The sequence below is a fragment of the Vicia villosa genome, linkage group LG6 (genome assembly GCF_029867415.1).
Source record: "Vicia villosa cultivar HV-30 ecotype Madison, WI linkage group LG6, Vvil1.0, whole genome shotgun sequence".
NCBI classification, from domain to species: domain Eukaryota; kingdom Viridiplantae; phylum Streptophyta; class Magnoliopsida; order Fabales; family Fabaceae; genus Vicia; species Vicia villosa.
In genome coordinates, this window is record NC_081185.1 from 32098315 (window position 1) to 32170403 (window position 72089).

The 72089-nt window shown below is 38.0% G+C and overlaps 1 protein-coding gene across 1 annotated transcript; it reads left to right on the forward strand.

The window, feature by feature from the left end:
- Positions 1-10199: 10199 nt before the first annotated feature.
- Positions 10200-10703, forward strand: LOC131613488 (secreted RxLR effector protein 161-like). Its single transcript, XM_058885154.1, has one exon. It carries the CDS (start codon positions 10200-10202, stop codon positions 10701-10703), a length of 504 nt encoding a protein of 167 aa, XP_058741137.1.
- The last annotated feature ends 61386 nt before the right edge of the window (positions 10704-72089 follow it).

Below are 72089 nucleotides of genomic sequence, written 5' to 3' on the forward strand. Positions count from 1 at the left end.
CATTGCATTTCTAACATCGAAGTCCTACAAAAAGAACATGATCTAAAATAGATAGAATTGCTTAAAGATTTTGAGTACTTGGGATGGTGGACGAGGTAGAACCATCATACCTGGGGCATATTTGCTTGATTTGTTTTGCAGGAAGCTCCGATCATTCAGCACAGTCAGATGCCAGTACCTACGCTTCAAGAACCCAAAGGTCTCCTTTCCTTCAAAAACCAGAGTTTATTTCTCTGAAGAGCTCTCATCCAAGGTTCAAATGCTCCGCAGTGTTGATTAGATTCCCTTATTCTTCGACAAATATGTGGAAGTTCAAAAAGGGGAGGTGCAATCTTCAAAGTTTCCAAACATGATTACGATAATGTCTCTCAAAAGTGTCATCGTGTCTCCTTCCCCACAAGTCTTCTGGTGCAAGTCATTCCTCTGCAGAAGTTACATATTGGGATTGGTCAAGAAACCATCTGGTGTGGCCTCGCAAAGTCAGGGCACCAAGAAGAAGTCCCCACAGTGCTTAGGACGGAAGGCTCTCTCCGATGTTCATCCGTCATATAGTAATCATTGCATTCACATTGCATCTACAAAAATGCGTAGCATTTCCATATGGAGCATTACGCTATGAAAAAAATCAAGCATGCATCAATGCATAAACCAAGTTGGTATGTGCTCCAAAGGCACAAGGTAATATATCCCCAGAAGAAGTCTCACTTCCTCGCTCCAAGGTGGAGTGGATACAAAGTTAGTCTCCATCAAGGTCAATGTTCCTTTGGTTATTTCCCACTTGCCGAGTTCAATAAAGTCCAATAAGTATTGGCATACCTTTTCAAATCCAGAGTCACGCTACGGTTGTGTCTTCTCTTTCAAAGTCTAACTAAGGTTAGCAATTTGGTAGAGTCGTCTACGGATGGTTTCTTCCTTGTGGAGTCACGCTACGGTTGTGTCTTCATTTTTTAAAGTCTAACTAAGGTTAGCAATTTGGTAGAGTCGTCTACGGATGGTTTCTTCCTCGTGGAGTCACGCTACAGTTGTGTCTTCTTTTTCAAAGTCTAACTAAGGTTAGCGATTTGGTAGAGTCGTCTAAGGATGGCTCTTCCTTGTGGAGTCACGCTACGGTTGTGTCTTCATTTTTTAAAGTCTAACTAAGGTTAGCAATTTGGTAGAGTCGTCTACGGATGGTTTCTTCCTCGTGGAGTCACGCTACGGTTGTGTCTTCTTTTTCAAAGTCTAACTAAGGTTAGCGATTTGGTAGAGTCGTCTAAGGATGGCTCTTCCTTGTGGAGTCACGCTACGGTTGTGTCTTCTCTTTTTCAAAGTCTAACTAAGGTTAGCGATTTGGTAGAGTCGTCTAAGGATGGTTCTTCCTTGTGGAGTCACGCTACGGTTGTGTCTTCTCTTTCAAAGTCTAACTAAGGTTAGCAATTTGGTAGAGTCGTCTACGGATGGTTTCTTCCTTGTGGAGTCACGCTACGGTTGTGTCTTCATTTTTTAAAGTCTAACTAAGGTTAGCAATTTGGTAGAGTCGTCTACGGATGGTTTCTTCCTCGTGGAGTCACGCTACGGTTGTGTCTTCTTTTTCAAAGTCTAACTAAGGTTAGCAATTCGGTAGATTCATCTACGGATGGTTTCTTCCTTGTCGAGCCACGCTACGGTTGTGTCTCTTTTTCAAGTCTAACTAAGGTTAGCAATTTGTATGGTCCACCTTCGGCTGGTATCCTTTGATAACACTCAATACTCTTTGTTGTACCATATAATGCAAATTTTGATGGTACTTTTGGGTATTCAATCCACTCGCACCTCAAATGTCCGAAACCCAAGATGTTTGTACATTCAGGTCTAAGAAGATTGAATAGGGGCAGCTGTTGCACCCCAAAATTTGCCCACTTATTTATTCCCCATTTGGCCTTCACATTACATTCATATGCATACCTCATATAGGCCATTCATCCATTACATCCATCCATATCATGGTTACTATCCAGAATTGATAAGAAAAGAGCTACGGCCGAAGAAATTCCTGATAAAAAAAATAAGGGAAAACTTGAAGTCTGATCGCATGGCATTATTCCCCTTGAAGTCCTCCTGAAATAAGGGTTTCATCCTCGCCAATTCAAAGCTTGATTAAAAGATACAATCCTCAGATTCATTAGGGCTTTCAGATTAGGGTTTTGACCAAAGTCAACCCTGTTGACTTTCTGGTCAAAATTTAATCTGAAGATGATTTTAAAATGTGAAATGTGGTTGTCCTGTTCATTGGAGCTTCTTTGGTCGAAAACTGATTGAGAGATTGAATCAGAAACGGATTAATTGGGAAATCCACATGGAATCAGAAAAATCAGGAAAAGCTGACTTTTTGGTCAAAGTCAAAGTCAACTATCAAATATTGACTTATGGTAGAAAATTGGTCAGAGAAAATCGAAGAAATAATTAAAAATCAAAGTTTGTCAAAGGCTACTATTTTTGGGAGTTGGTTGGTTTGAGAATTACCAAAGGAAGAAAGTTTTATACTTAGGAAATTTTTGAATAAATTGAAGATTGGTTGGCTAGCTCACTTCAGGTCAATTTTGCACGTATTTCAAGGCTTCATCTCAAAAAAGTCACAACATCAAAAATGTTCCAGTCATGGCATACAATAACTTTGTAGTTGGGTGTTTTTTCAATTGAAACTTGGTTTAGAAGATACAAAGGTTTGAAAGTGAGAGATTCCATGTCATTCAAGTCATGTTGCTGGGCAAATTGCTAGGCATGACGCAAGCATTTTGTCAAACAGTCGGTGTGCAAACTTTGAAGCTGACCACAGAGGGGCAAAAAGACCCATCAGATGCAACCTTAGTATTTGTCTCTTATACTCCATGTCCTCTATACATTGCATCAAGAATTGTATCATTTGGATGAATATTGCATCACTTACGAAGCTCCAAAGTCACCTCTTCGCAGAGTCAAAATTGCATCCGGCCAGGACAAGAATCTGAGTCACGCGTGGGCATTTTGTCAAACATGTGGCGTGCCAAATCTAAAGCAAATTTTAGAGAATCGTGGGGATCCTTTTGGGCTACTTCTAGTGTGAGCATGTTATAGCCTATGTCCTCCACCCAACAAGACAAAAATCATGGAAATTGGGTTTGGGATGATTCAGTTTCAGGTCATCAAAGTCACGCCCTGGGAAATGTACATTTAAGGAAACATTAGGCTAGCAGGGACCAAGTCACGCAAGCAAGAAAGGTTGAGTGTAACTACATATGTTTGTGGTCGCTTCTCTCACTCTTACAAACATATCTCTTAACGAACATAACATATAGATTACTCTCCTCATTTCCCTCTTTCTATAGATCACATGGGTGACATGATAGATAATCCATATGGGGAGTTATATGTGTACAATGTCAAGGCCTTGGGTTAGAATTATTACATAGTGATGTGGCTAGAAGAGTGAAACACGGTGCGTGGACGATTGCAGCTTGCGCAAGATGGCTGTATGTCAGTATTTTCACCCAAAATAACCATGCAAATTCTGAACATCACAGCATGCATCAAGCAATATCCCATGACATGCATAAATTCAAAAAGAGAACTTACCATAACCAGCCATGCATAGTCTTGAATACAAAAAAGGCTCATTAAGAGACTTACCACAAGGTCCAAAAAAGGTTCATTACGTATGTTCAAATTATCCACCACATGATACCTCACTATAACCTCCCATACACCACCATGATATAAAACTAAAAATCACCTCACATGAGGGGGGACTCACTTTTCTTCTTTCGGTTTCATACACACTTCACTTTTTCAGATTTTTCCTCTCACTCTCATTTTCTCTCTCGTGCTCCCTTTCCATAACAACAACAACTTCGCTTTCTCTTTCTCTCTCCACCGTAACAACCTTCAACCACCACCATCTACATCTCATCACCACCACAACCTTCAATCACCACCATTGTCAACCATCACAAACTCATAACTACTGCACTAATCATCATCATCTCCTTCAAAGAACAAAGAAGTTGCACTAATCATCATCATCATCTTCAAAGAACAAAGGAAATAACCGGATTCTTCTACAAATCTTGATTAAGACTTTTCCAAGTAAGATTCTTTTTTCCCTTGCATTAGGAGCATGTATAGGCCTGGAACCCGTCATCAGGGATTGGGTTAGGACCATTAGACCGCCATATTTTCGTCGTATGTGTTGCATATTGTGTATGGATTTGTTTTCATCGAACATGAATTCGGTTTGCGTGATATAGTTCTCGTATGAATGTATGAGTTGCGTATTTGAGTTCCTTGTAGCATGAGAAGCATTTTGGTACCACTTTTGTGTGCATTAGTGGAACTTGTGAATGTTAGGGCTCACTTGATGCCTTCGGTTTACATGATAGAGAGCGAATTAGGAAAATCTAACACCGGATCTGTGATCTACGCGAGAAAATGAGTGGAAAGGTGTCTCCTTTATAAATTTCTGGGCGTTTTTCTTGACCTCCGCCGTGGGAGCTGCCGGAGAAGACGATCGGAGGTCTCTCCGGCGCCGGCACCTGTTTGTTAGCATGTTCTCTTCCTGACTCTTGCGTGGCACGCTGGGATTGGGTGAACCTTCCCACTTTCTTGCTATTTCGTCTTTTTCCATATGATTGAAGAGGTGTGCTGTTCGTTTGTGATTGGTTGCAAGAGTTTTTGTCTCTTTCTCACTTAAATGAGAGTTGACCCATTGATACATGTTCACATGAATTTCCATGTCACATTTTTGCATGATAAAACCATAGTCTAAATTATACTCACATGCTGACTCTAATTGAAATGAAAGTGAATTGATAAGTGATAAATGATAATAGTGCTTTGGGCTATGAAACGTGGCAACAGCGTGGGCCTTTTGTTTTTCTTATTCCCACCCTCAGTTTCTGGCCCACGTTGCTAATGACAAGAGAATCAGTTCAACTGAAAACTACTTCTGCACCCCCCTGTGTTGATAGATTTATTTCTTTTTTCAATTTGTTTCTCTCCTAATTTCTGTTTAGTAAATCGTTTTTAGCTCAAATAAAAAATGTGAAAAAATACATTTTAGATAGATATATGTGTGCAGATATTGTTAGTATTTTTTGTTGATTTTTAGAAATTATTTTACTATTTTTTATAAATCATTTCATCACATGTGTTCATTTTGCTTTTATGTTTAGTACGTTTTACAAACTAATTTTGTTAGGGGCTTTAGGAGTCGAATATAATTGCCAATTTTTGTGTAGTTTCAGTAGACTAATCCATGATATTGTGTGTAAAAAATGAATTCCTAATTCTTTGTTTTGATTGGTATTTGGTTAGTTTCGTTTAACTCGATTAACATGCGTTTCTAATAGATAATTGTGACGTTTGTGCCCTCAAATTGAAATGCATTCATGCAATAATGTTGGTTCCTTTTTTTACATATAATTAGGGATGTTTAGAGGTCCTAGGACCTGGAGTTGAATTTTTTAAGTCATGTTTTCTTATTTTACTTGATTTTTCTTTCTCACATGTAAATAACTTGCTTTTGGCTAACGATTGTATTGTAACTTGTACAAATGACCTATAATTTTGTATGAAACTCCTTGGCATGATTTTGTGATTGTTTAGACACATATTAGAGGCTATTTTCTACTGACTTCCATCATTTGATTGCATTTTTCTAACTTCGTTCACAATTTGAAATCGTTTAGTTAGTATTGACCTAGTTTTGCCTAGTTTTTGTTAGCACTTTGTGTTGCTTCAAGCTAATTGACTAACATAGATTGGCATAATGCCTTAGACCTATAAATACCATAACATGCTACTGACCTCAAGCTTAGCTCATGTTTTCATTCGCTTTTTGTTTTGACTAATTGATACACGTTTGCTAATTGTTAAGTAACAATTCATGCGATACTTTGGTAACTTCTTGTGAATATTTTCGTATGATGCCATGACGCTTTTGTGTTTGATTTAGGACACTAATTTCCTTGGTTTGCTACTGCCCTAGGGCTTTCTTCCCTCTTTCTCATGCTTTGCCTCTTCTTATACACTTTGATTGTTGTTAGTTTAAGAGGCGACGATTGTTTGTTCTTCCTCCACCTTTTGTGGATTGTTTTCTCTTGGGATTCATTGTGTGTAGTCTCTCTTAGGAGTAGACTTGGTTAGGGACTTCATTAAGTCACCTACCTTGCTTGTTGCTTTTTCTTATCTCTTACTATATGCTTACCATGTTCCCTTAGGGCGGTGACTTCAATCTTCATTAAGATTAGTCACATAGAACAACTTAGGTTGTAATCTATGCATGATAACATAGGTAGAGATCCCTTATCCTTGACCTTAGGGCCACTTGTAGAATATAATAACTTAGATTAGAAGATAGGTTAGTTCCCCTTTGTTCATTCTTTTTCTTTTTCAACATTAAAACACTAATAAATAAAGAGGCGAATCACATTAAGAAAGTGATAGAGAAATGAGTGGGATTCATTCCCTAATCTGTTTCTCAATCACTTAGTGGCATAGAAATGAGTGGGATTCATTCCCTAATCTGTTTCTTAGTCACTACTTAATGGGAGAGAAATGAGTGGAATTCATTCCCTAATCTGTTTCTCAAACATTAATTAATGGGATAGAAATGAGTGGGATTCATTCCCTAATCTGTTTCTTGAACATTATATAATGGGATAGAAGTGAGTGGGATTCATTCCCTAATCTGCTTCTCGATCATTATACATTTTATGTGATTCTAATCGCAAATAAATTCCCCTTAAAAAACACTCAACCAAAAACATTTAAAACACTTAATAAAGGCTCGAATTAAAACAAAGTGACGAAGTGGTGCGAAACCTTGTATTGGGTTTTGTTCATCATGTAGTTACATAAAAAACACAAACCAAAGTTCATTCTGCTTAAGAACAAGTTAAGTCCTTTCCAAAAATAGGCGTATAAGTCTCCAAAGGTCGAGCATCGTGGATTGTGACTTTAACCTCTGTTCAACTAAAAAACACAAAACAAATGGAAACTATGGAGCCGAACTACGGTCGTTCTGATTCCTGAAAAGGATACGTAGGCATTGGGTCGTGGGGCCTAAGCGAACACACTTGTAAATAATTCCTTCTTTTCCCCGTATTTCTTTTGCATGCATTCGCATTTAGGTTTTAGACATTAGACACCCTTTAGATAGAAACAAACATAGGTGGATACCATCGAGTACGATGGGCGTGAGGGGTGCTAGCACCTTCCCCTCGCGTAACCGACTCCCGTGCCCTGTTCTCTGGTCGAAAGACCGTGTTCTTGTTTCGAGTTAGGTTCCTGATATTCCTTTCCCTTATGGGATAAATATATTAGTGGCGACTCTGATTCCATTTTTCGCGGTAGCGACAGCAGTAACTCCAATGGTTATGGTGATTAAGGCAACACAAGAGACGGAAAATCGAGGGATAAAAGTAAAGTGCAGTGATGGAAATGTAAGAAATTTGGACATTTTGCGAAAAAATGTGGTGCAAAATAGTGGGATTCCCAAGGGGATGAAGCTAAGGTTGCTATGAAAGAGGTAGATAATGAAGATATGCTCTTAGTGATGATTATCGAGGAGTTTGATGGCAGCTCATAGGTGCCGGACAGCAATTGTAAGTCGTGGGACAGCAACTGCAGTAGTTTAGAAAATAAGGCAGATTTGTGCTCGGAACAAAATATGATGACCTTGGTACGAGATGGAGTTCAAGGCAGCGATTAATGGTACTTGGACTCCGGATTTTCAATGCATATGACGAGAGAAAGGATTGGTTTGTGCAAATCAATCAAGTCGCAAAAAGTAGAGTAAAATTCATGGATGATTCCACTCTTGCGGCCGAAGGTGTCGGTGATGTTTTGATCAAGAAGAAGAATGATGGACATTCTATAATCAAAGATGTGTTGTATATTCCAGGTATGAAGTGAAACCTTTTTAGTATTGGCCAATTTCTTGGGAAGGGTTACAATATACGCTTGGAAGACAAGATTTTGCGTGTTGTTGATGCTAGTGGAGTGTTGATCCTTAAGGCTCCTATGGCTTCCAATAGGACTTTCAAAGTAGAATTGAAAGTGTTGGAGCATAGGTGCTTAGCTAAAGCTGCAAGTCGAGAATAGTGGTTATGGAACTACCGTCTTGGGCATTTGAATTTCCGTGATCTCAAGGGGTTGCAACAAAATGGTATGGTTACCAGGCTGCCACACATTAACATTCCAACTGAGTTATGTGAGGAATGTGTGAAGAGAAAGCAACACAAGAGGAGTTTTAGCAAGAATGTGGGTCATAGGACCAAAACTCACCTTGAGGTGGTGTATTCTGATGTTTGTGGGCCGATGCAAGTTGACACATTTGGTGACAATAGGTATTTTGTCACGTTTATCGACAAATTCAGTAGAAGGCTATTGACTTACCTTATCAAGAGAAATGATGAGTTGTTTGATGTGTTCAAGAAGTTTAAGTCCATGGTGGAGAGGTAGTGCGGTCACAAGTTAAAGATTCTCAAAACGGATGGTGGAGGTTAATATACCTCGAATTTATTTGAGAAGTATTATGATGATGAGGGTACAGTGCATGAAATTGTGCCACCCTATACGCCACAACAAAATGGTGTTGCCAAGAGGAAAAATCGCTCGATTATGAACATGGTCTGAAGCATGTTAAGTGGTAAAAATTTACCGAAGGAACTATGGGGAGAAGCAGTCTCTACAGTCACCTACTCGTTGAATAGATGCCTTACAAAGAAGCTTGAGAAGCTTACACCGAAAGAGGTATGGTCCGGATTCAAACCGAATCTAAGCCATTTGAGAGTTATCGGTTCGGTGGCATATCGACACTTGTCGGGTCAACTTAGAAAGAAGTTGGATGACATGGGAGAGGAGATGATTTTTTTTATATCATTCCATAGGTGGTTACAAGCTGTTTGATGCGAGAAATTGAAGGATTGCGATAAGCTAGGATGTGATTTTTGAAGAAAATGGCACTGTCAGTTCTAGTGTAACCGATTACGGCCAGCCAATGCAATATGGCGTAACCGGTTACGAGCAGCAAAAACGGACTCCCAGGCCTCCAGAATAGGGTGTAATCAATTACGAAAGGTCAGTGCAATCTGGCGTAACCGGTTACATGCATAACAGAGCTCCAACAGCACTGTCTTTTGATGATCCTGTAAGTTCCAAAGCCATCGTGCAGCCCCCCCAAATAAGGTTCAAAACGAGGAAAATCATAGAAGATCAACAAGGAAAAGGGTGTTGAATTTGAGACTCCAAGAATACGAGAGATTCCAAGATAATGAAGTCAATAATGAAGGTGATTTCGTTCATTTTGCGCTTATGGCCGAATTCGAACCGGTGAACACGGAGGAGGCTTTAAGCAATTTCAAAGTGGATATGTGCAATGAAAGAGGATATGAAATCTATTGAAAAGAATGATACTTGGGAGTTAGTTGATATACCACTTGGGAAGAAGCCAATTAGTGTGTGTTAAGTCTATAAAGTGAAGGCAAATCCTAAAGGCGGGGTAATCAAGTATAAGGCTCAATTGGTAGCGAACGGATTTTAGCAACGTGAAGGTATAGAATTTGAGGAAGTGTTTACACATGTGGCTAGGTTTGAGACCATCCGATTATTTGTTGGTATTGCTAACAACAATGATTGGGGCATTTATCAAATGGACGTCAAATCTCCATTTTTGTACGGTCCGCTCGATGAAGAGGTTTATGTACAGCAGCCCCCATGATTTGTAGTGAAGAATCAAGAGAAGAGATACTACAAGTTGCATAAAGCATTGCATGGTTCGAACAAACTCCAAGAGCTTGAAAAAAATACATTGATGGCTTTCTTATTGATAATGATTTCTAGCGGTGTGTGTCCGAACATGGTGTTTATGTGAGATCAGATATGAATGATGGTGTGATCATTCTTTGCCTATATGTGGATGATATTTTAATTATCGACAGTTGTGAGAAGAGTATCTCAAGGTTCAAGAGTGAACTCATGAATGAGTTCGAGATGATGGACCTTGGAATCATGGCATATTTTCTTGGCATATAGTTCAAGCGGTCAAAAACAGGACTGCTCGTGCATCAAAGGAGGTATGCACTTGAGATATTGAAGAGGTTTGAAATGGAGAATTGTAATGCGGCAATTATACCATGTGAAGCAAGGCTACAACTGTCCAAGAGTGAAGATGAGAAAGATGTGAGTCCAACTCAATATCAGAGATGATTGGATTATTGCGGTATTTGTGCAATACGCGACCGGACTTGACATTTAGTGTTGGTATTGCTAGTAGAGTCATGGAGAGACCGAATGTGTCTCATTTGGAGGCGGTCAAGAGGATCCTTAGATATGTTAAAGGAACTCTTGGTTGTGGAATTCTTTTTCCGGCATCGGATACGGGCCAAAAATGTGATTTACTTGGTTTCACCGATTCCAATTGGTGTGGTGATAGGGTTGATAGAAAGTCAATGGATGGATGCATCTTTATGTTTGGTAGGACACCAATCTCTTGGTGTTCAAAAAAGGAACCGGTGGTAGCACTCTCGTCTTGTGAGGCCGAGTATATTGCGGCATCGTTGTGTGCTTTCCAATCCATGTGGCTTATGAATCTATTGAAGGGGTTGGATATCAATGAGGGTGAGGCTACTACACTTCTTGTTGATAATTTTTTTGGGATTAATCTTGCAAAGAATCCAATTGCACACGGAAGAAGCAAGCATATATAGATGCGGTTTCATTATTTGAGGGAGCTAGTGAGTGAAGAAAAGTTACGATTGGGATGTTGTCGAAGAGAGGACCAAGTGGCGGATTTGTTGACCAAGGGAGTAATAAATGAGGTTTTCAAGAGGTTGAAGATGAGCTTGAGCATGCTGGACTTGGACCAACTGAAATGAAGTGGTGTATTGAAAATGTTGTTTTCCTGCATTTCAGTTGGCGTAACCAGTTACGCTATTTTCCGTAACCGGTTACGAGCCAGTAAAAATAGAAATAGAGGTGTTGCGTTTGTGGCGTAACCGGTTACGAGCCCGTAAAAACAGAAACAGAGGCACTGCGATTGTGGCGTAACCGATTACGCTATTTGCCGTAACCGTTTACACTGTAACTTACTAGTTTTATTTTCTGTTTTAATTGCTTTTGGGATCCCAATCATTGTTGTAACTTGTTGTATATAAGGGACTCACTACACCCTATTGTTATTAATGTCAATTTTAATTCTCACCCTCAATTACTCTCTCTTATTTTCTCTCAATTCTCTAATCAACATCTTTTCTAATTGAACTGAGACAAATTCTCCATTGATTCACCTAATTTGTTTCTCCATTGATTCACATAATTGATTTTGTATGTTGTATCATTAATCGTGTAATTCAAATATCTTTCAACTATTACTTGATTAGTACTTTAGTAAACAAACTAACACTATACTATATTTGGCGAAACATAATATAGTGGGATAGTGGTGTCACTTTTAAGATGCTCATAATAAGTCCCAATAAGAATAGCATGATGATTGGGAAGGATATAAGATTCCCTTACCACCTACACACACTAGGAGGTAATCAAATTCTACTTGATATGTAAAACTCCCCAAATATTAAGTAGCAAAGTTGAAGATGATGCTAATTGGTGTGCCATTTTAACATGTTATGGAACTATTGTGATTTAATGCTTCTTTTGAGGCATGTGAAATGGAGGTGCGTAACTGCTTAACAGGGAAGAAAGCATTGCTATATTTGGGCCCTTAGTTGCTGTTCAATAAGGCTGTTGTTGCGATACAACCAAGGGAAGCAAACATGATCAAAAACATCTGCAAGTGTGAAGACTGGACCAGTACTGCACTATTAAAGCACACTCCACAACTAGTATGACAAGAATTTCAAATTCTTTGAACACAGATTTCATTTTAAAATCAATAAATTTAACTTAGAGAAAATGTTTGAATTTTTTTTTAATAACTAACTTTTAAAAAAAAATACAAAACAAACTAACATTTCAAATAAATTACACTACTAATCATATTTGTGTTTTTTTTTTCACGTAAGCGCCATCCCACATGGCGCCTCCTATTTTTTTTTTAAATTTTTTCAGTTACCTGTGGATTTACCTACGGATTTGGTGTTACCTGTGGATTTACTTGCAAAAATATTTAATGTTTGGTCTGCAGGAAAATCCGTAAATAACACCAAATCCGCAGGTAACACGAGAATTTAAAAAAAAAAAAAAAAAAAGGCGTCATGTAGGATGGCGCCTACATGGACAAAAAAACCCAAACATAATTAGTTGGATAATATTTTTGAAATGTTAATTTGTTTGGTTTTTTTTTTAAAGTTGGTTATTATAAAAAAAATCATCAAAATATTTTATAAATTTTTTTTATTTTAGTAATTTTTCATATTTTTATCCAAACAATAAATTTTATCCAAATTTTTTTAAATTTTCTCAAAATATTACATTCTCTTGTTAAAATGTCAAAATAATAGATTTGCTTGAATACTTGATTTAAATGTTCAAACACATTTTAATAAAACTTAAATATGTTTGGATGTTATTAAAAATTTACAATTAAATCATAAATTACAAATAATTCACACTTTATAGGTTCAAACAAACTTTAGGTGTAATTTTAGTGGGTATAGATTTTATTTGAATTTTCATTCATAAAATATAACAAAAGTTATATCAATATGTCTAAAAGAACAAAACATGTGTTAATATAAATACATAACATGTGGGAAAATTAAATAAAATCATAGTTGCCTAAATGGTTTAGATATTTGTCTCATAACCAAAGGTCCTATGTTCAAAAGTCTATTATTATTTTTTTTTAATAATTGTATAAATTTAAAATAATTCAAAATAAATAATAAAATGTGTAATACCACACCAACTTAGCTTCCATTAAAAAGACTCAATCAATATGCCACTTATGTGATTTTGCTTAGTCAAATTCTCATATAGTTTAAAAGGGCAGAATTTTTAAAAAAAATTTTTTGAATATCCATATTTTTAAAAAAAATTTCAAAAATAATAAGTTTTTCAAAAAAAATTACCAAAATGTCTTTTTTTTTTTTAAAATACCACGTTGTCGCCAGGGGGTGGCGACAACACTAAACCCAATACGTCGTCGTCAATGGGCCTGGCGCCTTCATTAAAAAAACAGGTGTTGTCGCCACCCCCCTGGCGACAACACCCCCCCTTATTTTTTTTTTCAATTTTTTTATATTATTTTTTTACCTGTTTTTTTTTATATTTTTTTTAGTTTGGAAAAATAGTATCAATAAAATAAAAATTACCAAATACATTAGCCATTAATCATAATTAAAAAGTACATTAAAATTAAAAACAACACAAAATACATTAACGATAATAATAAAATTCCTATTGAGCGCCACGTGGACCATGGTACGATCCGCAATCAGGTTGTCTAATAAGTCGTGTAGAAGGGTCACGAGTTGGTAGTGCTCCCCTATTCCTGCGACGCCCCCCTCTATTTGGTTCATCTTGTGTTTGAGTCGACGTCCCCTCAATGCATTCCGGGTCTACAAAATCTGTGAGCCGTCCTTGACCTCTAGAATTCCCGCTATAGGAAAGGCGGGTGCCCGCGGCGCCGTCAAAGCTTTGTCAAGGTGGGTTGAAATTTCTCCTAGTGGGTGCGGCCTCGAAGTTTGGTCTTTGGAAGTTGGTGGTGGATTCGGTTTGGTTAAAACAGATTGGTTGTGGTGGTGTATTGAAGTTCAATGGTTGGTTGGGGTATTGTGATGTTGGTTGGTCGAATGTGTTGTATGGCAGGTATTCTTCTTGTATGCCTATGTCTGGAGTTAGTGGTGGTGATCTGGAAGAGCTTCCCACATGGAGTTCTTGGAAGTGTGATCTGGAAGAGCTCCCCACATGGAGTTCTTGGAAGTGTAGGTGGTGGGATTGAGTTTGTGGTTGAGTTTGGAATGGTTGTTGGTGGTGGTATTGTTGGGATTGTTGTTGTTGTTTTTGGTAAATAGGTGTTTGTTGGTTTATTGGTTGTTGGTGGTAATTTTGTTGTTGTTGTTGTTGTGGTGGGTAATTTTGTTGTTGGTAATTTGGTGGTGGTTGATGATGTTGGAAATATGGTGGTGGTTGTTCTTGCTGAAAATTTTGTTGTTGTTGTTGTTGTTGTTGGAAAATATGTGGTTGTTGTTGTTGTCCTCCAAAATATGGTTGTTGTGCTCGCGGGTCAGCCAAATAGAAAGGGGCAGACACAATCATTTTGGGATTTGTGACCGATCTGTACCAGTTGACATATTCAGCCGTTCGTTTCATTTCTTCCGGCGCCACAGGAAATTGTAGAACAGTGGTGGAACGACGAGCCCATATTTTACGCTGCTCTTTAGCAAACGTCTTCCAATTTTCTATGTACCACTGTTCGCTAACCTTCGCCAGATGCTAACGTCCCAAAGAGTCAGGCTCAGGGGGGTCAGGGATACCTTGATGCATGCCGAATTGGAGCTTCACACGGTCACTTTGGTGCATCTCCACAGTGGTGAACCGTATGATGGGTGATTTTGCCGTCCAAACAGCCGCCTCTTTAGGGTCGGGTACGTGGTCCAAACCCAAGTAAGGTCTCCAAATAAACTGCAACGAAAAAATATTAATTTCAAATTATAGAAGATAGTTAATTTTACAAATATATTTAGAAGATGGAAATTTTTAGTGGTATTACATCTTGGGGTCTTAATTGAAGCAAGTCGCCACCCCCATTGGCGACTACTCTTAAAAATCAATGTTGTCGCCACTCCCATTGGCGACAACTCTTAAAAATCAATGTTGTCGCCACCCCCATTGGCGACTGCCATAAATGCATAGGTGTGTAAGAGATTCCCTAGCCTGCATGCATGCTTGTGTAAGAGGTGGGGACGAGATTCCATTGTGGCATGCATTAGTCTTATCATGTTTGATTCTTGCATGTATTATTGCATGTATTCTTGCATGCATGCTTGTGTAAGAGGTGGGGACGAGATTCCATTGTGGCATGCATTAGTCTTATCATGATTGATTCTTGCATGTATTATTGCATGTATTCTTGCATGCATTCTTGTGTAAGAGGTGGGGACGAGATTCCATTGTGGCATGCATTAGTCTTGTCATGTTTGATTCTTGCATGCATGCTTGTGTAAGAGGTGGGGACGAGATTCCATTGAGCCATAGTCTTGTCATGTTTGATTCTTGCATTATTGCATGTATTCTTGCATGTATTATACGAACCACTTCACAAATTTTTTACAATACATTTCTCCCAAACATTTCTTCGTTCACACATAAACTTCACAAACATTTCTGCCAGATATTTCTCACAAATACCTATCAAAATTATGGCATCCACCTCGCAATACAAAGTTCGTGTTCATATGACCGGTGAGACTTACCACTGCGACACAAACGGTTTTCTATTTAGAAACACTAACTCAACACGTTTTGCTCTAAATAGAAAAGCGGATTTCTCTTATCTAAAAAGGAAAATCGAATCCAAAATTAGAGAACCAGTCTCTCAAATATTTTACCAACAACCCTTAGTTGAACCTAACAACTCGGTCAAGTTTTATCAATCACAGATAACAACTGACATAGAGGTTCAAAACATGTTCCTTACCCATGAGTATTTTGGTTATGATTATCTGGAACTGTACATAGTGGTTGAACAAATTGTTCCTTCGCAAAATATCCAGTCACAGGTTATTGATCCTGTTGTTGATGACGAACAACAGCCCGAAGATGTCATTGATGAAGAAACTGAAATAGAAGATGTCGTTGATGAGTTGGTGAACCGTGATTCCGAAGATGACGAACAAGTTCCAGTACCGGATACACATGCATATTCACCTCCAGCACATTTCACAACACTTAATTTGGGAGAGGACGAGCCATCTTCTGATATGTTCTACAATCCATATATGAGGTCAGACGAGGAGTTAAAAGAGGGTGACACGTTTCGTTCGAAGGATGATTGTATGTTAGCTATAAAAAACTGGCACTTAGCAAATTGTGTTGATTTTAAAGCTGATCGCTCAAATTCAGAGAGAGTCACTATTTTGTGCAGAAACCCGGAGTGTGGATACATGCTGAAGGCATCATTCAGAAAGAAATTTAATGCGTGGGTGATACGTTCGATTTCTCAAGGCCACACTTGCGTCAACACAATTATGGCGCAGGATCATCGGAAACTAAGTCATGACATGATATGTCATACCATCATTCCTCTCGTCGAAATTGACCCATCACTGAAGGTGAAGACGATTATTTCCCATTGCGTTTCTGTGTTCAAGTACAGACCTTCATACAGAAAGGCTTGGTTAGCGAAGCAGAAAGCAATTGAAAAAGTCTACGACAACTGGGAGGAATCATACCAACAACTTCCTCGCTACCTGGCTGCACTGCAATTGTATTCACCTGGGACTGTTACTATATTGGAGACACTGCCGGCACAATCCCAAGACGGAACCCCTCTCGATGGTAATGGAATCTTCCATAGACTGTTCTGGGCGTTTCGACCATGCATCATCGGTTTTGGTTTTTGCAAGCCGATTATTCAAATTAATGGAACCTGGTTGTATGGGAAATACAAGGGAACATTGCTGATGGCGGTCGCGCAGGATGGAAACAACAACATTTTTCCAATAGCCTTTTCTTTGGTAGAAGGAGAAACAGCTGCTGCTTGGAGTTTCTTTCTAAAGAATCTCCGAGCTAGAGTTGCTCCACAATCTAATCTTTGTTTGATTTCGGACAGGCATGCTTCTATTGACAGCGCATACAACAATCCGGGAAATGGTTGGCACAATCCCCCGTCTAAGCATCTTTACTGTATTAGGCATATAGCACAAAATTTTATGTGAGAGATCAAAGATAAATTTTTGAAGAACCACTTGGTGAACGCGGGGTATGCCTTAAACTAACCTGGATTTTAATACTACCGCCGAGAAATAGCGTTGACAAATCCAGATGCAGGGAGGTGGATTGACAGCATTGACAGAGCGAGATGGACTAGGTCATACGACGATGGGGCTAGGTGGGGCCACATGACTACAAATCTTGTGGAATCAATGAACGGGGTTTTCAAAGGCATACGAAACCTACCTGTAACTGCTTTGGTTAGTGCTACGTATTTTCGGATGGCAACTTTGTTCGCCACAAGAGGTAAGTGGTGGAATTCAGTGTTACAAACACAACAGGTATACATCGATGTTTGCATGAAATATATACAACAAGAATCTGCCAAGGGTAACACTCATCGAGTGATCGAGTTCGAGCGTCATGGCCACACCTTTAGTGTAAAAGAAACAATTGACCACAACCAGGGGCTTCCACGACAAGAGTATCGCGTCTCAATCCCAGGTCGTTGGTGCGATTGTGGCCAATTTCAAGCATATCGCATGCCTTGCTCCCATGTCATTGCAGCATGTTCACATACTCACTTTGATGCATTATCGTTGGTATCAGAAATTTACAAGGTATCAACGTTGTTCAACGTATATGACAATTACTTTCCTGTGGTAGCAATGGAGGCATATTGGTCTGTGTACGAGGGGGAAACAGTTTGGCATAACGATTTAATGCGTCGGAATAAAAGCGGTCGACCAAACAGCAGGCGTATTAGAACCGAGATGGATGCCACGGAAAAAATGCAAAGGAAGTGTAGTATATGTCGTGAGTGTCATACCCCAAAATTTTCCTTCCATATTCGAATCAGAATGATTCAAAGTTCAAGAGATTCATCCAGCCATTCTCCTGAGCAAGAGTCTCCTAAAGCTAGGGTTTGGTAATCTCCTGAGGGAATTAACAAGACAAGATCCCTAATCAAGTTCTTCAGGGCCCATGATGATCTAAGATAACTCTATGACAAAAGTCAAAACCCAACTCCAAAGGTTACTTGTTCAAACAGCTCAAAAGATTCACAGTCAACTGGTTTGACCTAAAAGTCAACCATAATCAAAGCACAGTCAAAACCTCTCAATTTTGGTCAACATCAAGTGTGTGAGAATATATCCATCATTTGATCAAAGGTTGATCATGATCCATCAATAGAAACTCAGAAATGAACAAATGCAAAAAGGTTCAAATTAGGGTTTCTTTAGGAGAAAGTCAACTCAACTTTGACTGGCCATAACTTTCACATGGAACATCAGAAATTTCTCACTCAAAGCCTATTTGGAAGGAAATTGGATTCTCTACAACTTTGTATCTCACAAGCCAAGGCCAGAAATGCTTCATTTGGGAGATATGATACAAAAGATTACAGGTCCTTCTCAAACATCAATCAAAAAGCAGTTTTTTCTCAAAGGGTATATGATCAAGATAAAATCTCCAAATGGAAAATATGTTCCAAAGTGGTTTATAGAGGACATCTTGAGGTTTCCAAAAAGTCCTAGAACTCATTCATAGCTTAAAAATTGAGTGAGATATGCCTTGTCAAAGTTGGGTAATTTTGGAGGCAAAATATGAAATAAAGGAGGTCCAAATTAGATTTCTTGCAAATGGGCCTATGCTTTTATGACTTAGACTTGGTCCACAAGTTATCCAAGCCATATGCCACGAATTATATCATTTTATTTGTTTTATACAATTTTATTTCATTTAAAAATAATTTAAAGTGATATAATTTAAGGGGAAAATCAAATATTGTGTTAAAATCTTCACATGGGCCAATTCCAATCACATTTATGACCAAGAGGCAATATAATTTCGTGACATATGGATTGGAAGAGATTAGTACAAGATTTGGACAAAATTAGAAAGTTGCAAATCAAGAATAAAATCAAATTTCTCAAACTTGGCAAGATTGGATTCAAGGGAGTTTTCGGCTATTCTTTAAACCTAATTCACTCCCTATAAGTAGAGGACATTGTGCACACGAATAAGGGTTGGAGTTTCTGGGCAGAGAGAGATATTCAAGAACTTGAAAAGTCACTCAAAAATCCAATTCGGTTGGGGAGAATTAGAGCTTCTCAAGAGGATCTAAAGATTGCAAAAGGTTCCTCAGGACATTCTGAACATGTTTGGATCCCTACGCTTCATCAACACCCCCTGAACATTTTCCAATTAGCCAAGGTAGGTTGTTCTGAACTTTCGATCGATTAGCATGATTGTTGCATTTATATGTTGAATTGTTTGTGTGTTATACTTTGTGTGGTTGTTGTGATCGTTTCTGGATCGATTAATTGAAGTTTGCATAGTTATTACGTGATCGGCCATTGGAGGCCGAGTTGAGCTTTTAGGGTTTGAATTGGGGCTTTCTGGTAGAGACAAAATTAGGTTAAATTAGGGGCATAGTCTGGTTCGCGTGGTTAAGACGAAGGGTTTGGATAGGTCGCGCCATATTTATGTGCTTGTATGCCTTATTCGTTATTTTTCAGGTTTGTTGGCTACGAAGAAAACCAGTAGCTAAATCGTAGCTAATTGTCCAGAATTTTACAGGTTCTTTGGGGAAGATGATTGCGTGGCATCACGCCACTGGTTGATTTGAATTTCGCGCACGCGTTTATTAGGTTCTATCTTTTTTATATGTATTTTTATGAAAGTGTTTGGTTAACACATGGAAAGCGCAGCCCAGTTGGTTGGCGCATGTATTGACCTAGGGGGCATGGGTTCGATACCTAGCTCCCACATATATATTTTTTCTGATTTTCTAAACATGATTCAGTGCACCCCAGGCCTTAGTCCTCACCATGTACCTTCCAGATCTAACCATCCAATCACCACTTAGCCAGATCCAATGCCCAGAATTGGTCCCTATACCACGCACCATACAAACTGCCACATTGAGTTAAAACCCTAATAAACTAAATAATTTTAATTAATTTATATGTTTTTATTTAAATTCTTTTTAAATATTTATTTATACAATAATAAATTATTTTTGTAAATAAATTAATATATGTTATAAATATTAAAATTTCAATTTATTGTTCATTCCGATTAAATCAATTAATCGCGATGGGCAATAATCGATTTTATTTTAAAATACTTATTTAATTAAGATAAATAGCTCTATTTGGCTAAAAGGTTTCAACCATCTTTATTGGTTGTGATGATTAGTCTATTTCCCTTATTCTAATTCATTATCATTTTTAATCGAATCAATCGATTATGAGGGATACTGATACAAAGTAAATTACTAAAACTCCTAAAAAATACTTTTATTCGTTATCAGTGATAATTGAACCTATCAATTAAAATTGGTAATGATACAACTACTAATCTTTTAACTATGGTGATCAAATCTATTGATCATTGCGGTTAATAGTACATACTAAAATCAGGGTTGTACGCCCAAATCTAAAACATTTAAAACACTTCCAATTAAACTAAGGATTTTCATCCATATTCAAAACTACGATAGGCCATTCAAAAAGCCTTCAAACCGTATCAAATCAAATTCTAATCCTAAAGGGCGTACAACCTTTCCCCAAACTACGTTGACTCTGATTCTCCATAAGGAGATACGTAGGCACCTGGCAACAAGGCGAGTCTCCTCCCCCATAAATCTCATTTTGTCCCGATTATGTTCCTTAATCATAAGCCTTTAACTTTGATAATTTTTTCCATTTACCCTATTAACTTTCTGTCACCTTTCTTTATATTAACCCTATAATGCAAACCATAGGAAAGGGTTGAGGGTGCCTAACACCTTCCGTCGACCTGAATATAGTATCTCTTAACTGCGCGAGGTTTCCTAATCGCCTTGGTAGAATAGGTGGCGACTCAAACCTTTAATTTTTAGGGCAGGTTGCTACAGCGAGGTAGGACATAATAGCTCCATAACATAGTTTTTAGTTGCAATGATATTTGTGATTTACTTTTTCAATGAAATGGACTTTTTTTAATTAATTAGATGGACTACAATAACACAACAAACAACACAACAAACAACAAACATTAGGCCTAGATATAAATTTTTACCTAATAACACAACAACACAAAAACAACACAACAAACAATTAAAATCTATGAAATTATAGCGGTTAAAACAATGTCGTCTGTTCCGTCCATTATTTGTTCAGTATCATGGTCGGTTTTCACATCAACCCACCAACAGATCGTCTCTCCGGTCCTAAGCGACACCCTTGTTCTAAGCCTCTGAATCCTTTTTATTTCTTCCCCGGGTATTTTTAAAAAAATGACATTTTGGTAATTTTTTTTGAAAAACTTGTTATTTTTGAAATTTTTTTAAAAAATATGGATATTCAAAAAAAAAATTCGAATTTTTAAATGATAATATTGAAATATGAATTTCTTTCGGGATAAAGTAGAAGTTATTTATATAGGAGAGAAAAAAGTGTTAATAATCCCAAAATTAAAATTGAATTCTCCTTTAAAATGTGAAAATTATATCAATTTTTTTTATAGAAAAAGTAATAGAAAGAAGGAGCGAGAGAATAAGGTACAAATAAAAAGTGTCGAAATGAATGAATTTAATATTTATTAATTGATAGAATACTTATGCCTTAATTACAATTTTGTCGACTTTATTTTAGTTGATATAGTAAAATAGTCTTCCTGTCACATAATTTAAAAATAAAAAAGTTTGTTATTGAATGGATATGCAATTGTGTTTTATAATATAAAATTTGTGTCAGTAAAAATCATAAAAAGTGAATAAATTTTTATCGTCTTCTTAAGAATTTGTAATAATATTCACAAAATAAAAAATCATACTTAAATTTAAAAAAGTAAATTACATTTATAAATGGACGGGTGTTATGGAATGCTATTTATCTCTATAAAGTAAATTACATATTAAACCAAGCAATTGAGTTCGAGTGGTAAACAATTTTGTCTAAAGACGAAGGTTCGGGGAATATTGAGTTCGATTCCTTGTATGAACAATACTTGATCAAGTAATATTTGTAGTTTTAGAGGTCCGCATTTTTACATTACAAAAGAAAACTCTTAATAAGTGTCATTTGTGAGAATGTACGTGTGCGTACCATTTTTCATTTTCATGCAGTGAATTTACTTTATTCTAGAAAGTTCATGTTACTTTTATGTTTCTGAATTCTTTTTCAGTCATTTATCTTTCCATTCCTGCATTTTATCCTTCATTCTTTTTAATCATTAAACATAAGTAAAACTATTACAAACATTACTAAAAACACATTTAGCACAATAAAGTTCTGGTATTCACTAGTTGATCCTGCAGAGTAACCTTTAATAAGAGACTAGCGGTTGTTTACCAAAATTCTGGGTAAACAAATTGGCACACTTGGTGGGACCCTTTGTGCTAAATTTCTTTTGTTGTTGAGGAGATTATTGTTTTGAGTGATCATTTAACAAAAATAGTGTTGAGATTATGAATGAAATTAAGAAGTGGTAGTCAATTAAACGAAATGTCTGATACAAATACGAAAACTTCTGATCCCCCTTGAAACAATGTGGATGTTATACCCACGGATACCCTCCCAAAAAATTTGATAGTTTAGTCTCTAGTTTGTACATCAACCGCATCTGGTTCGACGGCAGCCATCACATTGTAACTAGTAAATCCACCACAGTCACCTATGAATCTTGCGAGGCCGTTATTCCCAGGAGGGACAATACCACCCCCTGGTTTTTACCCTTATGGTATGCCACGGTCGATGATGGAGGGCTTACAAACCAACCCATCGACTTACTCTGACAATATGATGGTCATTGGTGCTTCCTTAAATCTAGGAAATCGACAAACGGGAGTGGGCTATTTTCCCCAATCATCACCTTCGTTAAATACGACGTCCATGTTGTCAATTAGACAACAAATGGACGAAAGTAACCATGAAATAGTGAACTCTTTAACACAACAAATTGGGACTATCTTTACTCCCATGATCAATAACACCAACCAAAGTTATGAGATGTTGGCTGGTCAAATGGCTAGAATAGCCAATTTCTTTGGCACCCCACATATTCAAACCAGGCCTACGCCACAGGCGTCGAATATAAGGCTTGGTGAAACACCAAAAAATAGGGCTATGCCAGATAATCAACGACAAATTCCAAATAAGAATGAGGAAGAACGTATTGAGCAAAATATCCCAAGGGTGGTGCAACGTCATGAAGACGCAGATCAAGTCCTTAGAAATCTCCAACAGAACCAATAAGGGGGCCACAATAATATATCCAATGTATTCGAACAAATTTTGGCTCAGAATGGCCTTAACATAGGACTTCATACGCCAAATTTTATCTCCCCACTTTCGGAATATGTGAGATAGAATGAATTACCCAGGGGATGGAAAGTCCCTAAATTTACTAAGTTCGTTGGCGAAACAGATGAATCGACGGTCGAACATGTTGCTAGATTTCAGACCGAGGCAAGCGACATATCAAATAATGAAAATCTAAAAATGAAATATTTCCCAAATTCCTTGACAAAGAATGCCTTTACGTGGTTCACCACTTTGTCTCCACAGTCCCTACACTCATGGAATCAATTAGAAAGATTATTCCATGAATAGTTCTATATGGGTCAGTCGAAAATTAGCCTCAAGGAGTTAGCAATGTAAAGAGAAAGGTTGCTAAGTCGATCGATGATTACTTGAATCGATTTAGGTTATTAAAAGCAAGATGCTTGACACAAGTCCCTGAATATGAATTTGTTGAAATGGCTACTGAGGGTTTAGATTATTCCATTAAGAAGAAACTAGATACCCAGTAACTTAGAGACATGTCACAATTGGCAGACAGAGTTCACCAAGTCGAGCGTTTGAAGGCCGAAAAGGCCAGAACGAATAAGCATCATAGAAAGGAAAAAGTTGCTTACATTGTGTTAGCTGAAGATTTTGACAAAAAATTTATGATACCTTGAAGTGTTGGATTATGATGAAGAAATAGTTCTTATAGAGCTATTTAAAGATTTTTCTCTTTGGAAGAAGTGTTATTTGACCAAGAGTAATGTTAGAAATATTTGACAAGTATCCTTCGACGTAGGCGCTGGTATAGTCGAAACGCTAGAGCGGGAAGATTTGAAATTCAAATGGAGCGGTTTCGTCCAGCAGACACGTGGGAACATCTGAAGTAAAGTAAAACGTTCGAAACGTCGAACATGGCAGACATCTATGTAATGACCGTTAGGGTCGAAGTAGTAAAAATAGGAGTACTATTGTTCAGTTTGATATGTTCGAATCAATATACAAAAATTCACAAAAATACTCGAAGTACCAGCGTGAGAGAAAAGAGTCTTTGCTGAAACAATGTATGTGTGAAGAACATCGTATTTACATTTCATGTTATTTGTTTAATGTAAAGTTATATTTTAAGTCGAAGTTTATGTTGTTTATGCATTTACTTTATTTCGTTTTGAAGTCATTTATTCATTGCAAATTACATTAGAAAGTTGTATATATTTACAAACTATAAAGATGATTGAATATGAATCGAATTACTAAAACACTATTTGACAATGTCCTAGGATCAATCTAGTCGATCCTGCGAGTAACCAGATTGTTTAAACATTTTGGAGGACTAGCGGTTGTTTGTCAGAAATTACTGGTAAAAAAATTGGCACACCTGGTAGGATCGTGTCATAGTGTTATTATCAAGTATCATTCATTTCAAATAGTTTGTAGATTTAGTGTTTTCGTTGCCATCTGTGTTGTATGAACCTTAGGAGTGGTAAAATTTTCGACAATAACCAACCAATACCTAAGAGGAGATATACTAAAAGAATGGCTAACAACACTAACAAAGGGGGACAACAAGACCCTCCATAGGGATCGGGAAATAAAAATGCTAGTGCAACAGACACTACAGGTCTCAATACCTAATCACAGCCTTTGTCTGCACCAACGCATTTAGTGGCCATAGCTGGTCCCATACAAGGGTCTACAGGAACGACCCAGGGAAATAATTCAGCGTCCGTTGCCGCTACAACCGCGGAAGCCACTCCGTCGAACGCACAAGTAAGCCAGATACCACCATTTAGCACTCAGGGGACACCACCTCCGAACCAAGGATTCGAAAGCCAAAGACAATGGAGAGATCCACCTTATGGGATGCCATATTCTTACATGGCAGGTTTAAGTAGTAGTATACCTGTTTACACTACACCCAATATGTCAGCTTTTTCCCCATTCCGAAATTCTGGTTCTGGTGTGAATAATATGGGACAAAATGTCCAAAGTCAAAATGTCGTACCCACACTAACGACAAACAACCAAGCAGCATTCCGACAACAGATGGACTCCAGTAATCAAGATATGGTAGGTTTGTTGGTCAGAGAAATGAGAGCTATCTTTTCTCCTTTAATACAGAACATCAACAAAACTAATCAAGATAACTCTGAGACATGTCAACAATTATCGGCGCAGATGGGTCGAATAGCAAACTTTTTAGGCGCTCCTGAAACCTCGGCACGTCAAAGGACAAACCAAATAGTCATTCAGGATGATGAACCAACCATAAACCAAGTTCAACCACCAAGACCACCCCCTGAAACAAAACCCTTAAGGGCAGGATTAGATCAACAGGATACCACTGAGGAACAACCAGGGAGGGTAGTGATGGTTAATAGAAACCAAAATGCTGACGAAGTGATTCACAGGGTTAGGCAAAATAATCAAATGGAAACAAATCTAACTACTATGATAGAGAGGATTATGACCCAAAATGGTTTGAACACCGGACTACGAAGGCCAAATTATACTTCTCCTTTATCATATTATGTTTTGCAAACTGAATTACCTAGGGTCGCAAGGTTCCTAAGTTCACCAAATTTTCAAGAGATACTATTGAATCTACCACAGAACACATAGCCAGATATATGACTGAGGCCTGAGATTTGGCGAATAATGAGGATCTGAGGATGAAGTATTTTCCCAGTTCTCTAACCAAGAACGCTTTCACATGGTTCACAACACTACCACCAAACTCCATAGATACTTGGTCCCAGTTAGAAAGATTGTTCCATGAACAATTCTATATGGGTCAAACAAAGATAAGTCTCAAAGACTTAGCCAGTATTAAGAGGAAGTTTACTGAACCTATAGACGAATATCTGAACAGGTTCTGTTTGCTAAAAGCTAGGTGTTTCATAGTGGTACCTGAACACGAATTAGTCGAAATGGCCGCTGGAGGTCTAGATTACTCCATCAGGAAGAAATTGGACACTCAATATCTGCGAGATATGGCCCAATTGACTGATAGAGTTCGCCAGGTCGAAAGATTAAAAGCTGAGAAGGCTATAGCAAATAAAAGTTATAAAAAAGAAAGGGTTACCTACGTCGAAGTAGACGAAGGAGAACCTAATACCTTTGAGGACCAATATGGTTTCGAATATTGCAAAGTGGATCTAGCTGAATTAAAGGAAGCAGGCCCTTATACCTGCAAGATGATCACACCATTAAATGGGAAAAATCCCGTTGAAATTGAAAGGAGTGATAAGTTTCCTAAGAAAACATACACATTCGACATAACTAAATGTGATGAAATATTCGATTTGCTTGTGAAAGATGGCCAAATGGTTTTGCCTCCTAACATTAAAATTCCTCCGTCAGAACAACGGAAGAAGAGAGGCTACTGTAAATACCACAATTTTTTAGGCTGCAAAACCTCACGGTGTTTTCTTTTCAGGGATCTTATTCAGAATGCAATCAAGGAGGGACGTCTGAAGTTTGCAGACATAAGAAGAAATCAAATGAAGATAGACGCTAACCCCCTTAAAATTGCTGACACAAATTACTCTGAGCCTGTCGAAATCAACATGGTAGACATGGTTGAAGTTAAGACAAGAGGGAATCCAGGAGATGAAGAAGATGTCCAGGCTGGAAAACAGGTTACCAATGACCTGAAGGAGGATGTCACTTCTGAAGTGTCAGTTGAACCAAAGACCATTGAAGGTCTTGTTGGAGGAACAACTATGGCTACTGAAGGCCTAAGGAAGAAATTTGAAGAAATGTCAATTACCCATGGCGCCAACTTAGACGTCAACATGGTCAATCTGGACCATTCAACCCCAAAAATGGAAGAGGTTGAAAGTTGCTTGAAGAAAGAAAGAGTGCAGTCTCATCATTCCAAACCTGACGAAACTTTGAAGGAATACCTCTGGAGATGTCACAAACAAAGTTCTGAGATGCGGTTATGCCCAAGGTGCAGTATACAAGTGAATCCAGGGTAGCATAAAATTATGAAAGGTGGCAACGCGCTAAAACACATAGGAACTAGAGGAAAGAAGGTGAATTGTTGGGGGTATATCCCAAGCCTGGAGAAAGCCTATTAGGTTTTCTTGTTTGCTGCCACAAAGACAAAACTGAATGCTTGATATGCCCTAGATGTGGGGCAGTTTACCATTGAAGGTTGTCTGAATCCTTTGAAAGAATCCCTTCCAATCAGAATTGGGATGATCGCAGGGGTAATCCATACCTTTACATTTTCGACAAAAGGGAAATCCCAAGAAGACAGGATAGCCCGCATCCAAAATCAAGAAGAGTTACCTTCAAAGTACCGTCAGAGGTCTTAGAGCACAAATGGGTTCAAGTGGGACCAAAGAAAGACAAGTGGAGGAACTTCGATAATGGAGGAAGAACGTCCTGGGCTTATAGAAAGAAGTTTCAAGCATTAGAAAGGGAAGTTGTTAGATTGGGGAACTATAAGGGTAAGAACCCTATGTCAATGTCTCAGTGGAGAAGGCACCAGAGGCTGAAGAAAGCAGAAAAAGGAGACGGATTCGATTGAAATCGGAGAGTCCAGCAACACAAGAACCTTCCCAAACGAAATTCATTCAACTAAACCTCCTGTGGGAAGAAAGCTATTCCTTGCTGGGGGAAAGATGGAATATAATAAAGCTGAAGAAGAACAAATGAGAGAGGATGATATACCTACTAATGACTTCGACTCTGATGGAGTCTCATCTTTACACATGAATTCTTGCAATGTGGTCCCAGTGTTACCACACGAGTACAACCAGGAAACAGAGGTTGACGAAGATGATGAAGTCGATACAGCAGAAATGGCAAAGCATAAACCTGTGTCTTACTATGTCCTCAATAATGGCGCCATTGAAGAGCAAAATGCCCAGTTCGAGCGACCACATAAAGGTATGCAAAATCACCTTAAGCCCCTCTATATCAGGGTCAAAATTGAACAGGTAGCAGTGAACAAATTTCTGGTAGACGGAGGAACGGCGGTGAATCTCATGCCTCAATTTATGCTAAAAAAGTTGGGAATGTTCGATACAGACGTAAAGCCTCATAACATGGTTTTATCGAACTATGAAGGGAAAATAGGACATACTCTGGGAGTAATCCAAGTGGACTTAACTGTGGGATCGATCACGAGGCCTACCATGTTCATGGTAGTACCAGCGAAAGCCAACTACAATTTACTCCTTGGGAGAGAATGGATTCACGGCGTTGGGGCAATACCTTCGACTATGCATCAGAGGGTATCTATCTGGAGAAAAGATGACATACTGGAAAATATAGAAGCTGACCAGAGTTACTTCATGAATGAGGTAAACCAGGTGGATAAGGCAAACTTCGACAGGAATATGGGAAATATAAGCCCATGTGCTCCGGTTGAAGATGCTTATTCCCCAAATAAGAATGCTTTATACTTTATGACTCTCCACCCAAATGACTTTCAATGGAATCGTGAGATCATGGGAGACCCTAAAGTAGGATCAACAGAAATACGGCCTTCGGGCTGGAACGAAGACATTGATTATGTCTGAGTCTTCATTTTTCGAAAAGATTTCGGCCTATATGGCTGAAAACAAAAGAATAGCGGCTTTCGAAGCCGAAATTATTGACATGGCTGTTGTAATACGGTGAACTGACTTTATTATTTTCGCAAGCAAAATGTTGCGGTGAGCAAGAGTCACCACCGACTTTTATTTTATCCAATATCTTGGAAGGGCAAAAAGAACTGAAAAAAACCATTTCTTAAGAAAACGGGCTCGGGGGGTAGATTATGAAAAGGGAAGGTGTTAGCACCCTTTTCATCCGTAGTTATCTACGGGCTCTTAATTTGCTTAACTTGTTTTATTTGTTTGTTTTGAAAAGAAGTTTAAGGACTTTAGCTTAAAAGCGTAGCCTTAGTCTTTGAAAAGAGAGGTGTGAAAAGCTTTTTTAATTGAGCAAGCAAATTAAGAACACTACCATAAGTTTGGTCTTTTTCTATGCTTTTTGCTCTCCTAAGAGAGATAGGGCTATCCTTACCATTTAGGGTAGGTAGTCCCATTGATTGGATGTACGGGATAATCGAAGGGTCATCGGAGATCGTTGAAGGCAACTTGTAGAGGTACCTTTAGCAAATTCGAAGGGACAATCATCGTTTCGTAGACAACCATTCGAGGGACTAGATCATGTATTCGTAGGCAACATCGAGGGACTATAATCTTTGTGATGATTTTTGAATCGAGGGACGTTTGCTATTGGTACCTCTATATTCAAGGGACACGACCGTTATTTATTCGTAAGGCAACCAAAAGGGGCGTACCCTAGGGGTGAGTGTGTATGGCAATCACGTGTGTTGGATTCGAGTATTTTAATTCTTGGGTTATGGTTAGCTAGCGGTTGACTTTTAGTCTTACCATACACGCCTAGTTACTACATACAGAAAATAAAAGCGAAATTAAAACCTAGCTATTACAGGTCTTCGGGAGGGGGAGTACAAATTACAATTATTACAATAAACTTGAATGGATATTTAAAGCGGAAAATAAAAAGTATGAAATATTGAGTATGAATTTGCGAATATCCGCGAGAATAGTTCAATAACTCGATTGTACCTCGCAAAAAAAATAAAAATGTTAGTAATGACATGAGAAAATAGCAAAATTGTAAACGATTATCGATAAAAATTAACTAACAAAAAAAAATGAAGACTAAATCAAATTCTAAAGAGAAAGTAAACATTTAATTAAAAAATTAATCAAAATATTTTTTGTGTTTTTGAATATAGGAATTAAAAGTAAGACAAAATAGTAATTAAAATAAATTATAAACAAATTAAAGACAAGAAATAATAAGAAGGGATTGCAAGAGAAATTCCGTGATGGGCCTGCTGAAGCAAAATGAGAAGCCCAATATAAATTATAATCAGCCAAAGGGGGTGTGACGCCTGGAAGTGTGTTGAAGCTAGTAACCAAATATGGGCATTGGAAAAATGAAATTGGGATTAGGCTGAACCTCCACAAGCCCAATGCCTAACTTAATCAAGCAAACCCTAAATCTAAAAGAAGATGAGTCCGGCCCTATCAACCTCCCTTCTACGCTTTTCAGATTCTCCATCTTCAACTTTCGGTCTCCTCCTCTGTTCTCAACCTTCAACTCACGGCCTCACTCAAACTCTCTCTTCCAAACCGAAAAGGACACCAGCAATCAAACTCATATAAAACCCCTCATCGTGCTGTTTACAGAACAACAATAAATTCCTTCAGAGCCCTCATGGCTCTCTCTCTCACGCCTCTGTTTCCAAAACAACGCCATGATGCACACAACAACAATCATGCCGAAAAAATCAAGAAGATGAGTGAGCAGAAAAATGCATCTCATGTTATGACATTCAAACTGAACCAGCAAAAGTTATCAACTATCATTCAAGCAAAAACAGAGTATTCAATCAAACATGATTTCATATCGATCGTAAATTTCAACATGACACAGAGCCTCCGATCAACTACAAATGGCGTGAATGGATTTCTGTTGATGATGCTGTGCTCCGGTGATACGAGTTGCGGTTAAGTCGGTTTTGCGGATATGCGGTGGTGAGTTGCGGTTAAGTCGGTTCCAATTTGCGGATATGCGGTGGTGCGTCGGTGATGTGAGAACCGTGGAGTCCGCGTGCGATTCCTCTACGGCGTTAGATCGTTAGATCGGTGTGATTGCGAGTGATGCTGCATCCGATTGTGAGTCGCGATTGGACGGGCTGCTGAGTTTTTGGCCTGAGTTTGTCGGTTCAACATTTGGAAGTTGTTCCGTGGTTGTACGATGAAGGCTTTGCGTGATTACAGGCTCGAAGTCGCTAATCGCCATTTTTCTTTTCCATAATTTTTCCGTTTTATCCTCTGTTTTCCTGTAAACAACAATAAAAAAGAAGTTACATATGTACCAGTTGTAATTACGTTGCGACTTCCATGTTACAATTTGTTGTTTTAATGGCTTATGATTTAGAAATTGGTGATGATGAGGCAAGTGCGTGTTGGTGGATCTGTTCGGCCTCGTCGCGGCTTCCGCTTAAGTGTTTCACTTCTTCCTTTATTTTCTGCAAGAAAACAAGAAAATGTTATGCCCATTGTATTGTTGTTAGTTTAAGATCCAATTTCTTCTTCTTTATGATTCTTCTTTACTGCACAACAACACAATGGATCATTGATGAGTAAATGGGACACGGTGATAAGATTAAGTGTATAACAATATATTAATAGTAGTTAGAATAAAATATAACACTAAAAAATGATCAAACAATCCATCAGGTATCATAACATGACTTACACCGCAAATAAGTTTAAAAAAAAATAAATTGAGTGGCCTCATACAAAAGATCTAATCATTGGCCAAAAAGATTTGAGAAAAAGTTAAAAAAATCGTTAGAGCCTCATATGTTAAACAATGTAAAATCATTTTTCATCATTGGCCAAAAGATTTGAGAAAAGGTTAAAAACGGTTAGGGCCTCATATGTTAAACAATGTAAAATCATTTTTCATCATTGGCCAAAAGATTTGAGAAAAGGTTAAAAACGGTTAGGGCCTCATATGTGAAAATTATACCCCGTACCCCTACATTTATCCCAATACCCCTACAATTTTAAAAAAATTCCAATTTTGTCCTTATTAAATTTTTAACTTTTCTTTTTTATTTTTTTTTCAATTTTACTGAACCGTATATCACAGGGGTGGGTGTTCCGGTTCCTTTTTTTTTCAATTTTACTGAACCGGATATCCCAGGGGTGGGTGTTCCGGTTCTTTTTTTTCAAGATACTTATAGTTAATCTCTTTTTCCAGCTTTTGACCAATTGTGTTGTTCAAGAGATATCCAACATACCAGTAATAAAAATACAGCCACTTGCAGAAGAAATTCTCAATAACAAATAGCTTCAGACATGAAAACAAATAAACAACAAAAATGAAGTAGTTATGTTATCTGAAATGGACAGTTACGTTTTTCCGGCACCACTGACACCCATGATGACGATAACAGCAACTGGAAAAACCATTTACTTAATGAAATTTGCATACAAAAAAAGCGACTTAGCAACATAATTCATAATTCAATGTTGAAAAAAAAAAAACAGGAACACCCAATTCTGGGATATCCGGTTCAGTAAAATTGAAAAAAAAAAAAGGAACTGGAACACCCACCCCTGGAATATCCGGTTCAGTAAAATTGAAAAAAAAGGAACCGGAACACCCACCCCTGGGATATCCGGTTCAGTAAAATTGAAAAAAAAAAGGAACCGGAACACCCACCCCTGGGATATCCGGTTCAGTAAAATTGAAAAAAAAAAATAAAAAAGAAAAGTTAAAAATTTAATAAGGACAAAATTGGGATTTTTTTAAAATTGTAGGGGTATTGGGATAAATGTAGGGGTACGGGGTATAATTTTCCTCATATGTTAATCATCGGCCCAAAACAATGTAAAATCATTTTAAGAAAATGCTGCCTCAGATGTCATCATCGGCCAAAGGGTAAGCCAAAACAAACCTAAAAGTAAAAGAGGTTATTTTGGAAAGGCAGGCCCCAGGTATCATCATTGGCCAAAGATTGTTATGAAAAAAAAGTGTTTGAATTGAAAGTGTGAAATAAGTTGAAAAAATTATTGACAAAAGTGTGACTGGAAATTGTTGATGATTGTTAGAAAACAGTTGATGGACAAGAGAGAGTGTGGGGTGCTCTATTTATAGAGTGGAATTAGGTCAAGACCAATCCTAAATAAGGAAATGATCCAACCCAAAGGCCCATGGACCTTCCTTGATGACCAAGATTGAGAACCTGGATAGTGCTTGTGTCCAGGTACGTCCAGGTGCAAAAAAGATTAAAAATAGTTATTAAAATAGTTAAAAAAACTAACAACGTGCACCCGATGGGATTCGTACCTATGACCTTCTATTTGCAAGTCATTCATTCTTACCAATTGTGCTATGTTATTTATTTGAAATAAAAAGCCAATTGAAAGTATATGAAGCATCGGCCAGCATTGTCTATTTATTAAAATATAAATAATTTAAGAGTAAACCATTATATTTTAAAATAGACTTTAAATCGAATATTTATAAAATTCAGGATATCACTGTAAATGGACCCAATATTTTATAAAATCCAATTTTTTAAAAAATAATTTTGAATAGCTTGAAAAGTGCGGGCAAATTTTGGGGTATGACAACTGTTGAGGCCAAAACTGTTATATCAAATGATACAAGACAGGGGGCAAACTTAATGCTAGAACCTCCTGAAGAGCAGGTACACGAAGATATGTTAAATCAAAGGTTAGACGCTATCTACGATGAAGAACCTTTGGGATTTGAGAAAGATCCAAGGTCATCAAGCGCAAAGATGTTAGCTCAGGACCCATTAGAGGAGATTGATCTCAGAGATGGAACCACGGAGAGAGTTACATACATCAGCGCTAAGCTGGACCCCAAGATGAAAAACAGGTTAGTTGAATTATTAAAGAAAAATAAAGACTGTTTTGCTTGGGACTATGATGAAATGCCTGGTTTAAAGAGATATTTGGTCGAACTGAAACTGCCTATTAAGGATGGCAAGAAGCCCATCAAGCAGACACCAAGAAGGTTCGCCCCAGAGATCCTTTTAAAGATCAAGAAGGAGGTCGAAAGGCTTCTTCGTTGCAACTTCATTCGGACCACCAGGTACGTTGAATGGATTGCAAATATAGCTCCAGTTATTAAGAAAAATGGTTCTTTAAGAGTGTGTATAGATTTTCGTGATCTGAATGCAGCAACTCCTAAGGATGAATATCCTATGCCTGTGGCAGAAATGCTAGTAGACTCGGCTGCAGGATATGAATATCTTAGCATGCTCGATGGTTATTCCGGGTATAATTAAATTTTCTTTGCAGAAGAGGATGTTTCTAAAACACCCTTTCGTTGCCCCGGGGCAATAGGCACTTACGAGTGGATCGTTATGCCTTTTGGTCTTAAAAACGCTGGGGCAACATACCAGCGTGCAATGAACTCTATTTTTCATGATTACATTGAAACCTTTATGCAGGTTTATATAGATGACATAGTAATAAAGTCTATATCAGACAAATATCATCTAACCCATCTGAGCCAATCATTCGAAAGAATGAGAAAACATGGCTTAAAGATGAACCCTCTTAAATGTGCATTTTGTGTGCAGGCTTGAAATATTTTGGGCTTTGTGGTTCACAAAAAGGGGATAGAGATTAATCAGAATAAAACAAAGGTTATTATGGAGACCAAAGTCCCATCAACTAAGAAAGAATTGCAATCTTTATTAGGGAAGATAGATTTCCTGAGGAGATTCATTTCAAATTTAAGTGGTCGAATTCAAGCCTTCTCCCCTCTTTTGCGTCTGAAACATGGAAATTTCGAGTGGACAAATGAACATCAGGAGGCATTCGAAAAGATAAAGCAGTATCTAACGAATCCGCCTATCTTGTCACCACCAAACGGAAAGAAGCACATGAAACTTTTGAGAATTTCAAAAGTTGGAAGACTCTGGTTGAAAATCAGACTGGCAGAAAGGTCAAGAGGTTGAGAACCGACAATGGCCTTGAATTTTTCAATGAGGCATTCGACAGTTTTTGTGCTGCCTCTGGTATTGCAAGGCATAGAACTACTGCAGGTACTCCACAGCAAAATGGTTTGGCTGAAAGATTTAATCGAACTATTTTGGAGAGAGTCAGATGCATGTTGACTAGTGCGGGGTTAAAGAAGGTGTTCTGGGCTGAGGCTGTTTCGACAGCAACATATCTGATAAACAGATGTCCTTCGACAGCGTTAGATATGAAGACACCTGAAGAAGTTTGGTCGGGACATCCACCAGATCTCGACAAACTGAGAGTATTTGGCTGCATAGCCTATGCTCACATTAGGCAAGACAAGGTCGAACCTAGAGCTCTGAAATGCATGTTCATGGGATACCCTGAAGGAGTCAAAGCTTATAGGCTATGGTGCCTAGAGCCAGGTCACAGGAGGTGTATCACCAGTCGAGATGTAGTTTTCAATGAAGCTGAAATGGCTTTTAAGAAAACTGATGATGTTGGTCGAAGTACAGAAACATCTGACGAAGAGCTGGAACAGGTAGAGATTCCTGTTGAGGTGGAGCATGTTGATGCTGAATTGCATATCCCAGATGAAGTCGAAGAAGAAGCAGAAGATGCTGAAGTTGAGGAAACTGACGATGACTACCTATTGTCGAGAGATAGGTCGAGAAGAGTCATCAAACCACCTCAGAGACTTGGGTATGCAGATCTTATAGCTTATGCATTAATCTCTGCCAGTGAGGTTCTTGATGATGAACCTAGAGATTATAAGGAAGTTATGAGGAGTCAAAATAAGACTGAATGGCTGAAGGCCATGGATGATGAGATGAAATCTCTTCATGATAATCACACTTGGGAACTGATCAAGAAACCTGCTGGGGCAAGGTTAGTCAGCTGTAAATGGATTTTCAAAGTTAAGGAAGGAATTGAAGGAGTGACGTCGAAAAGATATAAGGCAAGGTTAGTCGCAAGGGGTTTCACTCAGAAAGAAGGTGTCGACTTCAATGATGTGTTTTCTCCTGTTGTGAAACATAGGTCCATTCGAATGCTGCTTGCCATGGTGGCACAGTTCGATCTTGAACTGGAACAGATGGATGTGAAAACTGCGTTCTTGTATGGTGATCTAGATGAAACGATCCTGATGAGGCAACCTGAAGGGTATGTCGAAAAGGGGAAGGATGATTATGTGTGTAAGTTAAAGAGATCCTTGTATGGGCTGAAACAATCTCCTCGACAGTGGAATAGGAGATTCGACAAGTTCATGGCACGCATAAGTTTCATTAGAAGTCAGTTCGACCACTGTGTTTACTTCAGATTTCGACCTGGTAATTCATTTGTTATTTTGTTGCTTTATGTGGATGATATTCTCATAGCAAGCAACAGTGTCGAAGATGTGATGAGGGTGAAGGCTGAACTCAATAAGGAGTTCGATATGAAGGATCTGGGAGCTGCTTCCAGGATTCTTGGAATTGACATTCGAAGAGATAGAAAGAAGTCGAAGTTATGCCTATCTCAAGAGGCATATCTACGGAAGATTCTTGAAAAGTTTGGTATGTCGAATTCGAAGTCAGTTGTGACTCCAACAAACCCTCAATTCAAGCTGAGTATTGATCAGTGTCCCAGTACTGATGTGGAAAGAGCCTATATGAATAGCATCCCATATGCTAATATAGTTGGTTCTTTGATGTATGCTATGGTTTGTACTAGACCCGACATAGCATACGCAGTAAGTCTTGTAAGCAGGTACATGGCGAATCCTGGAAAGGCTCACTGGCAAGCATTGAAGTGGATTTTAAGGTACATAAATGGGTCTCTGAATAGAGTCCTAATTTATGGTGGAGCCTTGGGTGAAGATGGTAAAGCAGTAATCGAAGGATATGTCGACTCTGATTATGCAGGTTGTATGGATTCCAGGAAATCTATTTCTGGATATGTTTTCACTATGTTTGGCACATCAATTAGTTGGAAAGCAACACTTCAGAAGGTTGTTGCTCTATCAACCACTGAAGCGGAGTACATTGCATTAACTGAAGCTGTGAAAGAAGCATTGTGGCTTGAAGGTTTTGCGAAGGAGCTGAAACTTCAAGGTCGAGGTATCACTGTTAAATGTGATAGTCAAAGTGCAATACACCTGTCGAAGAATTCAGCCTATCATGAGCGAACTAAGCACATTGATGTGAGGCTGCATTTCGTCAGAGGAGTAATCGAGCGTGGAGAAGTCCAAGTGCTGAAGGTTTCGACTGAAGACAATGCTGCTGATATGATCACCAAGACATTTCCGAGTTGCAAGTTTTTCCACTGTATGCAGTTGATAAAGCTGCATGAAGAAAGCTAGTTTGTTCCTTGACGTTGTAGAGTTAGGTCCAAGGTGGAGATTTGTGAGATATTGGATCGAACTTTAGTATTGTCGAAGGGTAGTTTCTTGGTTCGACAGTTCGACAGAGTTAAGCATGAAGTCGAAGGATTGTTCACATGCTGGTGTCGAAGTGTGCATGCTGTAGTCGAAGATGGGTCTAGCATGCAGATGTCGAAGATGCTAGGGTTGTTAGCATGTTAAATTAGGTTTTAGTGCTTAAACCCTAATTTGCTAAGTTAGCTTGTTTATTAAGTTGGCTTGTGTAATGGGCCTTGCTGAAAAAGCCCATTAGTTAGTATGTTAGGTTTTATTATAAATAGCATACTAGTCTCTCATCATTGCTAAGCTGCAAATCCTAATTTAGGGTGAGAGAGGTTATTTGTTATTCTTGTAAACTTGTAATCTTGTTCTAAGAGAAAGTGAAAGAATAGCAGTTATAACCAATTCTTGTGTTCTTATTCTCTTCCCTAATTCCCTATTATACTTTGTTATTGGTATCGTTTTTCACAACAGTATTGTTGTTAGTTTAAGATCCAATTTCTTCTTCTTTATGATTCTTCTTTACTGCACAACAACACAATGGATCATTGGTGAGTAAATGGGACACGGTGATAAGATTAAGTGTATAACAATATATTAATAGTAGTTAGAATAAAATATAACACTAAAAAATGATCAAACAATCCATCAGGTATCATAACATGACTTACACCGCAAATAAGTTTAAAAAAAAGATAAATTGAGTGGCCTCATACAAAAGATCTAATCATTGGCCAAAAAGATTTGAGAAAAAGTTGAAAAAATCGTTAGAGCCTCATATGTTAAACAATGTAAAATCATTTTTCATCATTGGCCAAAAGATTTGAGAAAAGGTTAAAAACGGTTAGGGCCTCATATGTTAAACAATGTAAAATCATTTTTCATCATTGGCCAAAAGATTTGAGAAAAGGTTAAAAACGGTTAGGGCCTCATATGTGAAAATTATACCCCGTACCCCTACATTTATCCCAATACCCCTACAATTTTAAAAAAATTCCAATTTTGTCCTTATTAAATTTTTAACTTTTCTTTTTTATTTTTTTTTCAATTTTACTGAACCGTATATCACAGGGGTGGGTGTTCCGGTTCCTTTTTTTTTCAATTTTACTGAACCGGATATCCCAGGGGTGGGTGTTCCGGTTCTTTTTTTTTCAAGATACTTATAGTTAATCTCTTTTTCCAGCTTTTGACCAATTGTGTTGTTCAAGAGATATCCAACATACCAGTAATAAAAATACAGCCACTTGCAGAAGAAATTCTCAATAACAAATAGCTTCAGACATGAAAACAAATAAACAACAAAAATGAAGTAGTTATGTTATCTGAAATGGACAGTTACGTTTTTCCGGCACCACTGACACCCATGATGACGATAACAGCAACTGGAAAAACCATTTACTTAATGAAATTTGCATACAAAAAAAGCGACTTAGCAACATAATTCATAATTCAATGTTGAAAAAAAAAAAACAGGAACACCCAATTCTGGGATATCCGGTTCAGTAAAATTGAAAAAAAAAAAAGGAACTGGAACACCCACCCCTGGAATATCCGGTTCAGTAAAATTGAAAAAAAAAGGAACCGGAACACCCACCCCTGGGATATCCGGTTCAGTAAAATTGAAAAAAAAAAGGAACCGGAACACCCACCCCTGGGATATCCGGTTCAGTAAAATTGAAAAAAAAAAATAAAAAAGAAAAGTTAAAAATTTAATAAGGACAAAATTGGGATTTTTTTAAAATTGTAGGGGTATTGGGATAAATGTAGGGGTACGGGGTATAATTTTCCTCATATGTTAATCATCGGCCCAAAACAATGTAAAATCATTTTAAGAAAATGCTGCCTCAGATGTCATCATCGGCCAAAGGGTAAGCCAAAACAAACCTAAAAGTAAAAGAGGTTATTTTGGAAAGGCAGGCCCCAGGTATCATCATTGGCCAAAGATTGTTATGAAAAAAAAGTGTTTGAATTGAAAGTGTGAAATAAGTTGAAAAAATTATTGACAAAAGTGTGACTGGAAATTGTTGATGATTGTTAGAAAACAGTTGATGGACAAGAGAGAGTGTGGGGTGCTCTATTTATAGAGTGGAATTAGGTCAAGACCAATCCTAAATAAGGAAATGATCCAACCCAAAGGCCCATGGACCTTCCTTGATGACCAAGATTGAGAACCTGGATAGTGCTTGTGTCCAGGTACGTCCAGGTGCAAAAAAGATTAAAAATAGTTATTAAAATAGTTAAAAAAACTAACAACGTGCACCCGATGGGATTCGTACCTATGACCTTCTATTTGCAAGTCATTCATTCTTACCAATTGTGCTATGTTATTTATTTGAAATAAAAAGCCAATTGAAAGTATATGAAGCATCGGCCAGCATTGTCTATTTATTAAAATATAAATAATTTAAGAGTAAACCATTATATTTTAAAATAGACTTTAAATCGAATATTTATAAAATTCAGGATATCACTGTAAATGGACCCAATATTTTATAAAATCCAATTTTTTAAAAAATAATTTTGAATAGCTTGAAAAGTGCGGGCAAATTTTGGGGTATGACAACTGTTGAGGCCAAAACTGTTATATCAAATGATACAAGACAGGGGGCAAACTTAATGCTAGAACCTCCTGAAGAGCAGGTACACGAAGATATGTTAAATCAAAGGTTAGACGCTATCTACGATGAAGAACCTTTGGGATTTGAGAAAGATCCAAGGTCATCAAGCGCAAAGATGTTAGCTCAGGACCCATTAGAGGAGATTGATCTCAGAGATGGAACCACGGAGAGAGTTACATACATCAGCGCTAAGCTGGACCCCAAGATGAAAAACAGGTTAGTTGAATTATTAAAGAAAAATAAAGACTGTTTTGCTTGGGACTATGATGAAATGCCTGGTTTAAAGAGATATTTGGTCGAACTGAAACTGCCTATTAAGGATGGCAAGAAGCCCATCAAGCAGACACCAAGAAGGTTCGCCCCAGAGATCCTTTTAAAGATCAAGAAGGAGGTCGAAAGGCTTCTTCGTTGCAACTTCATTCGGACCACCAGGTACGTTGAATGGATTGCAAATATAGCTCCAGTTATTAAGAAAAATGGTTCTTTAAGAGTGTGTATAGATTTTCGTGATCTGAATGCAGCAACTCCTAAGGATGAATATCCTATGCCTGTGGCAGAAATGCTAGTAGACTCGGCTGCAGGATATGAATATCTTAGCATGCTCGATGGTTATTCCGGGTATAATTAAATTTTCTTTGCAGAAGAGGATGTTTCTAAAACACCCTTTCGTTGCCCCGGGGCAATAGGCACTTACGAGTGGATCGTTATGCCTTTTGGTCTTAAAAACGCTGGGGCAACATACCAGCGTGCAATGAACTCTATTTTTCATGATTACATTGAAACCTTTATGCAGGTTTATATAGATGACATAGTAATAAAGTCTATATCAGACAAATATCATCTAACCCATCTGAGCCAATCATTCGAAAGAATGAGAAAACATGGCTTAAAGATGAACCCTCTTAAATGTGCATTTTGTGTGCAGGCTTGAAATATTTTGGGCTTTGTGGTTCACAAAAAGGGGATAGAGATTAATCAGAATAAAACAAAGGTTATTATGGAGACCAAAGTCCCATCAACTAAGAAAGAATTGCAATCTTTATTAGGGAAGATAGATTTCCTGAGGAGATTCATTTCAAATTTAAGTGGTCGAATTCAAGCCTTCTCCCCTCTTTTGCGTCTGAAACATGGAAATTTCGAGTGGACAAATGAACATCAGGAGGCATTCGAAAAGATAAAGCAGTATCTAACGAATCCGCCTATCTTGTCACCACCAAACGGAAAGAAGCACATGAGATTATATATATCAGCTTCAGACACTACTATAGGTTGTATGTTAGCACAAGAAGAGAAAAATGGAATTGAAAGGGCCATATATTATCTAAGTAGGGTATTAAATGATGCAGAAACTAGATATACTTCAATAGAAATGTTGTGTCTATGTTTATATTTTTCATGTACTAAAGTCAAATATTATATAAAGCCAATAGATTTGTACGTATCTTTGCATTTTGACGTTGTTAAGTACATGTTATCAAAGCCAATAATGCATAGTCGAATTGGCAATTGGGCTTTAGCCCTAACTGAGTATTCTTTGGCTTTTATGCCTTTAAAAGCTATGAAAGGCCAAGTAGTCTCAGATTTTATAGTGGATCACGCAGTGGTCAAAACTCCTCAACTCCTAGTTGAGTTGAAACCTTGGAGATTGTTCTTCGACGGTTCCGCCCATAAAGAGGGTAGTGGAGTTGGGATTCTACTAATTTCTCCTGATGGAATTCCAACAAAACTCAAGTATAGAATCGAAGGACCCTCATGCTCGAACAATGGGGCAGACTATTAAGCTTTAATTGCAGGACTTGAAGCCTTGTTGGAATTGGGGGCAACTAGGGTCGAAATTAAAGGTGACTCCGAATTGGTAATCAAGCAACTGATGAAGGAATATAAGTGCATCAAGGAGAACCTAGTCATGTGTTTCGTTATTGCAAACAGGTTGCTTAAAAAATTCGAGTATGTAGACATAAAGCATGTCCCTAGAATCAAAAATCAAGAGGCTAATGATTTAGCACAAATAGCTTTAGGATATAAGATCTCAAAGGAGAAGCTAGAGGAATTGGTTGAAGTAAGAGGAAAAGCAATGGCAACCAAATTATCTCCAAGTGACTTGGAAAGAAATCGTTTAGGTTACGCTAACAAAGAAGAATTCGAAGTGTTGGCTATTGATACTCTAACAAACACAGATTGGAGAACTCCAATTATAGAATATCTTAGAGATCCCTCATTGAACACGGACGGAAAAACCAAGTATAGAGCTTTGTCGTACGTTTTGATGGGTAATGAGTTATTCAAGAAAACTCCTGAAGGCATTTTATTAAAATGTTTGGGTGAGAATGAAGCGTACTTGAAATTATCTAGTGTTCATAGTGGAACATGTGGGGCACATCAAGCAGGCCATAAAATGAAATGGTTTCTTTTCAGATACGGGATGTATTGGCCTACCATGCTAAAGGATTGTATAGAATTTTCCAAAGACTGTCAAGAATGTCAAATACATTCAGGAATCCAACATGCTCCTGCAAGTGAGCCTCACACAATTATCAAGCCATGGCCATTTAGGGGTTGGGCATTAGATTTAATTGGTGAAATTCGACATACTTCATCTAAAGGTCAAAAGTACATTCTTGTTGGAATTGACTACTTTACCAAATGGGTCGAAGCAGTGCCATTAGTAAATGTAGACCAAGAAACAGTCATAGATTTCATTCAAAGACAAATATTGTATAGGTTTGGAATCCCATAAACTATAACAACGGATCAAGGGTCAGTATTTACTGGTCGAAAGATGCAAGAATTATCAAAAGAGATGGGATTCAAATTGTTAACATCCACACCTTACTATGCTCAAGCAAATGGACAAGTCGAGGCAGCAAACAAAGTAATCATTGGGTTGATAAAGAAGCACGTAGGAACAAAGCCAAAAAACTGGCACAAGACGCTAGATCAAGTGCATTGGGCTTTCCGAACCTCTCCTAAATAAGCAACAAACAGCACACCTTTCCAGTTAACGTTTGGACATGACGCAGTCTTACCTGTCGAAATTTACTTGCAATCAGTACGGATCCAGAAGCAAAGAGAAATCCCATACGACCTATAATGGGAGATGATGATGAATGAGTTGATAGAGCTAGACGAAGAAAGGTTGCGCGCGTTAGAAGTCTTAAGGAGACAGAATGAGAGAGTAGCAAGAGCATATAACAAAAAGGTCAAAGGTAAAACTTTTACTTCAAATTATTTAGTTTGGAAAGTTATATTACCTATGGATAAAAAGAATAAAGTTTTAGGGAAATGGTCTCCACATTGGGAAGGACCTTTTCGAATTTTGAAAGAATTTTCAAATAATGCGTATGAGATAGAAGAACTAGCAGAGGATCGAAGAGTCCTAAAAGTAAATGGGAAATATCTAAAGAGATATAAGCCATTTATGCATGAGGTTAAAATTGCAACAACGTAGATATCAAAAATCAACATTATAAGCTAAAATGGCGAATATATATTTCATTCCAAAATATTGATTTTGCCAAAATGGCTACATACTACAGAGAAATACAAAAAGTGATGCATAGCACCTAGAATGCATCAACATTGATAAAATAGCCCTAAAAGACAATTTCAGTCACGTCCAAAACGCAACCTTTCTAGATCTATTTTCCCCCACATTCTGTTGCAAGGAAACTGGACAACCCTGCTTCACGCATCTTTTTGATAACACCCGTTTTAATAAAGATGTGAGTCAGAACTCTTCCATAAGGAGTGAAAAGAACCTCACCATAGCGTGAGTCCAGAATCTTTTCCTTCAGATAGTTGAAGATGGTAAGAGGTATATTTATCTTCTCCATGCGAAGAAGATGATATAGGAACCTAAGGTCTTCAAGCATTATTCTATCTTGATCTTCCATCCTGGGATGAAAGTTAAAGACATGAACTTGGTGCCAGATCCTGCCTACAAGGGCAGTAAAAGCCTTATTAGGGTCAGTAAACACCACCCTCAGAACGTCAGAGACAAGCTTGCTGTCATATTCAGCAATGCGAGCTCCAATGGCTTCACACTTAATCACTTTTGAAATGATGTTGGTAGTGATGGTGATAGGAAAGCCAAATATGTTGGAGTGGATAGCTTCTCTGTCCTCACGGTCCCTATGAACAGTGGCATTCATCCATAAGTTGCCAAGAACAGATGGATAGATAGGTCCATCTAGGATGGTTAGGTAATACTCTAAGTTTTGCTTTGCGAACATGAGGTTGAGATCAATCTTTTGTTCATCAAAATCAATGGGAGAAAGAATTCTTTCCTTGATGATATGAGGAATGTTTTCTCTGTTGAAGGAAGACATGATGGAGAAAGCGAAAAGGGTTTGTTTTGTTTGGTGAGAAAGAAGTTATCGTTGGATGGGAATGACAAAATAAGAAAAGTGGAGAGGTTTATATAGGAGTAACCCACGTTGAGGTTAATTACGCAATAGCAGTAATGGTGGGCCACGTGTTAGATCCCTAGAGGGGAGTTGTATAGTCCGCCACATTTGTGCCTTGGATGTTAAAACTAAATCATCACACGACCGGCACACTTGAGAACTGAATAAATGTTTGGGAAAACGTGTCATGTTTAATTGACGGTTACTTGCTTGGGGCACCCAAAAGTCTAATCGAAACTTAATGACCATAGGGAAACCTAATGTTATGAACAGTCATAATATAGAGGCAATTATTACAGCTAAAGTAATAATTAGATTGAGATATTAAAAGTTACCGAAATACAAGTTTTGTCTTAAAAGATAATTACAAGCAGAAATAAAAAAAAAACTGAAGAGACTAAAAGGGGATAGAGTCCTTCATTCGTTGGTATTTTATCTTCACCAAACTTATCTTGTATTGGGCAGCTTCTTGAATTTCCTTCAAACGAGCAACCTTTGTGTCCATAGCAGTAGCTTTTTCAACATGTTCGACACTTTGCTTCGCCAACTTATCCGCTTCTGTGCTGTCCAAGCCTTGAATAGCAGCTTGCTCTGTCTTTGCTTTGGAAATCTTTTGCTTTAGCTCTTCGATTTGAGATTCCCAGAGTTTAATAGAAGAAGCATAATTGTTGAACTTAGTTCGTGCTAATTCCTGGGCAGTAAGTATTTTCGTAGAGGCTTCATAGGCGATAAGTGCTTCATCGAATTCAGTAGATTTGGCACGTTCGATTGACTTGATTTGGGAAGTAGCGTCCACTTCTTTGTTTCGTTCTGCCTGAACTTGATCAATTAGATTCTGAATATCGATGAGAATTTCGCCAACATCAGTAGGGCAAGCAGTGATGTTGATCTTGCCTATCAGCTTTTTGATGCTCGAGCTAGCACTCGCTTCTGTTCTTAATTTCTCGAAAAGGTCAACTTCAAAGATAGACTCTTTCACTTGCTTCAAGAGATCATCATAAGATGCTTCAGACACACTAGTTCCAGAAGGAGTCGAAGCCCCAGACAGACTCTTGTCAGAAGAGGATTCCCTTTGAGCCATTATCAGCTTCACATATCTAAGAGGGTCTTTATGCTTCAGAGTAATCATTTCCTCTTTAGTAAGTGGCAAAGTTGGGTTCCGGGTTGCAACAGTTTGAATAGGATTGGTTTGTGTGGTTTTGGTAGCAGCAATTTCAACAAAAGGATCCTTATTCACTTCAAGAGCTATCTCTTCCTCAATCGTTCTTTCATTTTGGTCGGAAGTGTGTTCAGCGTCCCCAGTGGATTGATCATCATCATAGTCTCTGGGAAAATTGGCATGAAGAGGAAGATTGTTAGGAGTCTCTTCAGAGTCTTCACCTCCTGAGTTGGCCTCTTGACCGTGTGCCATATCCGTTTCCATATCTTCGACAGAAGAAGAAATCTCTTGTTCTTGCTGAGTGTCAGCCTGTTCAAGTAGTGGTGCTCTAGTCGAAGATCCTTTGTTCTGGGCAACATTACTTTGGGGTGGAGACGGGTTCCCTTCATCTGAGGGGTCACCTTGATTGGTGGCTATAGGGATCATAGTTTTTTCCTAAAGAAAAGAGTGTTAGAATAAAGGAAAGACTTATTTTTTCGACAAAAGGAAAATAGTAAGAGATGATTACCGATTGAGCGTCAGGTTCCGAAGCATTGCTCCCATTGTACTCTAGAACCAAGTTGCCAGAAGGTTGAGGCTGGATTTCTCTGGGAGGAGGAGGAACATCTTTCAGTTGGACATTAGCAACGTTCGTGGCTTGATAAGAAGAGACCGTTGCCTTGTGCTTCTTTTGTTTCTTCCCTTTTGGCTTAGGAGAAGCAATTTCCTCATGTTATTCGACAGCGGCGGCATCACCACTAGATTTCTTCCTTTAGTTTGGCGTCAAGGGAGGTTTGCCACTACCCTGGAAAAGGGAAAGACAAAGGCTTTTAGAAAAAGGAAAGGAATAAAAGATCATATCATTAAATACCTTTGGTTTTTTTGTTGTTTTGGGAGCAACCTCGTCAGCTGGAATTCCTTGACTCGTGGAGGTGGTCATGCCAGAGGCAGTTTTAGCTGCAGGTTTGTCTTTTCTTGATGTTTTCCTTTCGATGGCTGGAAAAAAATAGTTTGGTCAAAACATGCATTATATTAAAGATTAGTCGGTTGAAAGGTTGTAAAACCAAGAAATCCAAACATTCCACACCTTGACCCATTGGCGAGGTAATCCTCACTGCATCCAAGTCGAAGTGAAGAAAGCCTTTGAAACTGTCTAAGGTATGTTTGGTTGCAACTACTCTTTTAGCAGGTTTTTGTCGATCATTTGTCAGCTCTTTAAAGAGATCCCCACATCCAAACCAATTTGGGTAAGGGGGAAAATGATAAAGCAAAATCTACATTTGGTAATCTTGGGAATCGAGGTGGTTCAAATTTAAAAGCCAAGTCATATCTAAACTCGGGTTTTATGGCTTTGAGAGTTTTTCTTTTAGAAATTTGTTTTTCGAACTTCTCTTTTAGAATAAGGGCTGCATCACAAACTGTTTGAAGAACTTGGGTAGGCTTGTAGACAGTTCCAAAGTACTTTTGGAATGCTTGGATTTCTTCGCAATGTGTGAGTTTCCCTTTGTGAGATTGGTCCTGCAAAGATGAAAAAGCTTTTGTCAGTTTAGCATCAATTTCTCCAGTGGTGTACATATTCAGAGAATAGAAGTCCATCCACAATTGGTCGAACCCTTTTGTGGAATAGAATGCTGGTTGGTACACTATCAATTGAAATTCAGCAAAGTCTGCATAGCGTTTTTGGTGTGTTTCAATATCTCGAGCTGCCCAAGTGGTATTCGCAACACATAGCTTGCGTTTCCGTTGAAAGAGAGAAACAGGGATGAGTTGGCATAACTCAAATTGTCTGGAAACAAAATTAGGTTGATAAGCCAACAAGCATATGTGGCTTTTTACAGGTAGAAGTCTGAAAACCAGCAATCGAGGAAGCAAAAATGCGCGCCATATGTCTTCAACGTTGGTGTTCTTCTCTTTCACAGCATCTTCAAGTGAATAAGTAAACCAAGATGGATCGTGAGTTCGACTAGAAAATGGAGTCATCGAAGGGGTGAAAGTGTGACATGATGAAACCATTAGGGTGTATTGGGTAAGAGAAGCTTACAAATTTGTATCCTCATCAGCAGGGGTCAACCGAAGGAGTCTGGTACCTTCGATTTTTCTATCCTTTATATCTGGACTATTTTCATCAACGGGTCCACGCGTTGACAAAGAAGGTTCGAAGGTGGCATTAAGCCACAATTGAAGGAGCCAATAAGGTCCAGATAGGAGCAAGTTAGTGCCAGGTTTATAGTCTTTTATTTTCTCACTTGCAGATCCTAGACTCTCATATAAACCTGCTAAGAAAAGTTCACTTAAACATATTTTTTGACCAGCATGTAATTGGTTAGCAAGTGTTAGGAACCTCCGTGCAACTCGCAAATATTTACAATAAAAGATGAATTTGGATAACCATAGACCTAAGAATGCTATGTGTTCTACATCGGAAACAGTTTCTTCTTGAGTATGGTATAGACTGATATAGGAACTGAAAGCAGCATTCTTGAAGGTGAATCCGATTAAGTCTTCACTATCCTAATAAGGGTTAAAGGTTTCTCCTGTTGGAGGGAGTCTAGAGATAGCATCTATGTCGAAAAGTGTGGGAGTTATCATTCCACATGGGAGCTAGTAAGTGTTATATGTACTGTCCCAAAAGTACAAGCTAGATAACAACAAAGGTTGACAGTAACTAAATCCTAGCCTTGACATTTGATTTAGGTCAAAAATACCTAGTTCTTTCCATAATGAAGCTTTTTGGGTTTCAACTTTATCTAACCAAGATAAATATGATTTATCTAAAGATGGGCAAGAACTGAATGGCCTAAAGTTGTCTGTGATATAGTCCAGTCGGAAAGCCTCTCTCGTTCCCCTGTTGGAATCAGCAGATTGCTGGGTTGAACCTTTTTTCTTGGAAGAATTGGTTTTGTTCACTATAGGTTTTGTGTCAAAGTGACATGGGAAAAATTTTACGCATTTTTCCAAATGACCTTCTGGGCTAGTGGTCCTAAAAACCCTAATGTATTTTTCAGAAAGAAGAGATGGAATCAATACCTGAGAAGCCTTGATAATTCTTTGTTCTTTCGTAAGTTTTGGGGGTGAGATGTTCTCCCGATTTCCAATTGTTAGAACAAGATTTGTTCTGATCAATATTCTTAGTTTTGATGATAACATTGTATATGAATTTTGTATGAGATAATGTGGTACTCTAATACTATGCAATTTCCATTTCAGGAATTATATAAAGAGTATGCACAAAATCAGCGCAAGAAGCACTGACTCAGAAGGTTCAGCATGCAACATCAGAACATGGTCTGGCAAGACATCAGAAGATGGTCAAGCAGAATCAGAACATGGTCTATGGAAGCATCAGAAGGACTTGAGATCAGAAGCAGAAGCACTGAAGTTCTCATGGTATCACGCTCAGAAGCACTTCAAGGTCAGAAGACAAGAAGATGCTCTGCACCAAGCTTTTTGACTCTGATGATATTCAAACGTTGTTTACACAAACATCAGATCAAAAGCAAGTACAAGATGGCAGGCTACGCTGACTGACAAAAGGAACGTTAGTAGCTATTAAAGGCAACGTCAGTAGACACAGCGAAAGCAAGGCTCGAGGTAGTTGACAAAAGAGTGAAACATTAAATGCAATGTTGTACAGAATACGCAAAGCATTAAATGCTCCCAACGGTCATCTTCTCAAACGCCTATAAATATGAAGTTCTGATGAGAAGCAAAATAACCAACTCTGAGTAATATACAGAAACGTTGTCAAATTAAAAAAGCTCTCAAACTTCATCTTCAACCTCACTACATTGCTGTTGTAATATCTTAGTGAGATTAAGCTTAAACTTAAGAGAAAATCACAGTTGTGATAATAGCTTTATAAGAAGCATTGTAACTCTTAGAATTTGTTTACATTAAGTTGTAAGAACTAGAGTGATCAGGTTGTTGATCAGTATACTCTAGAAAGTCTTAGAGGGTATCTAAGCAGATTGTTCCTAGAGTGATCAGGTTTTGATCAGTATACTCTAGAAGACTTAGAAGTTGTCTAAGTGGAAAACCATTGTAATCTTGTGTGATTAGTGGATTAAATCCTCAGGTGAGGTAAATCACTCAAAGGGGGTGGACTGGAGTAGTTTAGTTAACAACGAACCAGGATAAAAATCATTGTGCAAATTGTTTTTATCTTACAAGTTTTAAAGCTACACTTATTCAAACCCCCCCTTTCTAAGTGTTTTTCTATCCTTCAATTGGTATCAGAGCGCCGGTTCTAAGGTGCAAGCACTTAACCGTGTTTAGAAAAGATTCAGGAAGAGAAAAACGCTTAAGTCAAGATGTCTGGGGAAAATCCAACAAATACATCTACATCTGGCTCTGCTGAGCAATACAATGGAAATGGTAACAATGGTTATACTAGACCACCAGTATTTGATGGTGAAAACTTTGAATACTGGAAAGATAAACTTGAAAGTTACTTCCTTGGTCTAGATGGTGACCTATGGGATCTGCTGATGGATGGTTACAAACATCCAGTGAAAGCTACTGGTGTAAAGCTTATAAGACAAGAAATGAATGATGATCAAAAGAAGCAATTCAAAAATCATCATAAGTGTAGGACTGTTTTGTTGAATGCTATCTCTCATGCTGAATTTGAGAAGATATCTAACAGGGAAACTGCCTATGACATATATGAGTCATTGAAAATGACCCATGAAGGAAATGCCCAAGTCAAGGAGACTAAAGCTCTTGCCTTGATCCAGAAATATGAAGCCTTCAAGATGGAGGATGATGAGAATATTGAGAAGATGTTCTCAAGATTTCAAACGCTAACTGCTGGATTGAGAGTTCTTGACAAGGGATACATAAGGGCTGATCATGTCAAGAAGATCATCAGAAGCTTGCCAAGAAGATGGGGTCCTATGGTGACTGCTTTCAAAATTGCCAAGAATCTGAATGAAGTCTCTCTTGAAGAATTGATCAGTGCTATAAGAAGTCATGAAATTGAGCTGGATGCTAATGAACCTCAGAAGAAAGGTAAGTCTATTACGTTAAAATCTAATTATAAAAAATGCACTAACGCTTTTCAGGCTGAAGAAGTAGATTCTGAAGAATCAGAATCAGAAGAAGAAGAAGATGAACTGTCCATGATCTCCAGAAGGGTAAACCATCTTTGGAAGAGCAAGCAAAGGAAGTTCAAGAGCTTCACAAGTTCAAAGAAGCCTGAAAGAGGAGAATCTTCTGGAGGCAGAAGATCTGACAAGAAGAAGGTCATCTGCTATGAATGCAATGAGCCTGGACACTTCAAGAATGAATGTCCAAAACTTCAGAAGGAGAATCCCAATAAGAAGTTTCATAAGAAGAAAGGTCTTATGGTAACATGAGATGATTCAAAATCAGAATCAGAATCAGACTCTGAAGGCGAGCAGGCAAACCTTGCACTGATGGCCACAGTGGATGACGGATCAGAATCAGATTCTGAAGAGGTATTTTCTGAGCTATCTAGAGAAGAGTTAGTTTCCAGTTTAACTGAACTTCTGGAACTCAAGGCTCATCTTAGTATCAAATACAAAAAGCTGAAAAAGCTATTTGAATTTGAAACTAAGAAGCTGGAAGTGGAAAATTCTGAACTGAAGGAAAAAGTTTTAAAATTATCCAAAGATATTGGATCTCCTTCTGAATCAGAAAAATCCATTCCCAGTCTCAATCATATTCTGAAAGAATATGACTCGAGCTTCAGGAAGTTTCTATCTAGAAGTATTGGCAGAAGTCATCTTGCTTCTATGATATATGGTGTTTCTGGAAACAAAAGGATTGGCGTTGGCTATGAGGGTGATACCCCACACAAATTTGAACTTGTTGATGATTTGAAAATCACATACAAGCCATTGTATGATCAGTTCAAATATGGCCACTCACATGATATTAGGCTCACTTCACATGCCAAAAGCTTTAACACTACACACACCAAGAAGCATGTGACACAACCAAAAAAATATCATGCTGCCAAACCTAAAGAATATCATGTTGTTCCTCCTGTTACTTATCATGCTAAACCCAAGTTCAATCAGAACTTGAGGAAAACTAACAAGAAAGGACCCAAGAAACTGTGGGTACCTAAGGAGAAGATAATTTCTGTTGCAGATATCCTTAGCAGCAAAGAAGACAAAGCACAAAATGTCATGGTACCTGGACTCTAGGTGCTCGCGACACATGACGGGAAGAAGGTCTATGTTCCAAGACCTGGTGCTTAAATCTGGTGGAGAAGTCAAGTTTGGAGGAGATCAGAAGGGCAAGATTATTGGCTCTGGAACCATAAGTATTGGTAACTCTCCTTCCATAACTAATGTACTTCTTGTAGAAGGATTAGCGCATAACTTATTGTCCATAAGTCAATTAAGTGACAATGGTTATGACATAGTCTTCAATCAAAAGTCTTGCAAGGCTGTAAGTCAGAAGGATGGCTCAATCCTATTTACAGGAAAGAGAAAGAACAACATTTATAAGATTGATCTTTCAGATCTTGAGAAGCAGAAGGTGACTTGCCTTATGTCTGTTTCTGAAGAGAAATGGGTCTGGCACAAAAGATTAGGACATGCTAGTTTGAGAAAGATTTCTCAGATTAACAAACTAAATTTGGTTAGAGGACTCCCAAATCTGAAATACAAATCAGATGCTCTTTGTGAAGCATGTCAGAAGGGCAAGTTCTCCAAACCTGCATTCAAATCTAAGAATGTTGTCTCTTCCTCAAGGCCGTTAGAACTTCTGCACATTGATATGTTTGGACCAGTCAAAACAGCATCTATCAGAGGGAAGAAATATGGATTAGTCATCGTAGATGATTATAGCCGCTGGACATGGGTAAAGTTCTTAAAACACAAGGATGAGTCTCATTCAGTGTTCTTTGAATTCTGCACTCAGATTCAATCTGAGAAGGAGTGCAAAATCATAAAGGTCAGAAGTGATCATGGTGGTGAATTTGAGAACAGATTCTTTGAGGAGTTCTTCAAAGAAAATGGTATTGCCCATGATTTCTCTTGCCCTAGAACTCCACAGCAAAATGGAGTTGTAGAGCAAAAGAATAGGACTCTACAAGAAATGGCCAGAACCATGATCAATGAGACCAATATAGCTAAGCACTTCTGGGCAGAAGCAATAAACACTGCATGTTATATTCAGAATACAATCTCTATAAGACCTATTCTAAATAAGACTCCTTATGAATTGTGGAAGAACAAAAAGCCCAACATTTCATATTTTCATCCTTTTGGATGTGTTTGTTTTATTCTGAGTACTAAAGATCATCTTGGTAAGTTTGATTCTAAGGCACAAAAATGTTTCCTTCTTGGATATTCTGAACACTCTAAAGGCTACAGAGTATACAATACTGAAACATTGGTTGTATAAGAATCAATCAATATCAGATTTGATGATAAGCTTGGTCTTGAAAAGCCAAAGCAGTTTGAGAATTTTGCAGATATAGATATTGATATATCAGAAGCTGTAGAACCAAGAAGCAAAGTTTCAGAAGCTGAAAATCTCAGAAGCAAAGAATCAGAAGATCAAGTCGCAGCATCTTTAGAGAATCTCAGAACTTCTGAAGAGCCAACCGTCAGAAGACCTTCTAGACTCATCTCAGCTCACTCAGAAGATGTGATTCTTGGAAAGAAAGATGATCCTATCAGAACCAGAGCATTCCTTAAGAACAATGCAGAATGTCAATTAGGTCTTGTTTCTTTGATCGAGCCAACTTTTGTTGATCAAGCTCTAGAAGATCCAGACTGGATAATTGCCATGCAAGAAGAACTAAATCAGTTTACAAGGAATGATGTATGGGATCTTGTTCGTAGACCAAAAGGATTTAACATCATTGGTACAAAGTGGGTTTTCAGAAACAAACTTAGTGAGAAGGGAGAAGTGGTAAGAAACCAAGCCAGACTGGTGGCTCAGGGATATAGTCAACAAGAAGGAATTGACTATACTGAAACCTTTGCACCAGTGGCCAGGTTAGAATCTATTCGCTTATTAATTTCTTTTGCCACTCAGCATAACATTACTCTGTATCAGATGGATGTTAAGAGTGCCTTCTTAAATGGTTATATAGATGAAGAAGTCTATGTCCACCAACCTCCTGGTTTTGAAGACTCTAAGTCTCCAGAACATGTTTTCAAACTTAAGAAATTATTGTATGGATTGAAGCAAGCTCCTAGAGCTTGGTACGAAAGATTAAGTTCTTTCCTTCTGGACAATGGTTTCACTAGAGGACAAGTGGATACGACTCTCTTCTGTAAAACATCTAAGAAGGACAATTTAATTTGTCAAATTTATGTTGATGATATTATTTTTGGAACATCTAATGCTTCACTTGGAAAGGAGTTTGCTAAGTCTATGCAGGCTGAATTTGAAATGAGCATGATGGGTGAACTCAAGTATTTTCTTGGGATTCAAATAAATCAAACTTCTGATGGAACTTATGTTCATCAAACGAAGTATGTGAAAGAACTTCTGAAGAAGTTTAATCTTTCTGAAAGCAAAGAAGCCAAAACTCCTATGCATCCAACGTGTGTTCTAGGTAAGGATGAGGTAAGTAAGAAGGTAGATCAGAAGTTGTACAGAGGTATGATTGGATCTCTTCTATATTTAACTGCTTCTAGACCTGACATTCTATTCAGTGTTTGTTTGTGCGCTAGATTCCAATCAGATCCTAGAGAATCTCACTTAACTGCTGTTAAGAGAATTCTGAGATATCTGAAAGGTACTACTAATGTTGGTTTAGTCTACAGAAAATCTAAAGAATACAACTTAGTAGGATTTTGTGATGCTGACTATGCTGGAGATAGAATTGAAAGGAAAAGTACTTCTGGAAGTTGTCAATTTCTAGGAAGTCATCTGATCTCCTGGTACAGCAAGAAGGAAGCTACCATTGCCCTCTCAACAACAGAAGCAGAATATGTTGTTGCTGCTGGTTGTAGCACACAAATGCTCTGGATGAAGAGTCAGCTAGAAGATTATCAAATATATGATAGTAACATCCCTATCTTCTATGATAATACTTCTGCCATATGTTTATCTAAGAATCCTATCTTACATTCCAAGGCTAAACATATTGAGATTAAACATCATTTCATTAGGGACTATGTTCAGAAGGGTGTTCTCTCTTTAAACTTTGTGGATACAGACCATCAATGGGCTGATATCTTTACAAAACCCCTTGCTGAAGATAGGTTTAAGTTCATTCTGAAGAATATAAGTATGGATTTATGCCCAGAATGAGAAGATGAGAAGATTTTATGTATGGTTAAATTCTGAAATGTGTTGGGATTTTGTGTATATAAGAAGTTCTGATAATGATCAATTAGAAGTTCTGATTCTGTTATTACTAACGTTTCATTATCTAAGCTGATTCAGAATCTCTTTTAAAGTAAAACAGCTGTCACCAGTTTTCCAGAAAATGAACACGTGTTCACTATTTTTGGACAAGCATGCGTGCAGTTGAGGAGACGCCGCCCTAGGTAACTGTGCAAATCATTTCATTTTGTCACTTTATCTCTCCTAACGTCATATCTCATTAAATGCAAATTGATGTCATGTTTTTCTGTAATCATTTCACTTAAACCATTTTGCAGTTATTATTTTTTTTCAAACCTTTTATATACTCCCCTTCATCCTCATTTCGTCTTTTTCACTCTCTCTCTCTTCATTCGTCCCTCTCTTTTTGCATTCATCGCATAAACCCTAGTTTGTGTCTGAAACTTAGCATCTCATCATGAATCCTTCGTCAAGTTCCTCAAACCAAGCAGAAATGTCTTCCACTCAACTGGTTTTGAGCAAGCGTGGTTTTGCTCCATTGAAGACCTATTCCATTCCTACTGCAGAGATGGAAGTTCTTTGTGAGTCTTCAGTGGACTTTGAAAATCTGAGAGCACATGGTTTCAAACTTGAAGCAAAGACAATGGCACAAGGATGGTCAAACTACCTTGATAGATTGGTTGGACCAATTTATCCGGCTCTTGTAAAAGATTTTTGGGCTCATGCAACGGTTACTCCAACTGCAATTATCTCCTTCGTGTTAGGGCATGAAGTTGTGATTACTGAGAAGTTGATAAGGAAGTTGTACAACCTGGATGATGAAGAAGGATGTACTGGTCCACTTCCTGCCAGGGTTAGTTGGCCACAGGTTGAAGGACAAATATCTTATGCAACTGGTCTTCAATCTCACCAAACTGGTACATTGAGGGCGTTCTATCAAGTCTGGGCCGAAATTATTCTGGGATCTCTTCATCATAGAAGAAGATCATTATCCTCCATGTACATCAGTCCTGATCACAAATACACTCTCTTCTGCATTGGAAGAAGAATTGAACTGAACATCTCTAACATTCTGTTTCAGAATCTGAAGATGGCTATTGAAGAGTCAAGAGATAAAGAACGTGAGAAGTATCCTCATCTTCAAAGAAATACTATTCCTTTCGCCAGAATGATCTCAAACATTCTGATAGAAAGTGATTTGATGGACTCTCTAAGGACTATTGGAACGTTCAAATTCTTTGGAGCCATTCAAGGGCATGTCATCAATGCTTTTGATCTGCTAAGACTGGAACTTATCACGAAGGTAACTTCGGTTCCTGTAATCTCCCCAGATATTCTGACCAGAAGAATTCAGGTGGAAGGCTTTGCTACCTTGTTCCAAGCAGAACTTCACAAGACTGTTAAGCAATATTTGGAAGCTTCTGTAAGAACTCAATCTTCTGTCGATCCTGCGTGAATTCGTGGAAGAGTGCTTCCTTCTCTGGTTGACCTTCAGAAAAAGGATCAGAAGAAGCAAGAAGCAAGGCTGAAGAGAAAGGCTCAAGAAGAAGAAGCCAAGAAAGCCAAGAAGCAAAGGGTCACCTTTGATCCTGTCAAAGTAAACTCTCTAGAATTTCAAGACCAGCGCATCAGGGAATCTTTCCATACTGTAAGAACTACAAATTTTCCCAGGCAAGTATACCAACCACCTCCTTCTGAACCTCAATCTTCTATCCAACCTTCTCCTTCTGAACATCACAACACATTCACCATTCCAAATCCTCCTCAACCATCTCTTTCTACACCTGTTTTGAACCCCACTCCACTAAATGTCTATCCTCCCACACCCACTGATATACCATCCTCATCAACCATCTCCTCAGATATTCCATCCTCTTCAACCACAGCAGTTCCACCTTCTCTATCCCATCCCTTTCCTACCAAAAAATCCAACCCATATTGCCTTCTCTACCCTGACTACAAATTCACCTTCAATCCTCCTGAACCTGAACCTCATATTTACCTGGAGTTGTTAAGACAAGAAGTTATCAGTAGGATGGATCTCTTGAAATATGCCTTCTTCAATGACCTTGATGATGTTTCTACTAGAAATCTCTGGAGAAGTTTTCGCCAAGATTTTCAAGTTGGAGCCATGGCTGTTAAGAAGAGACTTGTGGCTGCTGCACCTGGATATGCTGGATATCTTCTTGAAGTTGATAATGGTGTATACTATCATCCTATCAGAAACAGGAGAGTTCTTGAGGAGAAGATGTTTGTTGATGAGTTGCTGGACAATCCTGTTAGAACAAGATTTGTTCTGATCAATTATCTTAGTTTTGATGATAACAATAATATGAATTTTGCTTAAGATAATATGGTACTCTAATCCAATGCAATTTCCTTTTCAGGAAATATATAAAGAGTATGCATAATTCAGCGCTCAGAAGCTTTGTCTCAAAGGGTTCAGCATGCAACATCAGAACATGGTCTGTCAAGACATCAGAAGATGGTCGAAGCAGAATCAGAACATGGGTCTATGGAAGCATCAGAAGAACATGAGATCAGAAGCACTGAAGTTCTGATGGTATCACGCACAGAAGCACTTCAAGGTCAGAAGATCAGAAGATGCTTTGCACCAAGCTGTTTGACTCTGATGATATTCAAACGTTGTATTCACAAACATCAGATCAGAAGGAAGTACAAGTGGCAAGCTACGCTGACTGACAAAAGGAACGTTAAAAGCTATTAAAGGCAACGTCAGTAGACACAGCGTGAACAAGGCTCGAGGTAGTTGACAAAAGCGTATAACATTAAATGCGATGTTGTACGGAACACGCAAAGCATTAAATGCACTCAACGGTCATCTTCTCCAACGCCTATAAATATGAAGTTCTGATGAGAAGCAAGGTTAACGATTCTGAACAAAACAACTCATATTAACTTGCTGAAACTCTGTTCTATTCAAAGCTCAGAATCTTCATCTTCATCAAAGCTCACTACATTGCTGTTGTAATATATTAGTGAGATTAAGCTTAAACGTTAAGAGAAATATCACAGTTTGTGATTATAGCTTTTAAGAAGCAATTGTAATACTCTTAGAATTGATTACATTAAGTTGTAAGGAACTAGAGTGATCGTGTGGATCAGAATACTCTAGGAAGTCTTAGAGGGTATCTAAGTAGGTTGTAACTAGAGTGATCGTGTGGATCAGAATACTCTAGAAAGTCTTAGAGGGTATCTAAGCAGTTGTTCCTGGAGTGATCAGTGTGTGATCAGAAGACTCTGGAAGACTTAGTTGCTGACTAAGTGGAGAACCATTGTAATCCGTGCGATTAGTGGATTAAATCCTCAGTTGAGGTAAATCATCTCTGCGGGGGTGGACTGGAGTAGTTTAGTTAACAACGAACCAGGATAAAAATAACTGTGCAATTTATTTTTATCTGTCAAGTTTTTAAAGCTACACTTATTCAAACCCCCCCCCCCCTTTCTAAGTGTTTTTCTATCCTTCAATTGGCATCAGAGCGCCGGTTCTAAGGTGCAAGCACTTAACCGTGTTTAGAAAAGATTCAGGAAGAGAAAAACGCTTCAGTAAAAGATGGCTGATGAAACTGCAAAGTCTACACCTACATCTGGCTCTGCTGAGCAACACAACGGTAACAATGGTTATACTAGACCGCCGGTATTTGATGGTGAAAACTTTGAATACTGGAAAGATAAACTGGAAAGTTACTTTCTTGGTCTAGATGGTGATCTATGGGATCTTCTGATGGATGGTTACAAACATCCAGTAAATGCCAGTGGCGTAAAGCTGACAAGGCAAGAAATGAGTGATGATCAGAAGAAGCTTTTCAGGAATCATCATAAATGCAGAACTGTTTTGCTGAATGCTATCTCTCATGCTGAGTATGAGAAGATATCTAACAGGGAAACGGCCTATGACATATATGAGTCCTTGAAAATGACTCATGAAGGAAATGCTCAAGTCAAGGAGACTAAAGCTCTCGCTTTAATCCAGAAGTATGAAGCCTTCAAGATGGAGGATGATGAAGACATTGAAAAGATGTTTTCAAGATTTCAAACTCTTACTGCTGGATTGAGAGTTCTTGACAAGGGATACACCAAGGCTGATCACGTAAAGAAGATCATCAGAAGCTTACCCAGAAGATGGGGTCCTATGGTAACTGCATTTAAGATTGCGAAGAATCTAAATGAAGTCTCTTTGGAAGAGCTGATCAGTGCCCTGAGGAGTCATGAAATTGAACTGGATGCAAACGAGCCTCAAAAGAAAGGTAAGTCTATTGCATTAAAATCCAATATCATGAAATGCACTAACGCTTTTCAGGCTAGAGAAGAAGATCCTGAAGAATCAGAATCTGAAGAAGAAGATGAACTGTCCTTGATCTCCAGAAGGCTAAATCAACTCTGGAAGAACAAGCAAAGGAAGTTCAGAGGCGTCAGAAGTTCAAAGAAATATGAACGTGGAGAATCTTCTGATGACAGAAGATTTGACAAGAAGAAGGTCATGTGCTATGAATGCAATGAGCCTGGACACTTCAAGAATGAATGTCCAAAACATCAGAAGGAAAATCCCAAGAAGAAGTTTCATAAGAAGAAAGGTCTTATGGCAACCTGGGATGAGTCAGAAGATGATTCAGACTCTGAAGATGAGCAGGCTAACTGTGCGCTGATGGCGACAGAAGATGACGGATCAGAATCTACATCAGAATCAGATTCTGAAGAGGTATTTTCTGAACTTACTAGAGATGAGTTAGTTTCCGGTCTAACTGAACTTCTGGAATTCAAGTCTCAGATTAGTCTCAAATACAAAGAGCTGAAAAAGCTATTTGAATTTGAAACAAAGAAGCTTGAGTTGGAGAATTCTGAATTAAAAGAAAAACTTTTAAAATTATCCAATAATGTTGGATCTCCTTCTGATTTAGAAAAATCCACTCCTAGTCTAAACCATATTCTGAAAGAATATGATTTAAGTTTCAGGAAGTTCTTATCTAGAAGTATTGGCAGAAGTCAGCTAGCTTCTATGATATATGCTGTGTCTGGAAACAAAAGAGTCGGCATTGGTTTTGAGGGTGAAACCCCATACAAACTTGAACCTGTTGATGAAATGAAATTCACATACAAGCCATTGTATGATCAGTTCAAGTATGGCCACTCCCATGATATTAGGCACACTTCACATGCTCAAAGTTTTCACATAACACACACCAAAAAGCATGTGACACAACCTAGGAAATATCATGAAACTCACATTAAAAATTATCATGCTGTTCCTCCTATTGCTTACAATGTTAAACCCAAGTTCAATCAGAACTTGAGAAAATCTAACAAGAAAGGACCCAAGAAAATGTGGGTACCTAAGGATAAGATTATTCCTATTGCAGATATCCTTGGCTGCAAAAAGGACAAAGCACAACATGTCGTGGTACCTGGACTCTGGATGCTCACGACACATGACAGGAAGAAGGTCTATGTTCCAAGACCTGGTGCTTAAGTCTGGAGGAGAAGTCAAGTTTGGAGGAGATCAGAAGGGCAAGATAATTGGCTCTGGAACTATAAAGTCTGGTAACTCTCCTTCCATTTCTAATGTACTTCTTGTAGAAGGATTAACACATAACCTCTTATCTATCAGTCAATTGAGTGACAATGGTTATGATATAATCTTTAATCAAAAGTCTTGCAAGGCTGTAAATCAGAAGGATGGCTCAATCCTATTTACAGGCAAGAGGAAGAACAACATTTATAAGACAGATCTGCAAGATCTTATGAGTCAGAAGGTGACTTGTCTTATGTCTGTTTCTGAAGAGCAGTGGGTCTGGCACAGAAGATTAGGTCATGCTAGTTTGAGAAAGATTTCTCAGATTAACAAACTGGATCTTGTCAGAGGACTCCCTAATCTGAAATTCAAATCAGATGCTCTTTGTGAAGCATGTCAGAAGGGCAAGTTCTCCAAACCTGCATTCAAGTCCAAGAATGTTGTTTCTACCTCAAGGCCATTAGAACTCTTGCACATTGATCTGTTTGGCCCAGTCAAAACAGCATCTGTCAGAGGGAAGAAATATGGATTAGTCATCGTAGATGATTATAGCCGCTGGACGTGGGTAAAATTCTTGAAACACAAGGATGAGTCTCATTCAGTGTTCTTTGATTTCTGCATTCAGATTCAATCTGAAAAAGAGTGTAAAATCATAAAGGTTAGAAGTGATCATGGTGGTGAATTTGAGAACAGATCCTTTGAAGAATTCTTCAAAGAAAATGGTATTGCCCATGATTTCTCTTGTCCTAGAACTCCACAGCAAAATGGAGTTGTAGAACGAAAGAATAGGACTCTGCAAGAAATGGCCAGAACCATGATCAATGAAACCAATATGGCTAAGCATTTCTGGGCAGAAGCAATAAACACTGCATGCTATATTCAGAATAGAATCTCTATCAGACCTATTCTAAATAAGACTCCTTATGAATTGTGGAAGAATAAAAAGCCCAACATTTCATATTTCCATCCTTTTGGATGTGTATGCTTTATTCTAAACACTAAAGATCATCTTGGTAAGTTTGATTCCAAAGCACAAAAATGTTTCCTTCTTGGATATTCTGAACGCTCAAAAGGCTACAGAGTATACAATACTGAAACATTGATTGTGGAAGAATCAATCAATATCAGGTTTGATGATAAGCTTGGTTCTGAAAAACCAAAGCAATTTGATAATTTTGCAGATTGTGATATTGATATATCAGAAGTTGTTGAGCCAAGAAGCAACGCATCAGAAGCAGAGCTTCTCAGAAGCAAAGAATCTGAAGATCAAGTATCAGCTTCTCTGGAGAATCTAAGCATTTCTGAAGAACCATCTGTCAGAAGATCATCCAGACTCATCTCTGGTCATTCAGAAGATGTCATTCTTGGAAAGAAGGATGACCCAATCAGAACAAGAGCATTCCTTAAGAACAATGCAGACTGTCAATTAGGTCTTGTATCTTTGATCGAGCCAACTTCTGTTGATCATGCTCTAGAAGATCCAGACTGGATAATTGCTATGCAAGAAGAACTGAATCAGTTTACAAGGAATGATGTTTGGGATCTTGTTCCTAGACCAGATGGATTCAATATAATCGGTACAAAATGGGTCTTCAGAAACAAGCCCAGAATGAGAAGATGAGAAGTTCTTATGTATGGGTATCTTCTGAAATGAAATTTTTTTTAAGAAGTTCTGATTGAAATCAATTAGAAATTGTGATTCAGTTATTACTAACGTTTCATTGTCTAAGTTGATTCAGAATCTCTTTAAAAGCAAAACAGCTGTAACTGGCTATCCAGATGGTAAACACGTGTTCACTATTCCTAGACAAGCGTGCGTGCAGTTGAGGGGACGTCTACTTAGGTAACTGTGCAAATCACGTCTTTTGTCATTATTATCTCTCCTCACGTCACGTAACATTAAATGTTTTTCATCATTTACTCTCTTTCAGTTTTCTTTTTATATTCTTCAAACGTTTCTTTTCCCTCTTATATTTCTCTCACTTTGCATTCAGTTTCTTTTTCGTTCTCTCTTTGCATTCATATCATAAACCCTAGCAGTTTCCAATATCTACAACTTCATCATGAATCCATCGTCAAGCTCTGGGAATCAAGATAATGATCGGAAACAAAAGAGAAAGGCAACTGCTGAACCAGAAACCAAACCAAAAAGAGTAAGGATCACCTATGACCCTCTCAAAGTGAACCCGTTTGAAGCTATGATGTCTGGAAATTACTCTAGACGTGTGTATCAACCCCTTGACGGTACCCCTCAATCACCTCCCTCTTCACAGACCTCCACCACCTCTTCCTCCTCATTCATCCTCTCGGAACCACCTTCTTCACCATCTGATATCTCCTCTCCTTCAACCCATCCATCAGATATTTCTTCATCTCTCTCACACCCTTTTCCCACCAGAACACCTAATCCCTATAGTGTTGTCTTTCCTGACTCCAGGTTCACTGTCAACCCTCCAACCCCTACCACTCAATCATTTCTGGAGCTTTTACATTCTGATGTAAATGGCTGGTTGGAGATTCTGGGTGCTGCTCACCTTAACCATCTGGATGAGTATGCTACAAGCAACCTTTGGGATACCTTTCGTCAGGATTTTCTGGTTAGGGCTACAGACACTCAGAGAAGGATCATGTCTGAAGCTCCTGGTATTCGTGGTCTTCGGTTGGAAGTTGGTGAAAGCAGCTATCACCATTTCATCAGGAACAGAAGTGTTCTTGAGAAGAAGATACCTGCAGATGAGTTGGAAGAAGAAAATCTCTGCAGAGACATCGTGGTGTGGAAACCATGGTTTCCTGTGCTGACTGGAGATTTTCAGTGGCTGTTTAACTGGTTCAGAATGAACCCTTCTGAAAAAGCACCTCACATGGTCTTTCCAGTAGTGGTTTATCCTGCTGAAGTTGCTGGTCCTACTCCTCCAACAAACCTAGCAGCTATTCTTCAAGCGTTGGAAGTTGGAACTTCTGAGCTGCCTGAACCAGAATATGCTAAGGCTACTTCTGAGTCAGACTCAGATGAGGAAATGGAAGATGCACAAGCTGAAGATCTCCCAGAAGATCACCCTGCTGAGATTGCTGTTCCTTTTGGCAGAAATTCAGGTGCCTCTTCTTCTGGTGAAACCTCAGCTCTGATGGAGACCTTGGAAGCTCTTCATCAGAATCAAGCTATGCTGGCTTCTCGTTTGGACGCGCAAGAAGTAGCCAATGCTGAGTTTCGCTCCTTCATGGCAAGGCAAGCTACAAGCACTGACGGGATTCATGATGTTCTGGCGCGGATTTTGCGTAGGCTAGGGTCTTAGTCTTTGGTCTTAGTAGTTTTCTTTCCTTGGTGCATCTGCTTGTTAAACATCTTCTCATGTAATATCTTTTGATTATCAATGAAAAGTTTCTGTGTTTTTACACTCCAGTGATTTTATTTGTCGTTTTATTCATCTGAATCTTTTGAAATATTCTTTTTGATGTTATGACAAAAAGGGGGAGAAGATAAATGATAAATGATTTGATTAATCTATCAGTTGCTGGGTAAAGCTCCCACACATTTACTAACAAGAACTGCAAGTTCTATATGGTTTAAGTGTTTTGCAGGTATAAAGAAGTGAAGAGAATCTTCAAAGCAAACACAAGAAGCAAAACCATAAGAAGTGTTATTCTGTAAAAAGAATAAGCTCATGGAAACTGAAGCAAGCTAAGTGCTGTCAAGCTTCAGAAATCAGAAGCAAGAAAGAAGAATGAATCAGAAGCACTGATAATAGAATTTTATCCATATTTGTCTATTTGCTCTGACAAAATTCTATTTGCTCTGATACATTATTTTAGCCTATATGGCTCTGATACATATCATGTGTTCTAATATACATTTTATGTTCTGACTCGTTCATGCTGACTTTTGTCGTTTAGTTTTTGTTCTGTAACATTTCAGGATGTAGAGATGCTCTGATGATGCTCTGGTACATTCAACAATGTTCTGATACAAATCTAGCATGAAGTGATGTTGGTAGAAATTCAAAGCTCTGAAGCTATCCGAGGGAAGCAGAAATCAGAAGCTGTGAATGTTCTAAAGATCCAGAAAACTCAAGTTCTGAAGCTGTCATAAATGGAAGCAGAAATCAGAAGCTGTGAATGTTCTGAAGATCAAAGAAATTCAAGTTCTGAAGCTGTCCTAAATGGAAGCAGAAATCAGAAGCTGTGAATGTTCTGAAGATCAAAGAAATTCAAGTTCTGAAGCTGTCCTAGATGGAAGCAGGAATCAGAAGCTGTGAGTGTTCTAGGGATCTAAAGAAATTCTAGTTCTGAAGCTGTCAAATGGAAGCAGAAGTCAGAAGCTATGAATTCTCTGAAGACAGAAGCTTATGTGATCGTCTCTACCGAAATAATCAGGGAAGTCTTTTATTAAAGTTCTTCGAGTATTTATTTCAGGGGGAGATTATTTATCTCAGGGGGAGATTGTTAATCTCAGGGGGAGACATATTCATATGCTTATGCTATAGCTGTGTAATTTGTCTTTTGCCGTCTGCTCTTTCTGATCGCAAATTCATATCATTTATATATGTTTTTGTCATCATCAAAAAGGGGGAGATTATTAGAACAAGATTTGTTCTGATCAATTATCTTAGTTTTGATGATAACAATAATATGAATTTTGCTTAAGATAATATGGTACTCTAATCCAATGCAATTTCCTTTTCAGGAAATATATAAAGAGTATGCATAATTCAGCGCTCAGAAGCTTTGTCTCAAAGGGTTCAGCATGCAACATCAGAACATGGTCTGGAAAGACATCAGAAGATGGTCGAAGCAGAATCAGAACATGGGTCTATGGAAGCATCAGAAGAACATGAGATCAGAAGCACTGAAGTTCTGATGGTATCACGCACAGAAGCACTTCAAGGTCAGAAGATCAGAAGATGCTTTGCACCAAGCTGTTTGACTCTGATGATATTCAAACGTTGTATTCACAAACATCAGATCAGAAGGAAGTACAAGTGGCAAGCTACGCTGACTGACAAAAGGAACGTTAAAAGCTATTAAAGGCAACGTCAGTAGACACAGCGTGAACAAGGCTCGAGGTAGTTGACAAAAGCGTATAACATTAAATGCGATGCTGTACGGAACACGCAAAGCATTAAATGCACTCAACGGTCATCTTCTCCAACGCCTATAAATATGAAGTTCTGATGAGAAGCAAGGTTAACGATTCTGAACAAAACAACTCATATTAACTTGCTGAAACTCTGTTCTATTCAAAGCTCAGAATCTTCATCTTCATCAAAGCTCACTACATTGCTGTTGTAATATATTAGTGAGATTAAGCTTAAACGTTAAGAGAAATATCACAGTTTGTGATTATAGCTTTTAAGAAGCAATTGTAATACTCTTAGAATTGATTACATTAAGTTGTAAGGAACTAGAGTGATCGTGTGGATCAGAATACTCTAGGAAGTCTTAGAGGGTATCTAAGTAGGTTGTAACTAGAGTGATCGTGTGGATCAGAATACTCTAGAAAGTCTTAGAGGGTATCTAAGCAGTTGTTCCTGGAGTGATCAGTGTGTGATCAGAAGACTCTGGAAGACTTAGTTGCTGACTAAGTGGAGAACCATTGTAATCCGTGCGATTAGTGGATTAAATCCTCAGTTGAGGTAAATCATCTCTGCGGGGGTGGACTGGAGTAGTTTAGTTAACAACGAACCAGGATAAAAATAACTGTGCAATTTATTTTTATCTGTCAAGTTTTTAAAGCTACACTTATTCAAACCCCCCCCTTTCTAAGTGTTTTTCTATCCTTCAAATCCTTGCAGGGATATTGTGGTCTGGAGACCTAAGTATCCAGTTCTGACTGGAGACTTCAAGTCACTATTTGACTTTTTTAGGGAAAATCCTTCTGAGGAAGACCCCAATTTGGTCATTCCAGAAGTTGTTAACCCGCCAGAAGTTGAAGGTCCTTCTGCTCCAAGGAATCTTGCTGCCATTCTTCAAGCTCTTGAGAATGGAGATTCTGATCTTCCTGCTCCTGAGTATGAAGAAGATGCTGATATGGGAGAAGCTGATGCTGAAGATCATCCTGCTGAGTCTATTCCTGTTGAGGAAAATCAAGATAATGATCTAACCATTGAAGCTGCTGTTGAGATTGCTGTCCCTCTGAACAGAAGTTGTGAAGCTTCTTCTGGTGAACCCTCTCTTCTGGTGAAGACTCTAGAGGTTATTCAGAAGAACCAAGCTGAGCTAGCTTCTCGTATGGACAAGCAAGAAGACACCAATGCTGAGTTCCGCTCTTTCATGGAGAGGCAGACTGAGAGCAATGTTGGGATTCATGACATGCTGGCCAAGATTATGTCTAAGCTAGGTTCGTCTTAGTCCTTTTGTGTCTTAGTAGTTTTTCTTTGTTTCTTGCATCTGTCTTTTATGCATCTTCCTTGTACTTTCTGATACTTCTCTCTTTGCAATTAAATGAAAGTTATCCTTCTTTTCTCTCATAATTGTTTTGTTTTTCATCTGAATCTTTTGTGTTTTTTGATGTTATGACAAAAAGGGGGAGAAAATGTGATAAATGATCTGATTTATATTATCAGTTGTTGGGAGAAAGTCTCCACATTTCTAACAAGAAATTGCAAGTTCTGTGTCTTTGAGTGTTTTGCAGAAAGTGGAGATTTTCTTAAAAGCTCAACATGAGAAGCAAAGACATGGGGAAAAGCAATTCTGTATGGAATCAAGCTCATGGAAATTGAAGCAAGCTGAGTGCTGTGAAGCTTCAAGATCAGAAGCAAAAGGAAGAATGTTATGATATTCTGATGATAGAATATGCTCTAACTCATTCTTATTCTGTATATGTTCTGATGCATGTTTTAGTTCTAAATATGCTCTGAAACATTATTGTTTTTGCTCTGATACATATTATATGTTCTGATACATATTTTATGTTATGATTCATTCATGCTCTGACTTTTGTCGTATAGTTTATTTTGTAACATTTCAGGATGTAGAGATGCTCTGATGATGCTCTGGTACATTCAACAATGTTCTGATACAATCTAGCATGCAATGATTCAAGAAGAAATTCAAGCTCTGAAGCTGTCCTATGGAAGCAAGAAGCAGAAGCTATGAATGTTCTGAAGATCTAAGCATATGTGATCGTCTCAACTGAAATGGAAAATACTCAGGGAAGTCCTTTATTTATAAATTTCTTCCAGTATTTATTTCAGGGGGGAGATTGTAAATCTCAGGGGGAGACATATTCACACACTATGTTTATATGCTTATGCTATAACTGTGTAATTGTCTTTAGCCGTCTGATATTCTGATTGCAAATTCATATCATCTATATATGTTTTTGTCATCATCAAAAAGGGGGAGATTGTTAGAACAAGATTTGTTCTGATCAATATTCTTAGTTTTGATGATAACATTGTATATGAATTTTGTATGAGATAATGTGGTACTCTAATACTATGCAATTTCCATTTCAGGAATTATATAAAGAGTATGCACAAAATCAGCGCAAGAAGCACTGACTCAGAAGGTTCAGCATGCAACATCAGAACATGGTCTGGCAAGACATCAGAAGATGGTCAAGCAGAATCAGAACATGGTCTATGGAAGCATCAGAAGGACTTGAGATCAAAAGCAGAAGCACTGAAGTTCTCATGGTATCACGCTCAGAAGCACTTCAAGGTCAGAAGACAAGAAGATGCTCTGCACCAAGCTGTTTGACTCTGATGATATTCAAACGTTGTTTACACAAACATCAGATCAAAAGCAAGTACAAGATGGCAGGCTACGCTGACTGAAAAAAGGAACGTTAGTAGCTATTAAAGGCAACGTCAGTAGACACAACGAAAGCAAGGCTCGAGGTAGTTGACAAAAGAGTGAAGCATTAAATGCAATGCTGTACGGAATACGCAAAGCATTAAATGCTCCCAACGGTCATCTTCTCAAACGCCTATAAATATGAAGTTATGATGAGAAGCAAAATAACCAACTCTGAGTAATATACAGAAACGCTGTCAAATTCAAAAAGCTCTCAAACTTCATCTTCAACCTCACTACATTGCTGTTGTAATATCTTAGTGAGATTAAGCTTAAACTTAAGAGAAAATCACAGTTGTGATAATAGCTTTATAAGAAGCATTGTAACTCTTAGAATTTGTTTACATTAAGTTGTAAGAACTAGAGTGATCAGGTTGTTGATCAGTATACTCTAGAAAGTCTTAGAGGGTATCTAAGCAGATTGTTCCTAGAGTGATCAGGTTGTGATCAGTATACTCTAGAAGACTTAGAAGTTGTCTAAGTGGAAAACCATTGTAATCTTGTGTGATTAGTGGATTAAATCCTCAGGTGAGGTAAATCACTCAAACGGGTGGACTGGAGTAGTTTAGTTAACAACGAACCAGGATAAAAATCATTGTGCAAATTGTTTTTATCTTACAAGTTTTAAAGCTACACTTATTCAACCCCCCCCTTTCTAAGTGTTTTTCTATCCTTCACCAGTAGTCACGATCTTGCTTGTTGGAGTAGGATGAAGATCGGAGCTCTTTGAGGAACCGATGTCTGCGGTTTGCTTTGATTTCTTTGCTTGCTTATCTGAAGGCATTGTGATTTTTTAGGGTTTTGTTCTGAAAAAAGGGTTTCTGGAAAAGAGTTGCAAAGATTGTGAGGAAGAAGGAAGGTTAAAGATAAAGTTGCGTGAAAAGAGAAGTTTGAGGTAATGATGTACTTTTATAGAGTCAGCTTGCAAAGAATAGGTTATAATTGTCAGAAGTATTAGGTCACGTACCAGCCGTTTTAAAGGACAAATGTGAGTTTACTGTTTAGTTTCCTCGGAAGTGGGAAGTTATGATGAGTACTAACTGCACGCACGTCTCGATGAGACGTTTTGAGAAAGTAAACCACGATTGATTGACAGTTACTACTGTAGAATCAAGAAGGAGTCGAAATCTAGATTTACAAGAAACGCCTATATCTGCATGAATTCGAAATAGCCATTTATTGAGGGCAATTTGTTAGCTGAAGATTTCGACTAAAGGATTATGATACCTTGAAGTGTTGGATTATGATGAAGAAATAGTTCTTATAGAGCTATTTAAAGATTTTTCTCTTTGGAAGAAGTGTTATTTGACCAAGAGTAATGTTAGCAATATTTGACAAGTATCCTTCAATGTAGGCGCTGGTATAGTCGAAACGCTAGAGCGGGAAGATTTGAAATTCAAATGGAGCGGTTTCGTCCAGCAGACGCGTGGGAACATCTGAAGTAAAGTAAAACGTTCGAAACGTCGAACGTGGCAGACATCTATGTAATGACCGTTAGGGTCGAAGTAGTATAAATAGGAGTACTATTGTTCACTTTGATATGTTCGAATCAATATACAAAAATTCACAAAAATACTCGAAGTACCAGCGTGAGAGAAAAGAGTCTTTGCTGAAACAATGTATGTGTGAAGAACATCATATTTACATTTCATGTTATTTGTTTAATTCAAATTTATATTTTAAGTCGAAGTTTATGTTGTTGATGTATTTACTTTATTCGTTTTGAAGTCATTTATTCATTGCAATTTACATTAGAAAGTTGTATATATTTACAAACTATAAAGATTATTGAATATGAATCGAATTACTAAAACACTATTTGACAATGTCCTAGGATCAATCTAGTCGATCCTGCGAGTAACCAGATTGTTTAAACATTTTGGAGGACTAGCGGTTGTTTGTCAGAAATCACTGGTAAACACATTGTAACTGATGAGTTTGAGTCTGATGTCGAAAGTATTTATGATGAAAGTGAGGTCAATGTAGCAAAATTAAAACTAGGTCCTCCTTATGTTTGTAAATTCCTCAAATCATCAAATGGAAAGAATCCCATAGAGAGCAATAAGAATGAAAAATTTGTTAATAAAACATATACGTTCGATATAACTAAATGCGATGAGATAATCGTCCTATTGGTCAGTGACAGACAGATTATAATGCCCCCGGGACTAGAAAATCCTCCTTTTGCAAATTTTATAATTTCTTGGGTCATAAAACATCTCAGTGTATGCTTTTCAGGGATTTTGTGCAAAAGGCGCTAAAGGAGGGCAAATTAAAATTTGGAGAAAAGCCAAAATTTTCCATGCAAGTCGATACCGATCCATTATTGGTAGGAGAGGCGAACTATCTAAGCCTCTGGATGTCATGATGGTCGAAGCTACTGAAGGTTTCGACGGAGAGGAAGATGTTGCTGTTGACAACAGGGTGCCAAGTTCTGTGTACCCTAGGCCTGGCGAATAACTACTGAAGTTTTTGGAGAGATGCCAGAAGAACAATTCTCAAGTCGGCCTTTGTCCAAGATGCGATGCTGTTATGACGTGGATGGTGCTAAGAGAATTAGGTTTGATCCTCGTCGAAGGAAGGATCACCAGTTCATGGCTGAAAAGGAAAACAATGGTCGTCGAAGTGATGGCTACAGGAAGCATTTTGAGAACCCTCGACAGAGAACTTTTCGTCCCCTATCTGATGTACCTCGGGAGAAATGGGTGAAGCCTGTTAACTACCAAGGTGGGAAACACCCAGAATGGAAGGTGATAGACTCAGGGGAGAGTGCTGAGAATTCAAAGAGAAATGGAAAGTTAAGAGGCTTTGCTTATGTGTCTCCAAACTACAAGGGAAAAAACCCTATCACGATAAATCAATGGAGGGGCCATCAGAGAAACCAAAAAGCTGCAAAAGAGGGGTCGACATCAAACCCAAGGGACTTTGATGTAACACCCTATAATTTCCATTATTTAATTTAATTGGAATTTAAATTATTATTTGGATTAATTGGAGTTTTTGGGTATTTATTGGAATATTATGAGAAATAAAACAATTGGGCCTAGTGTGATGGTTAGTAAAAGGGAGGTGCAAGCAAGTAAGCCCTACTAAGTTAGCTTTCATTTTTCATATATTCAGAATTTTAGAAAGACAAGAAAATTAGAAAGCAAAAGAGGAGAAAAGAGAAGAGTTCAAAGTACGTGAAATTAGAGGAAGAGGAAGAGGAAGCTCTCAAGATTTCTTTTCTAAAGTAAGGGGTGTCTAATTCCTTTTAGCCTATATTATTAGTTTATGAATGATAGAATTGAGTAGGTGTATTATTTGTCCCAATTGAATGTATTAGAAATTTTGGGGTTTTAAAACCTATGGGGTAAATTGGAGGATTTTGATGAAATTAGTGATTATGGATTATACTTGATGTTAGATAAACCCCAAAAATTTTAGGAATGTGTTAGAATGTTGAATTTGGCATTTTTTTGATGATATAAATGTTTGGGTATGTTTTGGTTTGAGTTGGGAAGATGAAATGTTGTCAAAAAGGGGATTTTTGGTTCCTGGTTCAGTGGGAACCGGGTTCCCAAATGGGGAATGTAAAAATTGAGATTTAAGATACAGAACCCGGTTCCCCCATTTAGGAACCTGGTTCCCACTGAGTTGGACTAAATTTTCTGAAACTTCAAAATGTCATAACTTTTGATCCGTAAGTCCGTTTTGTGTGTCGTTCGAAGCGTTAGGAAACTAACAAAATGCTCTGTGATGAAAATTAATTGATTAGAATTATATGATCTAATTATTATGTGGTTGTTTAAATGACATGTAATTGTATATGTGTATGTCATGGATTAATGTTATTTGAGAATAACATGTATTGATATTGTGTACTATGTGCTAGTTGTGATACATGCAATTGATGAATGCTAATTGTTATGCATTGTTGTGATTGTTACATGATGAATGTATGTTGTACAATTGGTGGATAATTCAATGTGTTGGATTATGGTGATATGCTTTAATGTTAAGATTATATGGATAATTCTTATTTGCATATGTTTTTGTAATTGTATGTATACATGATGCATAAATTTATCAAATGTATATGTTCTTTTTGGTGGTTGTTGAGAATGACATTGATTGTCTTGTATGCAATATGTCATTTGTGATTAATAAATACTATGTGAATGCTATTGATGAATGTGATAATGTGATGATGTTGTGACAACATAATTGTAATGTTGGTGTTGTGATCGATGTGAATTACGTATGATGTAATTGTTTGAT

Bases quoted from the DNA above. Each gene is read 5' to 3' on its own strand.
- LOC131613488 (XM_058885154.1), top strand. From the start codon at position 10,200: ATGATTGGATTATTGCGGTATTTGTGCAATACGCGACCGGACTTGACA.